Source organism: Lycium barbarum, chromosome 6 (genome assembly GCF_019175385.1).
Source record: "Lycium barbarum isolate Lr01 chromosome 6, ASM1917538v2, whole genome shotgun sequence".
In the NCBI taxonomy this organism is placed as follows: domain Eukaryota; kingdom Viridiplantae; phylum Streptophyta; class Magnoliopsida; order Solanales; family Solanaceae; genus Lycium; species Lycium barbarum.
In genome coordinates this window covers 2267588-2339497 of record NC_083342.1, presented here as the reverse complement: position 1 = coordinate 2339497, position 71910 = coordinate 2267588, and the positions used below count along the sequence as shown (strand labels likewise).

The following is a 71910-nucleotide window of genomic DNA, read 5'->3' as shown; positions in this document are numbered from 1 at the left end:
CTGAATTTGAGAAGCGAAAAGTGACATATATATATGGGAAAAGGGCCTGATTTACCCCTCTACTTTCAAAAAAAAGTTCATATTTACCTCTCGTTATACTATCAGGCCATTTATACCCCTACCGTTACAATACTTGAAATATTTGCCCCTATTTTTAATGGAGGGGTAAATATGAACATTTTCCAAAGTAGAGGGGTAAATCAGGCCCTAAAAAATAAAACACCTTAAAGTTTCCAAACAAAACTTACTTCGGGTACCTTTTCAACCCCTAAAATGACTATCCGAACGTCTACATATCCTTGATGTATTGAGCCTACATTATTGTACGCAGAAAAAATATCAGGTTCTATATAAAATATTGACGTTTCGGAGTCTTGACACACCACTAATCATTGGTCAAAGTATGAAAAAAAAAACTAAATTTTTTCAACCAAAACTTACTTCGGGTACCTTTTCAACCCCTAAAATGACGATCCGAACGTCTACGAATCCTTGATGTATTGAGCCTACATTATTGTACGCAGAAAAAAATATCAGGTTCTATATAAAATATTGACGTTTCGGAGCCTTGACACACGACTAATTATTAGTCAAAGTATGGAAAATAACACTAAGTGTTGCAAAAAATAAAGTTGGCCAATTTTTGTTTACTGTTTATATAACGCAGTAAAATACTGCATTATAGGAGCACCAATTTTTTTTTCTATAACGCAGTAAAATACCGCGTTATAGCACTTAACGGGTCCGTCTCCGTTAGTGCTATAGCGCAGTAAAATACTGCGCTATAGGTAATTTAGTAACTTTTTTTTTTGTTGGGGTATTTTGGTTCAAACTGTTTTTTTTTAGGCATTTTGGTTCCGGACTCTCACCAGTTTCGTTTGAAAAAACTTAGTGTTATTTTTCATACTTTGACCAATGATTAGTCGTGTGTCAAGATTCCGAAACGTCAATATTTTATATAGAACCTGATATTTTTTTCTGCGTACAATAATGTAGGCTCAATACATCAAAGATTCGTAGAAGTTCAGATCGTCATTTTAGGGGTTGAAAAGGTGCCCGAAGTAAGTTTTGTTTGAAAAAAATTAGTTTTTTATTCATACTTTGACCAATGATTAGTGGTGTGTCAAGACTCCGAAACGTTAATATTTTATATAGAACCTGATATTTTTTTCTGCGTACAATAATGTAGGCTCAATACATCAAGGATTCGTAGACGTTCGGATCGTCATTTTAGGGGTTGAAAAGGTACCCGAAGTAAGTTTTGGTTGAAAAAATTTAGTTTTTTTTTTCATACTTTGATCAATGATTAGTGGTGTGTCAAGACTCCGAAACGTCAATATTTTATATAGAACCTAATATTTTTTTTGCGTACAATAATGTAGGCTCAATACATCAAGGATATGTAGACGTTCGGATAGTCATTTTAGGGGTTGAAAAAGGTACCCGAAGTAAGTTTTGTTTGGAAACTTTAGGGTGTTTTATTTTTTAGGGCCTGATTTACCCCTCTACTTTGGAAAAGGTTCATATTTACCCCTCCGTTAAAAATAGGGGCAAATATTTCAAGTATTGTAACGGTAGGGGTATAAATGGCCTGATAGTATAACGAGGGGTAAATATGAACTTTTTTTTAAAGTAGATGAGTAAATCAGTCCCTTCTCCCTATATATATATATAAAATTATAATTGTGTGGTGGGGTTTTTTTTTTTTTTGGGGGGGGGGGGGGGGGGGGGTGGGGGGGACAATAGAAGAAGTTGGAACATGATCTATTGGATTACATTCCATGGGGTCCAAGCCATGATGGATGTAGCCTTTTATTTCCCAAAATCATTGAACTTATTACACTAAGATACCATTTCCACGCCATGCCTTCTTGTCCCGAAAACAATTTCATGAAAATCCTTTCCCCCTATACCGTAAGATCTAATCCCAGTACAATTTTTATCATACTGGACTTCAATTATTCAATAATAAGTCAACAAATGCTTGGTTGAAATATTAACAGTGTTAGTTTAACTATCTTCTTCCAGTAAATGGTCCTAGTTACTCTTTGGAGCAGAGTGAAAGAACGGGATTTCAATGGATTCGAAAAAACTGAACGGGGAGTACGTTTTTTTTATGGGAAAAGAAAATAAGGTACAAGGAGCCCCCTGTACATTAGCATTCCGTACAAAAAGATTATCTTACTTTGCTTATTAATTTATTCCAAAAAAATTTAGCACATTTCTATATTTAGAAACAATTTAACTTTATGAGATGATTTACAACCACACAAATATTTAAGACTTGTTTTGGATCATATATTACAAAAGTCTTTCTTTATTTCTTGAATTTACTATATTACTTGTTCTTACGGCAAAAAGGACCTAATTGGGTTAGAATTATTAGAACAATCAAATTTTGATTTTTGATCATATAAAGTATTGACAAAATTGTCCTTTGGTTATTACACGTGAGATAGCCAAAGTAAGGTTGAGAATCGACATGATATATTTGCTCACATTCCAGGCGACATGCATAGACAAACTTTAATATTTTTACATATGGAAATGGGATCTCGTCCTAATGACGTTGACCTTGGCAGAAATAGCGCTCACTGATAGCTCAGATTATCCGGGAGGTCTAAGTTATCAAATTAATTTCTAAGGTAATTAAGATCACCAATGGTTTAATAGTGCACCTTTTGACGTATTCTGTCTAAATTAAAAGTTCATACCAACGAATCGATATCGTGAAGCTTAACTGGGAAAGAAAATGCATTATAAAATAGAAAACTATCTTACTTTTACTAGGAAAAAAAGTAGAAAAAAACATAAGAAAACAAAATGAAAGTGAAAAAGAAGGGGTCTCGTATGGTTATTAGGGTTACTTTTTGTTTTTGGTTTTCATCCTGTGACAGATATTTGTATTGAGGCCTGATAAAATTTTATGCTAAAATATTTCAGGGCTCAAACCCAAAACTTCTGTCATATCATCATAACCCTTATTAGTGGGAGTTCCACTATTGTATACGGCGTATCTATTCTAGAATTTATAGTGCTTGTTTGTTGGAACAGTAGTTACAACTTGCAAGTATTAGAATGAAACGTCGTCAATGCAAATTGTTTGTTCATGAGGAAATCATAATCGACATACTGAATCGTTTGCCTTTAAAATCGCTGGCTAGATTTAAATGCATATCAGAGAACTGGAGAAAGTATATTGCTGAAATTTATCGTTGTCATCTCGGGTGGCCTCAACCCTATCTTATTGGTTTCTTTTGTGCGGAGAGTGGCCATAATAGTTCGAAAAGCCATTTTTTCTTCTCGTCAAAGGAATCACCACTGTTAATCGGTACTAGTTTGGATCATTCATTCAAGTTTATCGGCGAGAGAGTTTGTGTTGTTGCTTCTTCCAATGGTTTTCTCCTCTGCAATAAGCTTCAATGCAGGCAAAGGGTTTATTATGTTTATAATCCTGTCACAAGGCAACGTTTGGATCTCTCTAAAACTCGAATCTCTATGAATGAGCCATATGTTGGATTTAGTTGTAAGGTAGACGAAGATGGCTCTGTCTTGTTTACTATAGTTCGTTATGCAATACCAACAATGAGTTGGGATTTGTTAACAGTTGAAAGCTTCTCTTCAGAGACTAATGTGTGGACTGCTATTACGCTAATTCTTGATGTACCTCTTTTATTGTGCCCTTCTTGGTGGGATAGGACATCATCATCATCGACTAGTGTTGTTGATAGAGTATTCTGTTGGCTTAATTATGGATTGATCACTGTTTATGATAGTGCAAAAATGTGTTTTTGGGCTTTGAAATTGCCTAACCAAAGAACGGTGGTCGATTCTTGTAGTCGTTGTCTTGGATTATCAGGTGGGGAACTCTGTTTTGCATATGTTTGGAAAACAACTATCACTTGTTGGCGACTCAGCAATTTTCCTAGTCCAGATAATGCAAAATGGGTTTGGAAGTATGTTGTAAATGTTGCTATTGTAATTGCAAAATGTCCAGAGGATTTTGGAGTTGTAGACAATAATACTAACGTTCATAACATAGTTTTTCATCCTGCTCTTCCGCACATCTTGTATTTGCAAATAAGAGGCAAGGTTGTTTCCTATGACATGAAAACGAGTACTGCAGAACTTGTGTGTGATTTTGGAGAAGCTTGGCGGAAGACAAAAGACTACAAGTTGTTTTCTTATGATTGGCCTCAATGGCCGCTGTCTTCTGTAGACTATCCAACAGGTGTTTTCTTATTCGTACTTCTTCTAATACCAACATTTTTACTTATTTAGTACTCGTATTCTGTTACTTTGAAACTTAGATATACATTACTTTTGCGGAGGCGAATCTAGAAATTCTTAAAATGGGTTCACCACTCAAAAAAAAAAAAAAAAAAAAAAGAAGGAAAAAAAATATATTAAGGGGCCTTGATCCTTAGACCTCAAGTTAAATAACTCAAGCTTCAACCAAGTGCATCATTTAACTTTTTGTAGCATGGGTTCCACCAGGTAGTATTCTACTAATTTTAAATACCTAAAATACCTAGTTTACCAAGTGTTTACGCGTCCCATATTTTGCACCTAAAATCGCCCCTTCTTCTTTTTAGATCTATAGTAGGGGGGGAATAATCATCATTGTACAAAAGAAGTTTCGTCAATATAGGGCCGATAGCATGCCTCTTCCTCTTACATTGAAGTGCCTTACATGTTTACCACATTCCCTTCATTTGTTAAGGACTAGTTTCAATTGTAATGAGAACTACAAGTTAGATATCGCCTTTAGTGTAAGTGACTAGAGAAGGGGCCTGAAAGCTAATGCCTTGTGAAAGGCAGCCTTCATGTGTGCATCTTCTGTAGGTAAATGAGTTTAAATGCAATAAAAGTGGGAAGACTTCGCAAGACTTGAGTGACATGATCATCTTTAGTGAAATCCCTTGCCAATAGCTTAATATACGAGGCTAATAAAATAATTTTTTTTAATGTAAATAGTAAAAAAGTCCATTTATTTTTAAACAGTTAGAGGAGCTATTGGAAGATCAAGGCACCCAAGGATGTAACCAAGTGGTCAATGAAATGAACTGAGAACCATGAGGTCTCATGCTTAAATCCTAGTAGATCTGGACAAAAAATAATAGGTGATTTCTTCCCTTTTGTTTAAGCAGAATTTTTCATGGCTTCCAAAACCAGAACCTTTTTCATAATCACCATATACCATTGGTGGTGTTTTCCTTAACTCCAAAGTTGATTGGATGCTCGGATTGTCTGTACACTTACTAGTTACGAACAACATCAATGCTGAATTAGAGGCCTTGTTGCAAGGATTAAGCCTCGCACACAACTAGCCTTCACTCCTCTTAACATATCTCTAGGTGCACACAAAGATAGGGTAAATTTCCAGAGATGGTCATATAAATACTACTATCATTTTTTTCTATTAAAGTTACTTAATTATGTTTTCTAATACAAACATCACAAAATTTTGAGTCAACTAACACAAAAATCACACCTATTGACTTTCAATGGGTAATGACTTTTTACTGTTTTTTTTAATCTAATAAATACAAACCAACTAAAAGGAACCAACCTTACCAGCCCAAAACCCATGTACAAAAATCAAAATCTTAAAAAAGTAGAACCAACTCTTCTCCAAATATATGATCCTTCTCTTTGGGGGTTCTCAAGCAAAAAATGGGTGGAAATAAAATGTTCATTCTAAGATTAACTTTTTCCAATTTCATAATTTCCTTTTATCTTCGTAATTTTAACTTTTTCTATATGATTCATTTGCATGGCTGGAAATAAAATCTTGTGGCTTGTGATGCTAGTTGTTGGATGGTGGAATCTCCATGATTGTGGTACTCAAACAAAATGCATCGGAGGAGGACATGACCGTAGATAAGCTTGTCCTTCATTATTTAATATACATGATCAACGACTAATTTTTTTGAAGTTATGTTCTTGGAAAAACTTACTTTCATAAATACTACTCCCTCCGTTTCAATTTATGTGAACCTATTTCTTTATTAGTCCGTGCAAAAAGAATGACCTCTTTCTATATTTGGAAACAATTTACCTTTATGCAATGATTTAGAGTCACACAAAATATAAGTGAGCCATCTAACACCACAAGTTTAAAAGTCTTTTTTTCTTTCTTAAACTCCGTGCTCAGTCAAATGGATTCACATAAATTGAAACAGAGAGAATATATTTTTTGATGTAAATATTAGTTAACTTTGGTTAATTTACTCGAAACACCTTGTTGTCAACCTAGGGCATATTGGCCCTACTACTTGCATCGGAAGTAATAAACTTGTGGTGATCTTTTTCAAAGTCATTCAGCCTATGTTGTTGTTGTTGTATTCAGCCTTTTAGTATTTTAATTTCTGCATATGGATTTGGGTCGGGTCGTTTTTTTTTAAGTGATTTTGTATTTATCAAATTAAAAATGAAAAATCATTGCCCATCAGATCGAAAGTTGTAATTATTAGGTTCCTTGAAGATGCAGAGGAAGCCATCTTTTTGGCTTGAGAGCCCTCTTGGATAGTATATTTTGGGAAGGGTTAGTTCTGTTTCTTTAATATTTTAAATTTTGCATATGAATTTTGGGTTGGGTTGGGTCGGTTCTTTTAATTGGGTTTGTATTTATTAGATTGAAAATGAAAAAAGAGTAGAAAAAGTATTACTTATCGGAAGTTGGATTTTCTGGTAAGCGTGATTTTTGTGTTAGAAACTATATAATTAAGTGACTTTGATGGAAAAAAAAAGTAATAGTTATGTGACCATCTCTAAAATATACCCACGAAGATATTAACATGTTAGTCGTTCACAACTTACGTTATGCTAATATTTTTCGTGATTGCAGGTACTTGATCAACTAGTTATTTGACCCCCACCATCAGAAATGCTTACAGGGAACAAAACATGTTGGCTAATCGTTTGGCCAAGTGGAGATCGATGCAACAGCACTTGATGGAAGTAAAATTATGATTTTGACAGTTGCCCTTGTTTTTGCAGTATTTGTATGAAGTAGACGATCGAATAGGAACTGTCCTTTTGTTGACGCCCTTTTTAAATGTCCCAGTAGTGGACCAAAGTTCTTGTTCTGTTCACGCTGATTATGATTTCTCATACTATACAACCGTGCTACTGGCACGATGGGATCATGTTCTCTGTAAGGATATAGTTAATGTAATTACTTTCTTTCAGACCCCCCCCAAAAAAAAAAAAAAATCCTATGTGTGGCTTATTTGGAACCTATAAATTATTGGCATTTTGAAGATTGGCTTGTGCTATTGGGTAGTTATCAAGGATAACACGAATCCGCGACTTAAGTAGCACAAAAAAAAAAAAAGTTGAACCAAATTAGTACCAAAAAAAAAAAAAAAAACACATTAATAGGTTTCACGCACAATTTTGTGCGTGAAGCAGCAGGGTGTTTTTTTTTTTTTTTTGGTGTTACCTTTCAAATCACATTTTTTTCCATACTCTGGGCAAATATTAGTCATGTTTCAAAATCCCAAAATATCAATAATTTATATAAAACTTAATATCTTTTTTTGCTACAATAATGTCGGCTCATTACATCAAGTCCACCTAAACGGTTGGATCGCCGTTTTAGGGGTTCTAAAGTGCCCCGAAGTAAGTTTTGAAACTTGTCATATTTATAGGGTTTTGATTTAAGTGTTTTATTATATTTGAATGTACAAATATAAATATTTGATTTAAGAATAATTCATCCAATAGGAGAGGTTTATACTAATTAAAAAATAATTCATTCCATCTAATTACAATACTAATTCAAAGTAATACAATAATAAATTACAATAATAATACAATCTTCAAGTTCTAGAGGTTCTATTACTTCGAGACGTGCTTGTACTACCACGGCCTTGTTGCCCACACGAACACTTGTCATGGCCATATTGCTTACAGGTAGAGCACTTGCGAGAATAAGTTCTTTCACTAACATCCATTTGATTGGGTCTACGACTCCGTGAGTTAATGCCCAATTTCCTGATGTAATCCTTGTTAGCAACCATCGAAAACGGCTCGTTTGGCCAATAAGCTTCATTATCAAGTGGGTGGAATTGGCCGGAATATGCTCTAAGGTAACTGTGGACCTTGTATTCCCCCGCCACATAACTTACCGTTTTTCTCATTCTCTCGAAGCACTTGACAGCATGAGAACACGGCATGTGATACGTTTGCCACTTACCGCAAGTGCATGTTCTTGTTGCCTCATAAACGGTATGCACGTTTCCACCCTTACCGTTGTGATAACTCGTCCTAACTTCATACACATGTTGAATTAGGTCATACTCGGTCATTTGGTGATGCTCACATTTTTTTCTATAATGCTCCATATTTTTGAAGGGTTTTGGCATCCATGTCCCGCCGTCGGCTAATATCGCTCTAGTCTGCCTTGTCCTAACAACAAATCGCTCCACAACCTGCTTGAAAGTCATTCTCACCATTGCGGTGACAGGTAGTCCTCGAGCAGATTTCAGCAAGCCATTGAAAGATTCTGAGCTGTTTGTTGTGAGCATGCCCCATCTTTTGCCTCCATCAGCATGAAGCGTCCATTTTTCAACTTCGAGCTTCATCAACCAAACATATGCGGGTTCACTCACTGCCCTGATCAGATCCATTTTTGCAACCCATTTTCGTTGTTGATGCTCCATCGCAGCCCCCACATCAATTTGTTTAGAGTGCCATTGTGAAACGTTGATTGCAAATTCGCCTTCAAGTGCCTTAAACAATAGCGATGGTAAACAAAGGGAGGCTGCCACCCCGGTAAATTAGCCATATTGTGCAATATGCCTTTATGACGATCAGACAACACGCATATGCCGGTACGATCCTTAATAACATGAGTTTTCAAATGGGTCAAAAAAATCCCCCATGTGTCGTTGCTCTTGTTAGCGGCAATTGCGAAAGCAAGAGGAAATATTGACCCATTGGCATCCATTCCTATTGCAATTAGGAGCTTGATGTCGTAGGCACCATATACATGCGTACCATCTATGGATATCACTGGTCGGCAGTGAGCAAAACCATCAATGCATGGTTTGAATGTCCAAAATACGAAGTTGAAGATTTTACCCTCTATAAGCCGCCACTCTACAACAGTACCATTATTAAAATGTTGTAGAGCTGCCATATACCTTGGCAGCGAATGAAAAGAAGTATGCCAATTTCCAAAGACCATCTCAAAAGCGCGTCTACGCCCGAGAAATCCCTTTCTGTTGCTTATAGTTTTAATATATACGGTTTGAACGTTTCGAATACAATCTTTGATGGGGATCCTGCACAAGTTTAAACAAACAACATTTAGTAATGATCTTTTAATCGATATAAGACATATAATGTACTAGGTAGGATAAGTTCCCTTGGCGTTTCAGCAACGTCTTTAAGTAATACTTGAGCAATCATGTGTGTATCTAAATTATAATGATCTGCTCGATTTTCTTCCATATCACAAGTGTGTCTTTCGCGGAATTTTGTGATAGCCCACATACCATCAGGCTTAACAATTCCCCGAAGCAACCACTCACAGCCTTGATACCGTCGTTTACAAACTAGTCTCCATATCTTTGTGTTTGACTGATCCACCTTAAAATCGATATACCGAAGATACCTCGATATACCGAAGATACCTCAGCTCAAATGCGAACCCGAAGTGTTCGGGAACAAGATGGCCCCGAATATGACGAGTAGGTATAGACGCGCGCGTCGGTCAACAACAGCCTGAGGCGTGTCCTCTCCAATCGGATGCTGCATGTCTGTAAGGTGCAAGTGAGCGTAAAGGGTCGACAATAAAAGCCGACTCTGGCCGGAAATATGACCATCTAGAGCCGCGAAACCGGTGAGCCTAGTCAACTCATCCCGGTAAGGTGGCAGCACAGGGGGCTCCTCAATATACAATGGGCGTCCATCAACCTGTAGCCCATAAATGACCTTTACATCTTGAAGGGTAATGGTAGCCTCACCGGTGCGGAGATGAAATGTGTGCGTCTCCGGTCGCCACCTCTCAATCAATGTCGTCACTAGCGACCTATCGTGTTGTACCCGACCAACTTCGACGCACCGGTAGATACCGCCCCGACGTAGTATATCCAGGACACGAGGATGTGGGGGGTGAGCAGCTAAGATCTCCCATGTTGAGTCCCCTAACCGGGTACGAACCTGATACTCAGGCTACAGGTCGGATGTCCATATATGTTGCGACCTATGCTCGGACTAAAGATACAGTAACTCTCGGTCGAAGGGCCCCGGATCAAAAGGGTGGTGATCCATCTGTTTTACGTATTTTAAATCAATCATTAACAAGTAGTATTAGTTATGTAATCTTTTATCAAAATTTTTATTAAGGATTGTGGTGACCCATCTGTTTTACGTATTTTAAATCAATCACTAACAAGTAATATTAGTTATGTAATCTTTTATGGAAAATTTTATTAAGGATTGTGGTGACTCATATGTTTTACATATTTTAAATAAATCATTAACAAGTAATACTAGTTATGTAATCTTTTATCGAAAATTATATTAAGGGTTTTCAATCCTAAGCTACGGGTTATGAATCCTAAACTAAGGGTTTTTAATCCTAAGCTACGGGTTATGAATCCTAAACTAAGGGTTTTCAATCCTAAAATATAAAGATTAAAAATTAATAATTCAAATAATTAACAATTAGTTAGCATACAATTAGTATAAATAATAAATAAATAAACAATTAACTAACTAATCAAATAATTAACAAGTTATTATCATATATTTAATAAATAAAAAATTAAGTAACTAATCAAAAAATTAATAAATTATTATCGTATATTTAACAAATAAATAATTAATTAACTAATGAAACAATTAAGAAATTATTAGCAAATAAACAATTGGCTTAACAAAAACTCAATAAATAATTAGCTAGTCTAACAATTAAAATAGCTAGTATAACAATTAATAAATACTTAAGTCGCTAATCGAACAATTAATAAATACTAAATAAACAATTACTAAATAATTAACTAATTAACAATACATAAACAAATTAAAAAAAAAAAAAGGGCAGTCCAAACAGTACAGGGGCACTGCCCAAAAACGCACAAAAAAATAGCGCAAAACGGCAAATCCACCTCAACAATCCTTAGGGTAATAATATATTTAGCAATGTAATAAAAAATTCATAGTGAAATACCTAGATTGAAGGTTTTTTTGAGTTTTCAAAATGACCTCTGCGCCGCTCTATTCCAAAATCTAACCTTAGAAACTTGTTCCTACACTTCAATATATCAAGAATATTGAGTTTTGGATTGAAAAACAACAAGAAAATAGTGTTTTTGGGGTTGGGGACCACCGAAAATCGGCGTTAATGGCGGTGGGTGGGGGCGAACTGTCGGGTTCTGTGGTGGGGAAGGAGGGGACCGGTTTATGTTGGCCTCCTTCACGCACTAAATTCGTGCGTGAAAGGCAAAAAGGCAACTTGCTCTTTCACGCACGAAATTAGTGCGTGAAAGGTGGAAACTATATTTTTGCAACTTACTCCTTTCACGCATTAATTTCTTGCGTGAAAGGCTCAAAGTGCATTTTTGCAGTTTGGTCCTTTCACGCACGAAATTCGTGCGTGAAACCTATTAATGAACTTTTTTTTTTGTACTAGTTTGGTTCAACTTTTTTTTTGTGCTACTTAAGTCGCGGATTCGGATAACACAGAGTGTAAAGAAAACGTCTCATTTACGACCCAACCATCTATTTAAGTCGATACAATTGAAAAGGGCAAAAACCGAAACCGAACTTCAAAAAACTGAAGCCGAAAGAACCGAACCGAACTAGTTGGGTTCGGTGTTCAGTGTCCACCTTCAAAAAACCGAAAATGAAATAGCCGAACCGAAGTTTGATAAAACCGAACCGAAGAACCGAACGCCCACCCTATCCCTAACTACTCTTGCATGCGGAGAATTCGAATTCCCAAACATCAAATCTTCAAAATCGAAATCGTTGGCTACCTTATTGTGTGAAGCTTTTACAACCCCCACCGTTACATGTTTCCTCACCAGTGTTTGTTGACACCCAATTTTGTCCCTCTTTTATTTTATTTACTCGGGCTTCTAAATTTATTGACGAACTAAATACTTTATTTTTTCACTATTTTTTATTTTTATTGCTACTACTATTAATTTTCACTATTTTACTATTAACATTACGAGCATTACTTTATTACAATTTTTAGTGGCTCGTCATCATTTCATTCTTTTTCGGATTTGTACTTGTTAAATTAATTATAAGTCAATACTTTATTAAATCTTTATTTTCTACATATTAATCACAATATATATATTGTACTAGTTATCAAATTAGAAACCTAAGAATAATTAAATAAAGAAGGAAAGACCAATGCTTTCAGCCAATTAACGGCCCATTTTCAGACCTAAACCGGCCCATATATTAAATTCAACAGCCAAACGTGACCAGCCCATATTTTCCTATTACCAGTCCATATTTTTGACTCACCAGCCCAAACAACAACACAACGACCCGGCCCAACCTTTCCTTTTCATCCCTAAACCTAAAACAAAAGCAACCCTCTCTGTCTCTTCTTTTCCTCTTCAACTTCACCCTCAGCCGCCTCCTTTCCTCTCTCCTCACGCTCCCTCCACTCACTGCTGTCCCCCACGCCTCTGCCATCTCCACTTGTCTCTGTCCCCCGCTCCTCTCTCTCATACGCTCCTCTCTCTCCTCAAATTTCCCCATAAAAGGACTCGGCTACCTTCTCGGATCTCGACGGGATTTTGGGAGCAAAAACCTAACAAAAACAGACGAAAATCCCAGAGGGGAGGAAGATTTTCTCTCATAACAGTCTTGAGCTCCCCTTTTTTCTGGTTTTGAACTTTAAAAATCAGGAAAACACTTTTTGTCGAAAGATGAGAATTGTGATGGAAGATTAAATTCTTGACGAGTCGATTAACTTTCGTCGTAGCTCGGCAAGAATTTTAATTACGCAGAGGTACTTTAATTTTTTACTCGAGTTTCGAATCTGTCAATACGAGAGTAGATTCGAGGCCTCGACGCCCCATTTCACTATACCCGAAGAAGGTCCGTGGATTCCCTTTCCTTTCTTTATTTTAGCATTTTAGTTTCTTAGTTATTATGTGTTAGCTTAGCTTACTATCCATATGATTTAGCATATTGTAGTGTTAAGTTTCAGTTTGTGGCTCTGTGAAGTGTGTGTATATATTAGTATAATTGAATGGTTGTGTTTGTTTAGTAGTTAAGTGCGCTTTAATATGGTGGGGTTAGCTGCTAGTATCGATAGTTTCGATTTTTCCTCAGTCATGACTAGGTAAATCAATACGAATCTTGTTGGTGATTGTTAATACATTAACAGCATGCTCGGTTGATTTAGTTTGTTATAAGAGAATAGTGTTAATTTGGGTTAAACCGTGTTAAGCTGGGTCAATGCAACCAGATATTGCATTATGCCTTAGCAGGGTTAGTTTCAACTGTGATTAAGTAATCTTATATAGAAAGATTTTTTATAGTTCATGATTTAAGCTGGACAAAGAAAGGAGGCTATTCGCAATGACAGTATGTAGAAGATGGTAACAACCTTCCAATCCTTTCCCTTTATTTACTTTTCTTGTTTCAGTCTTAGTTTGGTTCTGTGACTATATGTTGGTTCTGAATAGATCAGCTCGGAGTGTGGAGTTAAACATGATGCTGTCTTTTTTTGTTAAACCTTAAAACAGGCTTAAAATGTAGTGATGGATTAAATTAGTTTGTGAAAGATACTGTCTGTCCTATTTTGTCACTTGTTTATGAAACTAGAAAATATGACAAGTGTTAATTTCGCTAGTTTCCTGCTTACTTAAATAGTTATCATGAGTTGTTTGGTTAAATATGATGAAGTGTTAATCGTGTTAGTTTGTTGTTTACATAGTCGATGTAGTTGTCTAGTAAATATGATTATTGTTAGTGCTCAATTTTGTTATCTTGCTGTTTATACCGTGTCGTTGTCTAGTTACTATATACGTTCATGATGATTTGGGAATCCCACAATATTAACCTAGCTAGGACTATTTCACGGACTGCCTTAAAAGTTGAACTTATGCTGTGTGGTGCCCCAACTGTTTTTCTCCTCTTCTTGTTTCTCTGAAAAGAAACTGCTCGACTTTCTGCCGGCTTATATATTATCCGAATCTGCTTCATGCTTGTTGCTTCATTAGAAATTTTCCTTTAGTTATTGTCCATAGAAATCCTGCTATTAGAATTTCTTCCTATTTATTTTCTGCTTAAGTTGCAATGGAGTTACAAAACATGTGTGTACCTTACTTTTGGTTTTCTACCCCGAAACGCTAATTGAGAAGCCCGATTTAGTTCGCTGGTTTCTTCCCCTTTCTTTCGTTCTCCGGTGGTCATTTTTGTTTTTCTGCTAAAATTCGGATTAGTTTGTTAATAAGCAATGTCTCCAAGTTTCCAACTCGTAGTGAGTATATTTTAGCCTTAAAATTTATGGTCGAGGTGTTATTCAGAATTACTTGTAGCAGTTTTTTTTTTCCAAGCAGTTGTAACCGTGGCTTTTAAATAAAAATTTAGTTTGTGATATTAACTTGGGAGATGTAAGTTTGGTATGAGTTTGTTGCACTTGTTAGTATTTGAATCCTTTAACCGAAATCAACATATGGGATTAGCCCAATAAACAATGCAGCAGACATGGATTACTTGAATTGGAACAATGACCAAACATAACTTTGCTACTCGTGTGGTTCTTGCAAAGCTGGATTGTAACCATAATCCATCTGGGAATTATATTTTAAATAGGTTCAACAGGTTAACATCCATACACTTGATAAGTCTAAATATTCTGTTAAGTCAGTCTGCCTAAATATTGTGATGATTTTGCTTGTTTAAATTTGCATGTGTTGGTACATTGCAAGCATATTGGATTCGTTTGTATATATATATTGATGTATATTTCCAGCATATCTTAGTTAATACATTGATAGGGAAGTTGGGCGGGTCATTATGGATCAAGCTTGAACTCTCCCCGGTGTTAGCCATGCCTGGGATTCATGAAGTCCCTTGGAACTTGTGCAACATCAGGAAGTCGGGGGCGAAAGCTTTCCAATATTAACCTCATATACATCCTGATGAATGTGTATATATGAGATATACTTAAATATACGCAGTATATACATAATCTACTAATCTACTTTGAATTTATATGTTACATGTTTAACTCTCTTCCTTGATTGTATACTAATCCTTTTCTTTCGTTTTTATGCATGACTATCGCATACGAGTCCCTCGGACTCGTCTCCCTCCGCATTTGGCGTTGGGCTAAAAGCCCAACATGACCTCTTTCCTGTCCAGCCTCGGTTCGCAACACAAATAGAAAACAAAAATCTGGGCCAAAGCCCAATAGACAGGAACAGCCCGTAGCAGCCATATAAAGAAATTTACTGGGCCGAAGCCCAATAACGTGAACAGTTCGCAGCAATTGGGCCTTAATAAATGGGCCAGATCCATTTAACCTTTTCCTCTCTTCCTTATTCTTATAGTTGTGTATTTTATTTGCTTTGTATGACTAACATCTTATCTTACTTTATTTTCTTGACTTAGATGAATTCTAGTAAATTAATGAGTTTAGCTTTAGCATAATGGGTAGTCTAATTTAAGAGAGAAAATCACAATTAGCCTCATAGATTTCATTCTCTTTTATATGTTATGATTATTTATAGTATCTATAATATCTTTTTTTATATTAGAACAATTGACATTCAAAATAGCATGACTACATATTTTGGCTAAAGGAATCATAATTTATGCTTACTATCTTAGAAGTTTAAAACGTCACAAATTTTACACTAACGTTAGCTTATTCTAAGAAAATAAAAGGCAAACTAGTTTCAACGGATAACTTTTCCATTTTTAGTTCCTTTCCAACACTTGAAATACATATTTGTTTAAAACAACCTTTTAAAACTTTTATTAAATAACTCTTTTAAATTTGTTAGTCATTTTCTTTAAATACATATAAACATTACATGTCCTGCTTCTTTTAGTTTATTTTTAACTAAACTCTTTTATACAAATAATTATTTTCTACAAGTCTTACTTTAAATAGCATCCTATCTCTATCTATAACTTTAGCAGTATTTACAAGATATTTTCTTAAACATTTAAATATTACATCCACATTTTTAGCCTTAATTAATTAACATAAGTCCGGTCGGTTAACCATTGTTAATGGGTCTTAAAGGATGTCTAATACCTTCCCTTTAGATTAATTGAACCCTTACTCAGATCTTTTGGTTTCGTAGACTTTAAAATAAAATCAATTTTAGATAATTACTTTAATTAACTTTAGGTGTCCTAATTCACCGTAAATAATTAGGTGGCGACTCCTTAAACAAAACAAAATAGGAATCCCCAATATGTCGTACTCTACTTTAACCCGGTTAAAATGGGGTATGACAGTGTTTCCTTACAAAGTGGGAATCCCAAATGCAACATAACTAGGGAACTAAATGGCGAATAATCTCTTAAATACGGTATCAAAATAGCCCTAAAAGATTGGAGTATAATCACATTGTGGAAGATTGGATTTCCTGTAAATATTCCTAAAAGAAAGAAGGAAGAAAGATGGAGGATATTTAGGAGATAAATACGATAAAAGGGGATACCTTTTTAATAGGAGAGAACTATTAATGTGTATCTTTAATTAATCGTTTATACAATGCCAATAATTATGTAAGAATTTTATATTTAGGCTATTAAATACCAATAGTTAAAACCTGAGTTGTTTTGTGCCAATATTATACCTTGATAGTATTCCCACGTCAATTTTCCTTTAAGGGAATATACCGAGCCCAGTAATAATTGAATTGAGGCGTATAGGGCAATTTGCACGATCGTCCTTATTCGAGGGTGATCTTTAATTTTTGTCCCTCAATTTGTTGGTTTTTAATTTTTGTCCTTCGCCTAAAATACCCCGAGGTTCTGGGTTCGAACCAAGGCTCAGTTAAAATAAAATAAAATCGCAAGACATAGTTTCATTGCAAAATTAGGCATATTCAGACAAAAGATGAGTCTCAAGGCGTAACTTTTGTAGAATTCCAACGGAGTATTTTTTTTTTTCTTTTTTACCTTAAGGTGAACCTCTACCTTAAGGCAAAAGAAAAAACTGTCTTATAAGGCAGACTTTTAGCGAAGCTTTGCATTGCGAATTTTTTTTGACTGAGCGGGTGTTCGAACCCAGAACTTCAGGTTATTTTCGGCCACGTTTTTAAGCGAATGAAAAAAATTAAAGACCAACAATTTGAGGGCCAAAAATTAAATACGCCTTTGAAGGACAATCCCTGAAAAAAAAAAAAGTGGTGTATATCCCTTTGTGCTCAAACCCAAAGCCTAAAGGAATACATTTTTTTTTTTTGCGCGGATTGTCCATATTTCTGGGTAGTCTTTGGTTTTTGCCCCTCAACTTGCTGGTCTTTGATTTTTCTCATGATTCTCATTTAATGAAAACTTGTGTGGGCCAAAATATCTTTATCTATGACCTAATTTCGCAAGGCATAAGATTAAAGAACTTTTTTTGTCTTGTCCGGCATAACTTAATTCGTACAGAACTTATGCTGGACAAGGTAAAAATTCTATAAACTTATGCCTTAGGTCATAGATCATAGCTAATGGTAGGCCGAATTATTTTTTTATTTTTTCGATGTGGTATTTTCAGCCACTTTTTGTTACTTATAGTGCCGAAAGGCAAAAATTAAACACCACCCCAAGATAGAGGCATTCCGTGCGAATGACCCACACTTTATTCTTACACGGGACATCTATTTTTGATTTCTTATTGCATGTTTATTGGAATAGTAGTTTTCTCCACTAATTTCATTGCTAATTTGTTAGTAGTTGCAACTTGCAAGTATTAGAATGAAATGTCGTCAATGCAAATTGTTTGTTTACGAGGAAATCATAATCGACATACTGAATCGTTTGCCTTTAAAATCGCTAACTAGGTTTAAATGCACATCAAAGAACTGGCGAAAGTACATTGCTGAAATTTACTGTTGTCGTCTCAGGTGGCCTCAGCCCTATCTAATCGGATTCTTTTGCGTAGAGGATCGTTCGCAAATTCGCTTCTTCTTCTCGTCGAAGGAATCGCCACTCTTAATCAGTACTAGTTTGGATTATTCAGTCAGTTTTGTCGGCGAGAGAGTGTATGTTGTTGCTTCTTCCAATGGCTTTCTTCTCTGCAATAAGCTTACAAACAGGCTGAGGGTTTATTATGTTTATAATCTTGTCACAAGGCAGCATTTGGATCTCCCTGAAGGTCGACTTCTTATGAAGGATCCATATGTTGGATTTAGTTGTAAGGTAGATGAAGATGAGTCTGTCTCCTTTACTATTGTTCGCTATGAAATACCTCTAAGAAGTTTGTATAACTTTATAGTTTAACAATTGAAAGTTTCTCTTCAGAGACTAATGCGTGGACTGAGCTAGTTCTTCATGTACATCTTCCATTGTAGCCTTATTGGAATATGACTTCATCATCATCTGTTGGTGTTGTTGCTGGAGTATTCTGTTGGCTTAGCAATTGTGGACGATTAATCACTGTTTATGATAGTGTAAAACAGAGTTTTTGGGGTTTGAATTTGCCTCAACAGATGCTGGCGGTCTATCCCGGTAGTGTTTGTCTTGGATTATAAGAGGTCAACTCTGTTTTGCATAGAAGCTTAGGACAACAACCATCACTTGTTGGCGACTCAGCAATTTTCCTAGTCGAGATAATGCAGTATGGGTTAGGATGTATGTTGTAACTGTTGCTACTATAGTTCAGAAATGTCCAGTGGATTTTGGACTTGGACGCAGCAGTGCTATTCTTATGGAGGTTCGGAACATTCATCCTGTTCTTCTGCACATCTTGTATTTGCAAAGTAGAGGCAAGGTTATTTCTTATGACATGAAAACGCATACTGCAGAACTTGTGTATGATTTTGGAGAAGCTTGGCGGGAGACACACCAGTTCAAATTATTTTCTTATGAGTGGCCTCAATGGCCGCGGCTTCTGTAGACTATCAACAGGTATTGCTTATTCACTTATTTAGTACTCCTATTCTATTGCTTTGAAACTAAGATATAGGTAACATTTTGTGGACTTCTTTTTGGATCTATAGGAAGAAGGAAATGATCATTGTTTGACAAATATCTTTCTCCATTCATACTTTAGATGTTTTTTTTGCGCATATCTACTTTTAATCACTCCTTCTCCCTCACGTGTAATTGGATAAAAGAAGTTCCTCTGATATTGGGCTACATTGAAATGTTTACCTTTTCCCTTTCAATTGTTTTGTACCTGAAGGACTAATTTCAATTGTGATGAGAATTACAAGTTTGATATTGCCTTTAGTGTAGGTGCCTAGAGAAATGGCCTGAAAGCTAATGCCTCGTGGGAGCAGAATTCATGTGTGCATCTTCTCTAGGTAATTAATGAGTTTAATGCAATAAAAGAGGGAAGATTTCAAAAGACTTGAGTGACATGATCATATTTAGTGAAATCCTTCCCAATAGCCTAATATACCAGACTAATTAAATAAAAGGGTAAATGTTAATAGTAATAAAATCCGTAAAGATTGAGAAAGATAAGTTTGGATGGGGGAGGAAGTACCAGAATTGGACTCTGTGGCTGATCAAGACACCGATATCAAGATAAAGAAAATTGTTTGCAACACGGAAAAGAATGTATAGGATCTTGGAGAGGCTAAGAGATTTTGGGTTCTAGCCCAGAGTGCTTTATCCCCAATATCAGATTTTTCTCAATATTGTTGGGCCTCAGTATAAATACTTGTTATATGAGAATTTATGTCTAGCAAGCATTAGCGTTTTGAGGGCGCGGGCATAACTTGTTATACATCTGTTACAGTTGAAAAATCAAAAAGAAATCCCACTTCAAGATACCTTCTTTTCAGTTTCTTTTCTTATTCTTTTCTTTTTCCCCTAGTACAATAAAAGTTAGTTTTCTATTCTATCAAGCGTTTATTTTTGCGAAAATAGCACTCTATGTCAATTTGGAGAAAATATTTATCCGAAATGGCTCTTTTTTACATTATTATACACTTTTGAAAGGTTTATACATTGTCTGCAGTAAGTGTATAATGTTGTATATCTTGTGTATAAACACTGTTGCAAAAAAAAAAAAAAAAAACTATCGGATGTAAATTAAAACTATGACTATGTGGATGTAATATTTTATGCTAGATTGTATATTATTGAAATTATCCTTTATATTTTGTGGCTTAGTAGTTAAAGACACATCTCAGTTTGATACCTTTTATTGGGCGTACAGTTTACAATATTTTCTGTCTTTCACCCCGACAAAACTGAATCGACTAAACCGATATAGTTGGTTTGGTTTGATTTTGAGAAAACCAAATCAAATCGGCTCACGTACAGCCCTAACTCCATTCATATTGTATCTTGGTTGAATTCATTGTCAAAATTTGTAGGTATTAGAAATAGAGAAAAAAAGGTTATTCTTGATTTTAAGTTTGTTAGTAGGCAAGTTTGACATAAAACTCTGATATTTGAAAAAAAAGGTTCGAAAATATTTGGAAGTTGAACTTGTGTTTGAATAATCATTTAACTTTTTTTTAAAAAAAAATACAATATAAGTTTTCTGAGTAAAAAAATCACCTGAAAATTTTGTCAAGACCACTTTTCAAACTTGAAACTCATCTTCATATTATTATTTTTTCAAAATTTTGTCTGGCATAACCAAACACTGTTGAAATTTTTCTTTGAAAAGTTTCATGTCCAAACAGGCCCTTAGACTAATATCTAATAGAAAGCACAGAAGAAAAAACAGAGTGTTCCCGGCAAAAATATTTAGTGGAAGCTTTCCTTCTCTCTATTTTTGGTTGTTAAACTGGATCTTGCATGACTTGGAAATTAATCCTTCTATTGCTTAGATCCATAAGCTTTGAAAAAAAATTACATTTGTACCAGTAAGAACCAACATGATCAAGTTCTTGTAACTTCAGCTACGGTGGGTAACAGGACATTATTAATTAGTAGGACTGAATACTACAAACACGATAATCGAGTGGATAATTGTAAGGCTCCTGAATAATCATGAATTGCAAATTGTAGCAGGGATGGACAACTATGTTAAGAATACCAACTATCAAAACGCAGAAACTTAAAACGAGGGGTTGGATTGTGAATGAGACATTTTGTTTACACCCTGCTTTACTTGTGATACTACTCAATAGCCCAAGCCAATCTTCAATAGTGGGTGGAATGCCAATAATCTATATGTTCCGAATAGGCCACACCTAGGACTGTTTTTTCTGGTCCGAAAGAAAGCAATTATGTTAACGATGAAACATCGTTGCACAGGTAACATGATTCCATCGCGCCAGTCGCACGGTTGTATAGTATGAGAAAGTATAATCAGCATGAATAGAACAAACACTTTGCCCCCCCAATACTTGGGCATTACAAAAAGGGTGTCAACAAAAACACAGAGTAAAACAGATCCGTCTCGTCTACTTTAAATAGATCCTGCAAAAACTATGATTTTACTTCCGTCCATGCTGCTGCACCTGTTCTTGGCCAAACGATCTGCCAACATATTTTGTTCCCTGTAATCATTCCTGATTGTGGAGCCAACCAACTAGTTCATTAAGTACCTGTTGGGAATAAAATAGCCCCGCAAAAATAATATTCACGGTATTAGTGATAAACGCGGAACACTAAATTATGGTTAAGTCAGCAAGAATAAAATGAAGCAATAATGACACCGGAATTTTACGTGGAAACCCTTCTGAATAAGGAAAAAACCACGGCAAGGAATTTTACACTGTGTAGTAACGAGTACAAATACTCCTAAGACCACTACACCCTCAAAAGAAATAACACTCTTTTGATTTTCTTACCTTACTACAATATCACTCACACTCTATTTTTCTTCACAGACTATTTTCTTACAGTCTATGGAATACCTTGCTCTCTATAATTTTTTCTCTCTTTTTTTTTTGTGTGTTTAAAGATGATGAAGAGCTTGCTATTTATAGGGATGAAATGTGCCATTTTTGATCCTTGCATTTAATTTGGCCGGTGCCAAATTCAACTTTTGCAACTATTGTTGACAAAACTTGCAATTTGGCTTGTGCCAAATTCTTTCTTTGCAATCATGGGGATGGACCCCACAAATCTCCCCCTCCAGACCCATTCAACTGAAGGAGGCATCTCCGTCTTCTCAGATAGAGTTAATGCCGACAAGTTCTTTGCACAATTCGAACTTGTCTCTGGGATTCACCTTGGTTTAACATATCTGCAGGATTTTCACTCGTGTGAATCTTCTTGACCTGGAACAATTCGTTCTCTACCTGATCACGAATTCAATGATATCTGACGTCGATGTGCTTTGTTCTCGCATGGTACATGGAGTTCTTGCTCAAGTCTATTGCACTCTGACTGTCACAATAGACAACATACTCCATTTGCTACAATCCAAGTTCTTGAAGGAATCTCTTGAGCCATATCATCTGTTTGCCAGCTTCAGTAGCCGCAATATACTCCGCTTCAGTTGTAGACAGTGCGACACACTTCTGCAACTTCGACTGCCATGATATAGCTCCCCCTGAAAAAGTAAACAGATATCCAGTAGTGGATTTTCTGTTATCAAGGTCACCTGCCATATCAGAATCTGTATAGCCCTTCAAAATTGGATTTGATCCTCCAAAACACAAGCATTCATCTGAACTTCCTCTTAGATACCTGAATATCCACTTCACAGCTTCCCAATGCTCTTTCCCTGGATTTTCGAGAAATCTGCTAGCAATACCGACTGCATGAGCAATATCTGGTCGAGTGCATACCATTGCATACATCAAACTTCCGACGGCAGAGGAATAAGGAATCTTGGCCATTCTCTCTTTTTCCTCCGTTGTTGTAGGTCGCATTTCTTTGCTCAGTTTCAGATGACCAGGAAGAGGTGTGCTAACCCACTTAGCACTCTTCATATTGAAGCGCTCCAGTACACGTTCTATGTACTTTTTCTGCGACAAATAAAGCTTCTTTTCATTTCTAGAACAAGTAATTCTCATGCCCAAAATCTGCTTAGCGTGACCCAAGTCTTTCATTGCAAAAGACTTACTCAATTGTTTCTTCAACTCATCAATCTTGGAAGCATTCCTGCCTACAATCAACATATCATCCACATAAAGTAGAAGGATGATAAATTCATCATCAGAGAATCTTTGTACAAACACACAGTGATCTGAAGAAGTCTTCTTGTAGCCTTGCTCTCCCATAACAGATTCAAACTTCTTGTACCACTGTCTGGGAGCTTACTTCAATCCATATAGACTCTTCTTAAGTTTGCATACAAGATTTTCTTTACCTTTTGCCTTGAAGCCCTCAGGTTGTTCCATATAAATCTCCTCTTCTAAGTCACCGTGAAGAAAAGCAGTCTTCACGTCCATCTACTCAATCTCCAAATCAAGACTAGCAGTCAAACCAAGAACTGTCCAAATGGAGGACATTTTCACGACAGGAGAAAATATTTCGTCAAAGTCAATACCTTTCCTTTGACCAAATCCCTTAACAACCAATCTAGCTTTGTATCTGGGCTTCAAGCTGTGTTCTTCGGCTTTAACTTTGAACACCCACTTGTTCTTCAAAGCTCTCATGCCCTTAGGCAATTTCACCAACTCATAAGTATGGTTCTCATGCAGAGATTTCATCTCATCTTGCATGGCTTCAATCTATTGATCCTTGTGCTCATCTTCCATGGCCTCCTCATAACATTCAGGTTCTCCCCCATCAGTGAGTAATACATACTCATTAGGTGAATAACGGGAAGAAGGAATATGCTGTCTAGTAGATCTTCTAAATGGAATATCTGACTCATCCATGACTTCATGAGTAGGAGCATCTGCCTCATCAATAGCAGCATCGTTACCATCATCAACATGCTGATCTGGAACATGATTCTGGGCATCACCATCGTCATCGATCCCACCAACGTCATTAACATTTGTATGAGGGACTTGATCAAGATTAACTAAACCTTCATAACGTAAAGATTTTATCTTCTCCGCTTTGTTAATATCTTCAATGGTTTGGTCCTCCACGAAGATAACATCACGACTTCTCACGACCTTCTTCTCAATTGGATCATATAGCCTGTAACCAAACTCATCAAGGCCATAACCAATGAAGATGCACTGCCTTGTCTTGGCAGTTAATTTTGATCTCTCATTTTTAGGCACATGTACAAAAGCTTTGCAACCAAACACTTTCAAGTGGTCGTAGGAAACATCCTTGCCATACCAAACTCTGTTTGGAACATCACTTTGCAAAGCAACCGCAGGGGATACATTAATAACATGTGCGGCGGTCAACAATGCCTCACCCAAAAAGGAATTCGGCAACTTTGCTTCAGAAAGCAAATATCTAACTCTTTCCATCAAGGTCCTGTTCATCCTCTCTGCTAAACCATTAAGCTGAGGAGTCTTCTGGTGTCTGATACCCTGTTGCTTGCAGTATTCGTCAAACGGTCCACAATATTCACCATCGTTATCGGTACAAATACACTTCAGCTTCTTTCCAGTTTCTCTTTCAACTGAGGCCTAAAACTGTTTAAAGACACCCAACACTTGGTCTTTACTCTTTAAGACGTAGACCCAAAGTTTCCTTGAGCAATCATCAATAAAGGTAGCGAAGTAAAGTGCACCACCCAAAGTCCTTATCTTCATTGGACCACATAAATCTAAATGCACCAGCTCAAGCAACTCTGTCTTTTTTGAAGGAGGATGAGACTTGAAAGAAACTCTATTTTGTTTTTCAGCCAAGCAGTGCTCACACTTTTCTAATTTAGCACTTTCAAAATTTGACAATAATTTCTTTTTGGCTAGAACATTTAGTCCTTTCTCGCTAATGTGGCTAAGCCTCTTATGTCATAATTTTGAAGAGCTACTGCTCTCAATTGCATTCACCATATCAACACAGGTAGAGGCCGTAGTCCAGTATAGACCACGACGCTTGTCGCCACGAGCCACAATCATGGAACCTTTAGTAAGCTTCCACTTTCCAGCACCATTGGTACTGACATATCCCTCATCATCCAAAACACCAACAGAGATCAAGTGCAAACAAATATTGGGTGCATGCTTTACATTGTTTAAAACTAGTTTAGTTCCAATACTAGTTTCCAGACAAATCGTTCCAACACCAGCCACCCTAGATACAGTCTCATTATCCATACTCAAAGTTCCAAAGTCACCCGGAGTATAGGATGAGAAAAATTCCTTCCTTGATGTCACATGAGATGCGGCACAACTGTCCACAACCCAGCTTGACATCACAGGCAATATTTATCAGATCCGCATCAAGGACAGTAACAAGATCTTCTGTAGTGACGGTGGCCACACGATTGCCATCTTCTTTCTTTTCCTCCTTATCTCTATTCTCTTTTTTCAAAATCCGGCAGAACTTCTTTGTGTGCCCTTTCTTCCCGCAATGATAGCACTCAATATCTTTAAGTCTGCTTCTGGATTTGCTTCTATGATGTTCTCTATTTTGAGAACCACGATTCTTGCCTCTCCCCTTAGTGTCAGTCACCAAGACATCTAATGAGGAGGAACCTTGAGATTTTCTTCTCATCTCTTCATTTAAAAGACTGCTCTTGGCAAGATCCATAGAGATCACACCATCCGGAGCAGAATTTGATAATGAAGTTCTAATAATTTTCCAAGAATCTGGTAGGGAACCAAGTAGAAACAACCCTTGAATTTCTTCATCAAAATTAATGCCCATAGAAGATAACTGGTTCATGATCCCCTGAAAAATCTTCAGATGATCTGTCATTGCGGAACCATCGTGGTATTTTAAACCCAACATTTGCTTTATCAAAAACATCTTGTTGTTACCAGTTTTCCGAGCATACAAACTTTCAAGATGCTCCCATAGGGTCCGAGCATGTGTCTCCTCAGAAATATGGTTCAACACATTATCATCAACCCACTGTCTAATAAAGCCGTAAACCTGCCGATGCAACAAATTCCACTCTTCATCTGATTTATTATCAGGCTTTTTAGTGGCAAAGACATGTTGATGAAAATTCTTGACATAGAGCAAATCTTCCATTTTGCCCTTCCAAATGGCATAATTTACGCCACTCAAAGTAACCATTCTACTAGTGTTGGCTTCCATCGTTTATCACAAATACAAATACTATTTATTCGGAGACCAAAGTAATTCTTTTCTGATGTGGAAGTTCAGACTGTGCTGCAACCACAGAGCATACTCAAACAGAACCTTGGCTCTGATACCACTTGTTGGGAATAAAATAGCCCCGCAAAAATAATATTTACGGTATTAGTGATAAACGCGGAACACTAAGTTATGGTTAAGTCAGCGAGAATAAAATGAAACAATAATGACACCGGAATTTTACGTGGAAACCCTTCTGAATAAGGAAAAAAACACGGCCAAGAGGAGCAACTGATATCACTATAGCAAGAAATTTTACACTGTGTAGTAACGAGTACAAATACTCCTAAGATCACTACACCCTCAAAAGAAATAACACTCTTTTGATTTTCTCACCTCACTACAATATCACTCACACTCTATTTTTCTTCACAAACTATTTTCTTACAGTCTATGGAATACCTTGCTCTCTATAATTTTTTCTCTCTTTTTTTTTGGTGTGTTTAAAGATGATGGAGAGCTTGCTATTTATAGGGATGAAATGTGCCATTTTTCATCCTTGCATTTAATTTGGCCGGTGCCAAATTCAACTTTTGCAACTATTTTTGACAAAACTTCAATTTGGCTTGTGCCAAATTCTTTCTTTGCAATCATTGGGATGGACCCCACAGTACCTGCAATCACGAACAATATTTGCATAATGTAAGTTATCGACTAAGTGCATCTAGAGATATGTCAGAAGCCGTGGTTGTGTACGAGCCTTAATCCTTGCAACAAGGCCTCAAGTTCAGCTTTGATGTTGTTTGTAATTCGTAAATGTTTGAAAGTATCCGAGTATCCAATCAACTTCGGAGCTACGGAAAACACCACCAATGCCTCGATTTACCGTATCACCAATACCACCAATGCTAGGTGGTGATTATGAAAAAGGTTCTGGTTGCGAGTAAGCCATGAGAAATTCTGCTTGCTTTCCATATTAAACATGTTTCTTTGGTTCTCTCTCAACTGCACCGGTTGGAGTATGTACAATTGAAATTAGTCAGTTAGCGACAAAACAATCGAAGGGCATGTGGTAACCATGTAAGACATTTCAATGTATGAGGAAGAGGCATTCTAATCGGTGAAACTTCTTTCATCCATTTTCAAGTAAGGGAAAAGGAGAGATATAACATGAGAAAGATGTTTATAATAAGAAACCATATACTACTAGATTTTCCCTTTTCACGTAAGGGAAAAAGGAGACATCAAAAAGTATGAATGGAGAAAGATGTCTGTACAACGACCATTCCCTTCCTACTCAGTGGTGGAGCCACAGCACCCTTAGCCGGAAAATTACATTGTGGTACAAGTAAAATCCTATTAGATATTCGTATATTTAGCTTTTTGAACACCTCATACATAATTGGCTGCAGTAGTCCAATGGTGAAATGGTGTTCAGAAAGTCTTGCAGCCTCAACTAAGTAAGTGCGCCTGTGTTCAATTCCAGTTGGAGGCGTTTATTTTTCTTTTTTAGCATCTTTAGGTTCCATTCTCAGTTGCATTAATTACACAGTGATTTTAAGGCTATATATGGCCTACTTTTCGTAAAAGAACACTCATATAAATCTTAGACCCAATCTTTTTCCGTTTAACAAACCCAATTGAACACTCAAAATTAGGAGTGGGTGTTCGGTTCTTCGATGCGGTTTTATTAAACTTCAGTTCGGCTATTTCGGTCTCGATTTTTTGAAGGTGGACAACGAACACCGAACCAAACTAGATCTGTTTGGTTCTTTCGGTTTCGGTTTTTTGAGATTCGGTTCGGTTTTTTCAATTCGATTTTTTTGATATGATATTAGAAGCGATTCCATTTACACTAATTCATATTCTTAAAAGCAATAAAACATAAAACTGATAAATTGAAATCAAAATCAAACAAACAGGATATACTAGAACAGAAAACCATAACCATAATATAGGATTACTAGGTGTTATATACATACGGTAAGAATAATTAAGAAAACACATAAAGAGCATACATTAATCTTAAAGACACATCTTAGTCACCTTTCTTGTTAAGGATATTTGATTTTCTCAATTGAAGTGGAAAATTAGAGATACAAAAGCAAAAGAGGGCTTGTTACAATTGAGTTTTTTTTGGGCTTAAACTTAATGAGCGTGGTTTATTTTAATTTTTTTGGGTAATATATTAAATTTCGGTTCGGTTTCATCAAAGTTCGGTTCGGCTAATTCGGTTTGGATTTTTTGAAGGTGAACATCGAACACCGAACCAAACTAGTTCGGTTCGGTTCTTTCGGTTTCGGTTTCTTGAAGTTCGGTTCGATTGGGTCCGGTTTTTCAATTTTCGGTATTTATGCTCAGCCCTACTCAAAACCGTGTACCTTTGACTTTCTTTTTCTGTACCTTTTGACTTTCTTTTCTTTTAACTAATTTTTTAACCTAAACTTAAAAGTAATTATTTAATTGAAAGTTGTAAGTAAATTCTAAAAGCTATCTACAACACTATTATCAAATCGAAAGCTAAAAGGCTCTACAAAGAAAATTTCTTCTTAATTATGCTCTTCATTCTACATGTCATTGTCGCGCTATTAATGTTTCCATTGCTGGAGATCGGCGAAAGGTTAAAGCCTAAAAGTGATTCGAATCTAGGTTCAACTCTCTTTGCTCTCTCTTTTTCTCTCTCTCCGTTTACTTCATGTTAAATTAAATACGAACAAATATTTGGTCCTTTTAAATTTTGATTAACGTTAAATATAGCATAGCTTGATTTTAACTTTTTGGTACACCCATTTATTTAAAAAACGAATATTGTGTAGTTTAATTTTAAAATTTTGGTGAACCCATTAATAATTTTTTTTAAAATGAATATTGTATAGTTTGATTTTAAAATTTTTAGTGTACCCAATCATCAAAAACGGTTTTTCTACTTATGCAAAACTTGAACACCCTTCACGAAATTCCTGGCTCCGCCACTGTTCCTACTATAGATCTAAATCCATCCTAATTTGTGCTTTCCGAGCCTGTGACTTCCTTTAGTAGGAATTTTAAACGAAGCCCAGACTCTTCTTCGCATTTACTTTTTTCTCTCTCAACATAGAGAATAAAAAAGGATTAAATTAGCAAGATAGCTGAAATAAAAAGAAGTCCACAAATGACAAAACATAGTCTATATCTAAGTTCAAGTAAATAGAATACTAAGTTAGCAAATGTTATAAGAAGTACAAATAAGCAATACCAGTTGATAGTCTACCGAAGACGTGGCCATTGATGCCACTCATAAGAAAACAATTTGTAGTGTTGTGTCTTCCGTCAAGCTTCTCCAAAATCATACACAAGTTCTGTGGTACGCATTTTCAAGACATAAGTAATAACCTTGCCTCTTATTTGCAAATACAAGATGTGCGGAAGAGCAGGATGAAAAACCATGTTCTGAACATCTATATGAAGATCACTGCGGCCTCCAAGTCCAAAATCATCTGGACATTTTGCAAGGACAGTATCAACATTTACAACATACTTCCTAACCCATACTGCATTGTCTCGACTAGGAAAATTGCTGAATCGCCACCAAGTGATAGCTGTTGTCCAAACATATGCAAAACAGAGTTCCCCACCTGATAATCCAAGACAAACACTACCGGGATAGATCACCCGCATCCGTTCAGGCAATTCCAAAGCCCAAAAACACTTTTTTACACTATCATAAACAGTGATCGAATAGTAATTATCAAGCCAACAAAATAGTCCATCAACAACACCACCTGATGATGATGAAGTCATATCCCTAGAAGGACACAATGGAAGAGGTACATCAACAATTAACTTATTAGCAGTCCACACATTAGTCTCCGAAGAGAAACTTTCAAATATGCACTAAAAATTCAAGAATGAACTCCCCCTTAATCAAATCTTGGTTCAAGTTCCCATTAGTCAGACACGAAATATCAAACGTCTAATGGAAAAAAAAAAAGTGTAACCCGCCACTTCAATTTTTCAAAATTTTAAACACTCACAAGACCAGACGAGAGGACACTCTTTTTTTTTTTTTTCTTTTTTCCCTATCTTTATTTTATTTTCTTACAGTTAGCTTCACTATTTTTTTTTAATTTGGCATATACTAATACTCAAGACGTCCTACCTAGGCCAATTTTATTTGTATGTGCTTACTACAGGAAAATAAACACATTTTGCATTTTTTACTCTTTGTAGTCAAAGAAATTTTCAAGAATCAAGATATAGATTCTCTCCGTTCGTTTTTACTTATCCATTATATTAAAAATAGATTTTCATTTTTATTTGTCCACTTTAGCATATCAAGAGAAAGACAAACTTTTTTTCTTGTTTTACCTTTAACATTAGTTACTCATTTTCATATCTTTTTCCAAGTCTATTGAGACCATACCAATTAATATGGATATTATCGTAAAATATTTCATTTATTAATTCTTAAATAGCATGCAAAGTCAAAAATGAATAAGTAAAAGTGAACGGAGGAAGTACAAACAATAGGCGATTAGTAAGAAAAAAAGAATGTAGGACAAAATTTGGTAGCATTTTATAAATTGGGGTAATATTGTTAGTTAGTTTGCTTTGGGATGCCACAGTGGGTAGTTTTCTCTTAATCTTATCTACGTGTAAATGAACTTTGACACAATTAGTGCAACTCGGCCTTGTTGTAGAAGATCACTCGCCTTGTGTTAAATGTTACTAATTTCACTTATTATATGTAGTTACTTTAAATAATGTCATTTAATGTGACTTATAATGTACGTAAATTAACCAACCAATCAACCAAAAGAGTGACGCATGAGTGGTGATATCACAATCTCTGTAATAAAAAAATGAAATCCAAGCCACATTCATACAACCTCAAAAAGTTTCCACTTTACATATGGTTTCCGTTCCTTTTCATTAGCTTTTTTTCAGATTTATTTTGTTTGGTTAGTTAAAGTTATTTTGTCCTTGTGGCATGTATTACCTTGTTTCATGTACCAATAATGTGGACAATTTTTTCTCCCTCCGGTTCATTTTACTTGTCATATTTTTTCACACGTCTCTTAAGAAAATACTTAACTAAAAGGGTAATTTGGCGAATTATCTTTATTTATTATTTAATATCAATTTAATACTGGAGTACTTCTTTTTCACCACATTAATCTCTCTCCACAATTATTAAGTAAAGGTAAAGGTGAAAATTAATAGCTAATTACATCTTATTTTTTAAAAAATGATAATTATTTTGGACCATCTATTTTTAATAAGGACGATAAGTAAAATGAAGTGGTAGGACTATTATTTATTCAAAGAAAACGACAGGTAAAAGTAAAAGTAGAACAATGATTAATTTGAAAATGAGGTCGCCTATTTAAGTTTCACGGGGTAAAAGACAGGAAGAAAAAACATTAGATTTACTTGAAAAAATTTCTGAAAATGTGAAAGGAGAGAAGCATCAGTAGGTTTGCTACGCAGGAGTGATGATACTGGACAAAGGGCTTTGGCTTCTTCACCCAGTATCATTCTCCTGCGTAACAAACCTTAACAGATGGTTTTACAGGCTACCCTATTCATAATGGTTGTTTTCTTTTCTTTTTCGGTTTTTCACTGTGTTTGGTATCATTCTCCTACGTAACAAACCTTATAGATGGTTTTACAGGCTACCCTATTCATAATGGTTGTTTTGTTTTCTTTGTCAGTTTTTTACTGTGTTTGGTATTCGCTTTGGGGTTCGACTAATTGAGATTTGAGGCAGAAAGTTCGCTTTGAAAGGTAAAACACTCCTTATCAAAGATGATTTCATTGATAGGACTTGAATTCGAGACTTGTAATTAAGAATGGAGGGGTTATTTTCCACCCCACAATAGCTTTTGGTGGTATAATGCTTATTTTCTTGCACATTATGAAAAGCACACAGGAATTAGTGACATATAACTTTTGTCCCTAAACAACAAAAATTCGTAGCCAATTCTATTTAACAACGGATTAGCGATAAATTATCACGAATTTTGTGATTAATTCCTTGTTAATTCCTTGTTCTTTTTCTGGAGAGCATCTTCTTTAGCATAGCTAGTTTTTCACTGCATGTTGACCACGACATAAGTAACCATGTTCCACATTTCGAAGAATGTTCTTAGTTTCCAACTCTATTCTTTTTTTTTTTTTTCCTTCCCGAATCTCAACCTGTTTTCTTGGATGTGTACTTCAGTCTTCATTGCAAGGAGATGATACTCGAAATATGTCTTGTTTGTCCTATTATCTATGTTGTAAATTCACATTTTTATAGTGCAGGTATGGTGTTTACATCTTTAGGCAACTAATTTAAATTCGCATTGTGTAAACCTCGCTTAAGGGAAAACGTGCTTCCTACCAGGCTTGAACCCGAAACCTGATTTCTTAATGTCAATTATTGAGAGCGTATGTCTAATTTAACGGAATAATGAACCTTGGAGTTCTTTAGCAAATCACTTCTATTATATCTAAAATTATCCCACTTCCTGTTCCTTTTCCCCGTAATCTTTGATATTAACACAATAATGTTAAAAGGATAAATTAGAACGAAAAGTTAAATTTCTCATCTGTGCCGTCTGGATTTAACAGTTTCTAGTAACATGAGAGAGATTTGTAAATGAGCCACTAACTAAAGCAAAAAAGTTTCTAGGATCTTTTTTGACATAAAAAATCTTTTTGAAGAGAAAACGCACATGGAGGGTCCTACATGCCCATAGTTGTAGCTTGTCTAGAAGCTTAAAATCACAACAATGAGAACGCAAACAATGCTAAATAATTGACAATTGTAAAAAGAAGCATCTCTTAAAAGCTATATTGCTTAGAATCTTCAAAAATACTTCCGGATTCAGGTCGAATCCTCCAAAAATAATTAATTTTAAAGCATCCAACATGGGTACGATAATATTTTTGGAGACTTCGAGCAACATAGCTTAAAAGTAGGTAAAAGGAGCATACTTCTGCCGTGAACTCAGCAAATATATCAACCTGGTGAGACGACAATGTATTCTGTAACTAAGATAAAGCCATGGCATGCCAAAGAAATTTGCAATTTATCATAAACACAGTACAACTTCGGAAGATAAGATTCCACATAGTGTAGGAAAAGTGAAGCATCAGGTTCTTCATAGTTTACACAAGGAAAAAGCCTAGAAACACCATAGACAATTCAAATTATACAGGTTCTGTCAAACATCGCTTCCATGAAGATGTAGAGAATTCCAAATCTGCAACACACGATGCCTATGTATTTCCTTCATCAAACCTAACCACTTATTACCATGACCCCTCAGCACCAACAGTTGGATTCTGGAAAGCAGAGAAGTTCCAGAAAGTCTTCAATGAGTATGGCTGAGAAATTGTTACACCCTCTTCTGTGATTTTTGCAATCTGCAAATCCACAAAAGCCAGAAAATCATAAACATAGTGCAGACAAATCTCGAAATCCTATTATCTAATGAGCTTGATGATGAATTCTGTATCGGAAGGCAATCTATACATGGATCATCACATTCAAAGTTTGCGGCAAGTTCAACAAGTTTCTGTTTAAGCTTCCCAAGCCAACAAATTTACCTTTATCTTTCCCTCTTAGTTAAAATGTAAATAAGAAACCAACCTCCAGTAAACCACAATAGCATCAACATGGAGCAAATGCTATGGACTTTTGGAGATCAAAATATGAGCTTCTTCTGCTTCCACTAGAGCACACTAAACCTATCTTATTGTTCATATCTAGAAAAGGGATGATTGGTGCTAGAAATTTTAGAACTAAATCGTGGTAGACTTCTTTTTTAATTCTAAAAAAGGAAAACAGTGACAGTTTTTGAACATACAGAATCTAGGTGTGGTACTTGTGGGGACGACAAGAAACGCTAAATTCAGAGCTTTAGACCCACAACTAAAACTATGGTATCAAGAAATAGAACTACAAGTACCATGAAACTCATAAACTACAGGTTTGATGAAAGAATTTCAGGAAACACATCTTGGCAGGTTAGAAGTGCCATTCTGAATTTGTTCATAAGCACGGGCTTTCTGCCCAACTCCAGAAGGACTGTACCTGAAGCTTGTTGACTGCAGATCTGTCTCGATACAAAAGCACACGCATGCATTTCTCCAATAACTTAACACCTTCTTCATAACTCAAGTTTTCATGCCATTCGTCACGGAGAATGGGCCTCGCAAGGTGATTCCCAAATCCAGTAGCCATGTGATTGTCCTCGTAATGCACACCAATCATACTAACCTAAAAAAAATAATTTAAAAAAAAAAACATTATCACTAAGGAATCAATCATAACAAAGCATCCAATACTGTGCAAGACAAATATATAGTGTTTACCGTTCCAAGATATTTTTGTCCATTTTTCACTCCACCAAGCACAAGTGAGTTCCAAAGAGGGTTGAACTTGTTGCGACGATTATACATCACACGTGTTAGATAGTTATGCACTTCTTTGGGACCCAAGGAGTTCCCATCATCCCACATGTTGTCATACAAGCTGCATTCATGAAGCATTGAGTACCAGAAGTCACTCAGAATTTTCCAACGGACGCAGATAGACAGAACCGTTGCCCATCAAAACTCATTTAAACAATAACAATAAACTAGAATAACAGGGAGTAGTCCACAGTGGGACAGACTTACATAAGCTCATCAAGGTACTTCATTATCTCCTGAAAATCACTAATTTCACCACTTGCACCAAGAAGGGAGTGCTTTCCCACTGGCTTCAATCGCTCCACACTCTTGTAACGTATCGTTGAACCATAGGAACCTGTAAACGGAAGAAACAAAGATCAACATAACCAACAAATACTACATTATACCTAGCATGTATCGGCAGAGCTAGATAAAATTGAAATACTAACACCATTCTCGCATTTAGCTATCTAATTACCTTGACTAAACACACCTGCTATATATGTAAATCTCCAATGCCTAATTCCTGAAAAAGAAGCTACCAGTTCTGAAGGGCTAGACCCTAGTATTTTCAATTATATGGGGCACTCTCCCACAACTAAGAGCCTATACTTTTGAGTTGTCTGAAATGCTAATTCCTAAAATAATACAAAGATTCCGCATAGTTATGCTGAAAAGAAAAGGTGGAGCCAAACAATGTATAGAATAATGGTAACTTTTATGTGGAAAGAAATTATTAATAGTGTTGAATTAAATGTGGAGATTATTTTCTACACTACTGCCAACAAAACATAACTATAACCTTTCTCTTGTCATTCAGCAGGACAATGGAACACCAAAAAACGAAAGCCTGGTAATAGTCTCATTTCTATACAATCACGATCTGACTTGGTGATCCTACCATCTACCACATCCTTCTTCCTTTTAGCTCTTATTTGTTCCGTTTGGGGTTTTATTCTTTCTGAACAGAAGGGGGCAGTAGAGAAACAACTGTTTACATCTTTATGAGAATAGAAGATGGCAAATATCAGATCTCAATCTTGGAACATGAAACTGCGGAAGATAATGTTTATGCTAAACGCTCTCTAGGAGCTATAAAGCATGTATGTAAACATATTCCGCCACAATAGTCGGCAGCTGGCGATAGTTCAGATATGCCCTGCCACTCCTGGTATAGAATTATGGCAGAGCACATACAAAATATCTATAGATCTTGAACAAAGTCTATCTCTCACAATATTGGACACGAACATGACTATTATACACACCAATAGGTAGATCTGGTGCAAACTCACATCTTAAACCAGTTAGATTCTAAATGTACAATATATACTGCCTTTCTTTGGAAAGAAAGGTGGAACACTATAAGTAAGCAAAGCAAGAACATCCTCAAAACAGCAGGTGCTAAGAAACATTTTGCCGGACATTTCTCATAGTTAGTAGATGTAGCTATATAGCAGAGTAAACTGCAAGTTATGACATCAACCAACTATGTCTCACTTCCAAATTAGCTGAGGTTGACCATACAAATTCCTAAAGTCTACAATATACCCAAATGCAATAAAAAAAAATTAGCAAAATTATCATTAAAGTGAAGCACACTGGGCCAAACTCAAATTTTAGGAAGGGAAAGTACTTCAATACTAAATGAAATCAATGTGTTGTCAAGAGGTGCAAAAAGCCACTCACTTAAAGTAATCTATGACCCATTTTTAACTAAAAGTCTAAAACTAGAAAAAACATAAAGGAAAAATAAGGCGTTAGAAGAAGAAAGGGATTAGACTGGGTATGTTGTTGTTGTAGAGGAAGAAGGGTGAGCTAGAATAGAATGGGAAGAATGTCCGCTACACACCACAAAAAGAACATTTCCCAAATTACACTCTCAATAATCATATGTTCTGAAGATGGATTAGTACAGCCTAAAGAATTCTTCCAAGGCACACACAGGAATATGTACTCACTGCCAAGTACATGGTCAACTTGGAAAGATAAATTTCATGCACTAGTAAAGCACTAGTCCAATCTCCAAATTCTAAATAACATGCTTATAGACAACAATTGCAGTCGTTACTCAATACATAGTTCAATATTTAGAAAAAACTCCCTTTTCCTTCAGAAGTGACACTAGTATAAATTATTCCCATGAGTAAATTAGTCATTACTTAAAATCAGATAATATTATATTAAAATGTCAAAAGAAAATTTCTTTAGGAGGATCAGGAGAATCTTTCAATACTCTATCCCTTTTCCACTGTGATGGAACCGTGTAATTTATGCTTTTTTGAAAAAAGAGTCTAATTTCCAACATCCAAGAAAAATAAAGCTGATTGGGAACAAATCTATGATATAGAAACTAACCTCCCATGTCAGCGGCCAAGAGAATACCATCCTTGTACTTGATGCCGACTACCGATGTCCCAGTCACATATGGAAACCTATTGAGAATAATACAAGTTAAAACTGCAAGATCTAAAGCCAACTAAATGAAGAGTTATAAAACGCAAAATACATAAATACAATCCCAACTCGCAGATGAGTATATATATATATATATAAAGTTTTAAGGAAAAAAAGTTGAATCTATTCTCTTTTACTGTTGAAAAAAGGGAGGGAACTTGTTGCATGACATTATTGGTATTCTTGAAACACCTAACTACGTGTCTCATGCATGCAGAGAAGAATATGGCATTTATAAAGAGGCGCCTCCCTTCCAAAGGCAGATACTCTCTTATTCAATTATTTTAATCCCCTATACCATTTTCCATATCTCCTTCTCATTAAATACTGATATGCCTTTGCTTTCAATTTTTGGAGTATATGATTAAGTCCAACAACCACACAAGGTTAAAGGCACAAGCTGCTGAAACAGATAAATACAGTTTAAGAACTCCTTCATGGACAGCCTACGCAGCAAAATCCATTAAGAGACACACAAGATGAGATCTCAACTTTAACAGACACCTTATTCCTTCTACTCAGAAAACAAAATCAGAGGTTCATAACACAGTACAGCCACAAAAAATGAGAACTCCAGTAAAGTTCATAAATAAATTGCGTTTGGCATGGCAGAAAATGTTCCAGAAATATGTTTTCCTTTGATAAAACCATCTTCAAGTGCTCAGTTACCTCAAATTCTTGAAAATGTTATTTTTCTGAAAGAAAATATTTTCGGCTAAAAGGGAAATGAATGATGTTACTTATGAGCACAAGTCATTTTCTTTTATAAGTATCCAAACTCTTACTCTTATAATTTGGTTCAACCAATGCTTAAACATCGTTGTCAATTTTAAAAACTTAAAAGGATCACCAGAAAATATCCTCATACACATTTATTAATCCATTTATTACTACCACATGTTACTTTTACACCTAATCAAATACTGAAAACCAACCCAAAACATATGTTTGCACTAAAAAACTTTTTTCTAGTGAAAACATATTTCTACCTAAAACATTTTCCTCCATATTCAATGCTCTTAAAACCCAGCACATTTATATACATATGTGGATCTAGGATTTGACGTTTATGGGTTTTGTATTATAGCCCTTTTGAATTACTGGCTAAATTAATAATGTATATATATTAAACGAATTTTACTTTGGTTATTTTACTAATTTTACTACCAGTATGTTTCTTTCTTCATTATTTTCATCATAGTTTTCCTTTCTTTTCTTTTCTTTTTTTTTTTTTGTAAGTATTTTCATCATAGTTTTCTAATCTGGCATTTGTTCCAAAACTGTTCTGAAAAATGATTTTCTTGAGCCGAGGGTCTATCGGGAACAGCCTCTTTACCCCACAAAGGTAGGGGTAAGGTCCGCATACACCCACCCTCCCCAGACCCCACTTGTGAGATTATACCGAGTATGTTGTTTTTGTAAATACAAGGTCTGGAGACTCTGGACCAAAGCTACTGGTTTGTGCCAAACTCGTACATTCTACTCTACCTCCACGCCTATATTTAAATATGTCTATAAAAACAACCAAATTGGATCCACCAAAGGCATCCCATTCCCCACCACAAAAGAAAAGTTCAACAAACTCTGCCTGAAAAGGCATTACTTTTACCCTGACTCTTGTAGTAAAAATTTCCTAACACTACAAACCAAAGAAGAGTTAACTTAAGCCTGGCTAGTAGCACTAAGAAAAACACCCAAAAAAAATAAAAATCTAAAATCTACTTCTACTGATTACAACAACAACATACCCAGTGAAATCCCACAAAGGGGGGAGTAGAGTGTACGCAAACCTTACCCCTACCTTGGGAGGTAGGCAGGCTGTTTCAGGCAGACCCTCGGTACAAGGACAAGCAAATCAACAAACAACAACATACCCCATTGTATTCCCACGAGTGGGGTCTGGGGAGGGTAGGATGTACGTACACCTTACCCCTACTTTTGTAGGGTAGGAAGGCTGTTTCCAGTAGACCCTCGGCTCGAGAGAACAAAACAAGATAAAAGGAAAAAATACAACAACAAAGTAGCAAGATAAAAGCAAAATAAGAGACATATAGTAGTACACCTTGAAAAAAAAATCTACACGATTACTAACTAGTACTACTAATAAGGAGAATACTCGGTTACCTACTATCCTAAAGACAAGCAAATCAAAGCAGTATAAAAAGTCATGTCGAAATACGATAAAAGCATAATAACTATTACAAATCAATACGATAATCGAGGTACAAAAAGCATCAGATAGAAGCAGTAAAACAACAATAAAAACCCTAATTTTGTAATAATCAGATCTGTTAAATTTCATAACACACAAAAGAGTGAAAAATAGAGCATACTGTGTATGTTGAATATCAGATTCGGGGCTCATTAAGCTACTACTTTTAGCCGGACCAGATTCCATCACCTGCAAAAAATCATCATTTAGACAAAAATTTACAATCAATTTTAATTACAATAAATTTTAACCAATTTCTTCGTTAAAATGTTAGAGAATACAAAACAAAAAAAAAACAAAAAAAAAAAAAAAACTTACGTTCATTGTCGGAGATTTGAGAAAAATAGCAAATTAGAGGACTGATGAGAGTTTTGTTTTAGTGTTGCTTTTCCCTTTGCACAAGAAAAGTTGAAAGCAATAGGTCGGGTTTTGGGCCGAAAGTAAACTGGAGTGAAGAAATTCGCAGGAATGGCCCTTATTCGGGTTGGTCTTTAATTTTTGGCCCTCAAATTGCTGGTCTTTAGTTTTTGGCCTTCGCCTAGAATACCCGGACGTTCTGCGTTTGAATCCCGGCTTAGTCATTAAAAGAAAAGAAAAAAATTGCAAGGCAAGGCTTTTGAAAAAGTTTATCTTATGCGGCATAGGTTGCCTTAAGGTATAACTAAAGTTCTGCCGAATCGGACAGAGGTTGCCTTATACGGCAGACTTTTAGTTATGTCAAGACAATCTCTGCCGGAGACAAGATAGGTTGTCTTAAGCCTTATAAGACAGACTTTTAGTTATGCCTTAAGGCAACCAATGCCGCATACGGCAGACTTTTCCAAAAGTCTTGCCTTTTGATTTTATTTTATTTTTTATGCCTAAGCCGGGGTCGAATCCAAAACCTCAGACTATTCTAGGCGAAGGACAAAAATTAAAGACCACCCCAAAAAGAAGAAAAATCCGCACAAAAAAAAACAATTTCTAGCCTTCAAATCGAATGTATACCTTGCAGGGGTCATTTGCATTGTTGTACCTATTTTGTACTGATCTTTAATTTTTGTCCTTCAAATGAGGTCTCTAATAGCAATAAGAAAAACACCAAACTAATAATACAAAACTACCTCAACTAATTCGTACTCCCTCCGTCTCAATTTATGTAGCATTGTTTGGATTTCGAGAGTCAAGTGAGATTTTCTCTTAATGTAACTTTGTCATATGCCTTTTCAATATTTTTAATTGTTAATTACTGTGACTTATAGTACTTTTTATTTAGTTTTCATCAAATATGTAAATTTTATTTAAAGCTCTTGTGTCCGTATTGAGGACTCATTAAGCTACTTTTAGTCGGAGCTGAATCCATCACCTGCAAACATCGTCATTTGGACAAAATAATTACAAATAATTTTAACAAATTTCTTCGATAAATTGTTAGAAAATACAAAAACTTACGTTCATTATCAGAATAGTTGATCTTCGATTTGAGAAAAATAGCAAAATATAGGACTGATGAGAGTTTTGTTAGTGTGCTTTTCCCTTTGCACAAGAAAAGTTGAAAGCAATATGTCGGGTTTTGGGCCTAAAGTAAACTGGAGTGCGCTATTTGCACGATTGTGCTTATTCGGGGGTGGTCTTTAATTTTTAGCCCACAAGACAAGCAATTTTTGCACAGGGATGCATTTGCACTTCTGTTCCTATTTTGTGATGGTCTTTAATTTTGCTTTTCAAGCCAAACAATTTTTTCGCGGGGCATAAATTTATATTTTCGCATTAGAATATTTCACAAATTATGCCCCGCGTCCTTAAAAAACTTATGTCCCGCACTCCCGCAGACATAAGTTCAATTTTGAAGGGCTAATGTCAAAGACCATCTCATTTGAAGCACAAATAATTAAAGACCAACCCATTTGAAGGGGAAACGTGCAATTTCTTCTTTTTTCCGGGATATAAATTTATATTTTCGCATCATAATTTCTCACAAGTTATGTCTCACGCCCTTAAAGAACGTATGTTCTGCGAGCATAAATTAGATCTTAAAGGCCAAAAAATTAAAGACCAATTATTTGAAGATCAACAATTAAAGACCATGCCACTTGAAGGACAAACCATGCAATATGCATGCAATTTCTTCGACTAGAGTAAGGTGTTATCCAACAGACTGCTATATGGGTCAAGGTGAAATGGGCCTCAATTTCGGAACTTTCGGGGAGAAATGGTTATTTGGCCCTTTACAAACTTTTTTTAGTTTTACAACAGATCTTCATTTCTTCACATAAGATAGCTGGAAAAAAAACACATAAGAAATCTGAAAAAGTCATTTTCTTCTATTCAAATTGTAAGAGGCTAAAAGATCTTATTTCCTCGAACTTTCTCATGTACGATCTATATTAGGTAGCCGATTTTAAAGATGTTATTTAAATTCTATTCAAAAAAGTTTAATGTATTTAAATTTTAACCGAAAAGGCCAAACTTCAACTATGTGCATAAAGTTTGGCTCAAACTTGCACTTGAAGAAGACGGAAAACTATTGCTGCTACAACTTCTTCTAATTTCTTGATCTATGTAACTTTTACACAAGTCGTTCATCTCAACTCTTTTTATATTTACGTTTGTTGGATAGTAATAATATGCATTAGTTACTGCTTTAAATTTTTTAGTTTTCTTTATAGATGGACTGCATAATAAACCAATGCAGATCAAATGATGGAAAGTTTCTAGTTATCGGTAATTCTAGTTCTAGCTATAACAAGTGTATTGTTGTATGTAATGCTGATACGATCCCAAGGAGCACACATGATTCAAGATCCTTCACCCGAGGCCAAGTCAAAGCATCTCAAGCCTTACAAGCCATGATGATGCAAAGAGAGGCGTTGGAGACCTTTGAAGAGCTTCATAGGAGATCATATGACGTGCGGATGATTGCTTAGTCGTATCGTGTGAAGATGAGATGGAAGGGAACCATGGTGGCTAGGATCGCATAGAGGCTATTCTCAAAATTCAAGTCATCATCCCTAAAGAAGACTACCAAACAAAACCCTTACTTCATTAAGGGTACTATTGTAACAACTAGTCTGGTCTTCTTTAGCTAGTTAGTATAAATACTAGCCTTAGTTTATTTCATTGGTAGATTGGATGACTTATGTATTAACAATACTCTTTGGATATTGAGAGTTTGTTTAGCTTGGTAGTTTAGGTTTGATGATAGTTCATCATAGGTGGATTCCTTTGTTGGCGATGAACCACTTTTCATTGATTTCACATTAGAGTTGTCATTTGTTGATTCAACTGATTGTCTCTAATTTGGTTTCAAATAGTATAGGCTCCTTGGGTTGAATTCAATTGGAAGGGTTTAGATTTAATATATCCAAGTTTGTCCATAAATCCAAACCTAAGTGGGTCTTGCTTTTATTCCTCTATTCTCATCCCCTTTCTTCAATTCTCATCCCCTAATTTCTTCTTATCCTTAATTTCCGTATTTTATGTTTTGATTTGGTGTTTTCCCCATATTGAATCCTATCATTTGGTGTGTTCGGTATGGAGGAAAACATTTTCCAGAAAATGCTTTCCAATTTTCTCACGTTCATTTGGTCAAAATTTTTGAAAAACATTTTCTTTTGGAAAATATTTTCCTCAAAATTGAGGAAAATGACTTCCCTGATAAAAGTAGGGAAAACAAGTTCATTCCACCAGCCACCCTACCACCACCCAACCCAAACCCCAACCACTCCCAACCCACACGCACCCCACCCACAACCCCTCCCCCGGAAAAAAAAAGTTGACTTTTTTTTTGCAACCCACCCCACCCCGTACCCTACCCCCACACCAGGGGCGGACCCATGTGTAAAGTTTGGGTGCTCCAGCACCTATTAAACTTAATCACGGAGTGTATAATTGTATAGAAAATATAAAGGAAACAAATATAAATAGTTATAGAGCACCCCCGAACTCAAAATTCCTGAGTCCAGCACCCCCAAGCTCAAAATCCTGGGTCCGCCTCTGCCCCACACCCCTACCCCCTTCCCCCCGGTAATTTTTTTTTTTTTTTTGAAAAAAAAAAGCTGACTTTTTTTTTGCACCCTACCCCCTCCCCCGCACCCCTACCCCCTACCCTCTCAGAAAACAAAAATTTTTCCCTAACCCGCACCCTACCCCTCCACCACGCCCGCACCCCTACCCCCATCACCCCCCCATCCCCGGCAAAAAAATTAATATTTTTGAAAAAAAAGTTTTGACATTTTTTTTTATTTTTTGCACCGCCAACCCCCACCCCACCCCGCACCCTACCCCCAACCACAAAAAATATTTTTTTTGAAAAAAAATGTTTTGACATTTGTTCCCCCCCCCCCCCCCCCCTCCAAAGAAAATTGAGAAAAAAAAATAAAAAAAATGAAGGGGGTGGTGTATGGGTTAAGGGAGTGGTTGGCGGTGGGGTGCAAAAAATAAAAAATAAAATGGAGTGGGGTGGGGGCTTAAGGGTGGGTGAGTGGGAGTGGGTGGGGGTGGGTGGGGGGTATGGGGTTGGGTTGGAGTTGGTGAGGGTTGGAGTGGGGGTGTAAAAAATAAAAAAAGAGCAGCCCGGTGCACTAAGCTCCCGCTATGCGCGGGGTCCGGGGAAGGGCCGGACCACAAGGGTCTATTGTACGCAGCCTTACCTTGCATTTCTGCAAGAGGCTGTTTCCACGGCTCGAACCCATGACCTCCTGGTCACATGGCAGCAACTTTACCAGTTACGCCAAGGCTCCCCTTCAAATAAAAATCAAATGAATTTTTTTTTTTGAGGGGGGTTAAGGGGGTGGGTGGGTGGGAGTGGGGTGTGGGCGGGGTTGGGGTTGGGGTATGGGGTTGGGTTGGAGTTGGTGAGGTTTAGATGAGTATTTTCCGGAAAATGTTTTCTATCAACCAAACGAACATGAGAAAATAAGTGGAAATTCACTTACTTCGAGAAAAACATTTTCCTCCATACCGAACACACCCTAAATCTTAAAATGCGTAATTATATAGGTGGATCATGAAGAGACTATCCATCTAAAAAATGTGTAGGAGTCTTTGTAGACTTCTTCGCAGCATAAAAATCTGTGTACCAACTTTTATAGCAATAAATTGCCTCAAATCAATATCACATATTCATAATCATCGATAAATCTCACGTTATCCATTTCACGTAATCCAAATTCACAATGTCTAAATTATGATTCTAGTCTATTGTGTTTGGATGCTTGCTTTCCCACAGCATTTTCATTAATTACTTACACAACATTTTCATTAATTACTTAATCATTAACAAATTTCACGTAATCTAAATTCACAATATCTAAATTATGAATCTAGTCTACTATATTTGGATGCCCACGTAATCCAAATTCGTAATATATAAATTATGAATCTAGTCTATTGTGTTTGGATGCTTTCCCACTGCATTTTCATTAATTACTTAATCATTAACAAATTTCACATAATCTAAATTATTAATCTAGTCTACTATATTTGGATGCTTCCACACCACATTTTTCATTAATTAATTAAGATCCATTTGAAGGGTCAACAAATTTTTTCAATTTATCGTTAATTTTGAATTTCCAAAACACACAAGTATTAATAGAAAGCTATAATACTTCCAAGAAAACATTATTGATGATATTAAAATGCCAATTTGCAAATCCAATAACAAAGAGGGTCATTAATATATAAACTAGATAAATCATTAAAAAAAGCATCTACAATAAGGATTCATGCCGTGTTAAGAAATTGTTCTTAGAACCTTTCTTTTTTCAACTTTAAATCACCCCATCCCCAAAAAAAAATAGCGCAGTGCACTAAGCTCCTAAGAAATGGCCAGACCACAACAGTCTATTGTATAAAATCTTACCCCGTATTTCTACAATAGATTATTTTTACGGCTCGAACCCGTGATCTTTGAGTCACATGATAGTAACTTTACCAGTTACGCCACTGCTTCCCATTAATCTCCCCCACAAAAAATGTCTTTCAAAATTGTTAGATGCACATTGGTCAAATTGGATGTAGAGACAACTAAAGAGTCATCTAATCCGACGGCCCCAAAGAGTTCTATTTTTTTCTAAACCTCCAACAACCAAATGTGAAACCTAATTTTATCGGTCTCTTCGTTTTTTTGGCCATTACTGATGTGGGCCAACAAATTCATAACATCGCCTTCCTCAATGTTTCGTTTTTTCTTGTTATATGGAGTAGTAGAGTAGTTCTCTTGGTCTAGTATTTATTGTAAATCTAATTGTTTTTTTTGGTAAGAAAATAAATGAAGAAATCGGTAATGGACCTATAAAATTATTTAATTAATTGTAAATTTGTGCATATTCAGAAATTATGTAAATTTAATTTTAATCCATAATATATAACTATACATATTAAATTTTTAATTAATTGAATTGTATACTTTTGATCATTTTGATTGTGAATATGTACCTATTTTTCACACTTATTAATTTTTCCATCACTAATTAACTCATGTGTAGTGTTAAGTTTGTATCATATTTCATACTTGACGGTCATATAATTCTATAAGACTAACTAGTCAACAACAACAATATACCCACTGCGGAGTATGATTAGGATACCATGTATGCAGACTATCCCTACCTTCGAAGGTAGACATGCTATTTCCAATTGACCATCAGCTCAAGTAAAAGCATTTTAAAGTAGTTTGAAAAAATAAAACAACGATAGTGGAATAGTCATGACAAAAAAAAAAAAAAATGAAAGAAAGCACGATAGATCATTCTTGAAATGAGTCAATTATTTGTAACAAATCATACGATAATTGAAGTGCAGAAAACTATAACTAGTCAGGTATAGCATTTTTTGTAAATGAAAAAAAAATATTTTTTAATTAATTAAAAATTAAATATTTTGAATCATATATACATATCACAATTTACAAGGATCCTAAGCTTAAATTATTCAGGGAGCAAAAAGTCTATAGAGCCCGTTTGGATCGGCTTACAGCTTAAAGCTGTTTGCAGCTTATAAGCTGAAAAAAATAAGTTGGGGTAGTCCAACTTATTTTTTTTGGCTTATAAGCTGTTTTCAGCTTATAAGCTGCTTTAGATAAACTAAGTCAAATGGGTCCAATTATTTTTTTGAGCTTATTTTAAGCATAAAATGACTTTAAGCTGGCCAGCCAAACACTCAAAAAAGCTGAAAACAGCTTATAAGCTAACTTATAAGCCAATCCAAACGGGCTCATAGTATCATTACTCCTCTTCCACCGTACGCAGTGACGTTATTAAAAAGGCAAAAACACTAATGACAGTAGAGAGCAGGATACGACCACGTAAACGTGAGCACACTGTAACAGAACCCGGACTTGTTCTTACAAAATAAACCGGATTTGATAACGAAGTGATACGTCCGGAACTTTTTGTGTAGTAGTAATTGAAGAGGATTAGCTGCTTGATGCCGGTTTTCGGTAAAGAAAAAGCGCCCAAGAGGAAGAAGAAAGAAGAAAGAAGAGAGAGAGAGTCGCCGCCGTGTAGTTTCTCTCTCTAAAAACCCTAATTGATTCATCTAATCCATGTACTAAACACCTCTAATTAACCTTATTTGCAATGAAAATAACGAATTTATTATATTTATTTTTCATCGGAATTGACTTTTTGATCGGAGTATTTTTAGGTTTACTGATTTTTTTTTTTTTTACTTGCAATATGATTTAGATCAATATTTGTTTGGACATTGGATTGCTTTGTTTGGTTGATTAATTGGAGAGTTCAACGACGGAGTAAAGATGGATTTGGTTGCTAGCTGCAAGGTAATTATTTTGCAATTTTTTTGTAGTTGTTGTTGAAGTGTTCGTGTTTTTATTTTTTTGGGTGTTAATTGAGATGAGTATGCTCGGATTGATGTGTCGGTTTTATTCGGAGAGATATGATTAGGAACGAAGCTATATGGGATAAGGTGGAGTGGTGTCAGTGGAGGACAAGATGAGGGTAGCACGAATGGGATAGTTCGGGCATGTGAAGAGGAGGTGCGAGGATGCACTAGTAAGAAGGTGTGAGAGGCTGACTATAGCAGGGTTAGGAGAGCTAGAGGTAGAAGTAGGCCGAAGAAGAACTGGGGAAGGTGATTAGATAGGACATGGCGCAACTTCAGCTGACTGAGGACATGATCTTAGATAGGAAGGTATGGTGGTTGAGGGTTAGGATAGAAAGTTAGTAGGTAGTTGAGTGTTGTCGCACTTTGTGTGGGAGAGGATGAGGAATAGCCTACTCTCCTTTTTTTTTTCCTAGTATTATTTACTTATCGCATAGTTCCTTATTTTTCGTAGTACTATTTAGTTATCGCATAGTTGCTTATCCTTCAATGTGTATTACTATCTGTTGCTCCATTTGTTTTGTATCTTGCTTTTTGCTGTCTTATTTTATTTTGAGCTGAGGCCGAGGGTTTCTCGGAAATAACCGACCTCTAAAGGTAGGGGTAAGGTCTGCCTACATCCCACCCTTTTCAGACCTCACTTGTGTGAATACACTGGGTATGTTGTTGTTGTTGTATACTATGCTTGGTGCTTGTGATTAGGATTATTGATCGGTAAGTGTTAAAATGTCGGATGAACAAAAAAAAAATAAAATTAAACAAGGTAGATGCTGGAGAAATGTGAACATAGATAGTAATAACTCCGCAAGCGGCCCTGGTTGTGGATAAGGAAAGATAACATTGATTCTGGTGTTTACGCGCTCCAAACATGCCTCCATTGCAGAAATTATATGGTTATGGGGCTAGGTATGTTATGTGTTGAACTGCGTGTTGCATAATGTTGTGATTCTAAAATAAAAATCAGGCAGTTAATGGTTGGCCTAGTGATTCCTTTTTTTTTTTTTTTTTTAAGGTTCTAGAAGTGGTTTACAGATCACTTTTTGTATCAATATACTGACTCCTGTGTGATGCCTGGGATTTGCGAATTGGTTGGTTTTGTTGGTGAAATTTAATTGTCTCTTATAGGATAAGTTGGCATATTTTCGGATAAAGGAGCTCAAAGATGTTCTGACTCAACTTAGTCTCTCGAAGCAAGGGAAGAAGCAGGTTTGAGCTTTTTCCATGCATTTTTTTAGGTTTGCTGGTTGAAACACAGCTTCCTTGCTTTTTGCTTAATTAGTTGGCTGATGCTTTCTTCTTTCATACCGTGCTATATTATCACTTGTGAGAGAGAGTCCTGTGATATTGAGCTTATTTTTCTCCATGGTTATTGCAATTTTTATGACATGTTCTCCTCTTTATCTATATTTTGATTAATTTATGGCTCTTTACACATGCTGAGTTTAGTTAGTCCTTCTCGTTTGTTGTTGCTAGAATGGTAAATGATGTTTCCATTGGAGTCGTCTCTTGAAATAGGACTCTTAATGTGGGAATCTGCAAATAGTGCTACAGAAATGAGAGGGCTTCTTGGGAACTTTCTCAACTTATCATAGTATTTATTACCTTATTGCAGAAAATGGGAAGTGGGAGGGCTTCTTTTCCTTTTCTGATTAACACATTAGCGTGCTTGACGAGGCTTTTGTAAAGAAATAAGTATTTTTGAGCAGTAGAAAAAGTTGAAAAAAGTAGCTTTTCCTGAAAATTCGTGCTTTTGATTTTTAGGACAAGATTACCCATATAAAAAATTCATCTTTACCAAATTAGTTAATAGTAACTCCTATTTTCGAAAAGTGACACTTAAAAGCACTTTTCAAAATATTGGGCAAACAGAGACTACTAAGTAAAGCACTTCGCAAATAATTTAGCCAAATGCAAACCGCTACTCTCACAAAGCACTTCTGCGAAAAACATATTTGGTCTGAATTAAGCAACCGAAAAAAACACTTTGGTAAGAAGTACTTCTCAAGTATACTGGTTTCGGCAGCTTTGCCAAAGATGCTCTAGTTCTTAAGTTGTCTTTCTTTACGGCAATTGTTCTTTTTCTTTAGCCTAAGCCTAAGCCTCAAGACTTTTTATTTTCATGATTAATTATTGATTGGTTACATTCTTGCACAACACTTTACAGCGATATGTTAGTTTGATGCTTGACACTATTATGTGGTAATGCAGGACCTTGTTGATCGCATATTAGCTACACTCTCTGATGAACGAGGTGAGCAGCCATATTTCTTGCTTGAAGATGGGAAAATGTTAAGACACATCTTGTTTGTTGTTGGTTTTCTTTGTGTGTTTCACCATTCTAGGTTTTCATTTACTTGCTTCCTTTTTCACATACGCCAATCTTACCCTGGAGTTGCTGATGATTTCTCTTTGGGATTTCAGCTGTCTGATTCTTTCCTTGTCTTTATCCAACTTGATGTACCAGGTTTCCTCATTATTCAATCTAATATCCTCAGTCTGCCTCCCTCGTTCTCATGCAGTTTGTGCGCGATGCATATGATTTTATTCTGTGTCTCAGATTTTTTAAGGGTTTTAATGCTTGAAATTATCTTTCATAATTATGTCTTACCCATTGTGTTGGTGAACATTGTGTGATAATAGTGAAAATGCTTAAAACTGAACCCTTCAAGTACTTGTTAATTGAGGGTTTCATTTAGTGTGTATTTTTCATGTTAAGTGTACTTGCATATTTTGCTCTTAAAGTGGATTTGTTTGCACACACGGCCTTTTGATAACTGATTCTCACATACGTCTTTGATGCTGAACAGTTTCAGGAATGTGGCCAAAGAAAAACAGTGTTGCGAAGGAAGATGTTGCAAAACTTGTTGATGACATTTACAGGTATAAAGCAGTTTTAATCTCAGAATACACCTATCTTAAAGGTTGGAAATGGAGTCTGATGTTTAAGGCTCCCTATCCCATTGTTTCAATCAGTTGGACATTTCTGTCAAAAATATTTCCTTGTGAACTTAAAATGAAGTGCAGAAGTGAGAATTTTTTCCTCTTAATTGGTACTCAGTGAAATTCTTCAGTTCTGTGCATAGTGATCTTTTTTTTGTCTCCCAGAAAAATGCAGGTATCTGGGGCAACTGACCTAGCATCGAAGTCACAAGTCGTCTCGGATACCAGTAATGTGAAGTTGAAGGAGGAAGTTGATGACTCTTACCATATGAAAATTCGCTGTGTGTGTACAAGCTCGTTACAAACTGAAACAATGATTCAGGTTTTACTTCTGTACTAATTTCCCTCATCTCTCTTACTCATTTTTATGCATACTTGTATAGTCCATGTACTACTTTGAGTGGGTAAAGCTCCTCTTGTGCTCAGATTCTCTTTCGAAAGATATAATACATCTGCTTATGTACTTGGAAGCTGCGTAATTGCTTATGATATTTCTTAGTTAGACTGCTACAGAATTGGATCTTTTACATATTAGACTATCATGCTCATCTGTAAATTGCATTTTTATTGTTAGTATGATTACAATCAACTTGTTCATTCGTACATTGCTGTGATATTAGAATGAACTATGCCTTTTTTTTCTTTCTAAAGAAAATCTGCCACGATGAGGGGTTGTGTATATCTTGTATTTGGTGCGATGCATTGGACATAGCGTCAGCCTGAGCATTAGAAGCTTCTGTTTCTTGTACTTGATGTATCACTTTTTGTGTCTCATGATGCAATCATGCTTGCAGTGTGAAAACAGAAGATGTCTCACGTGGCAACATATTCGTTGTGTTGTCATACCCGATAAGCCAATGGAGGGTGGTGATCCACCAATTCCGCCTACAACTTTTTACTGTGAATTGTGCAGACTGGTTCGCGCCGACCCGTAAGTGTCACTTTTGGTGGTTACTTCACTTTTATGGGTTCTGTTTACTGGAGTGTTGCACTTACTCATGTATCTTCACTTGTATGAGGATTTTTTTTTCCAAATAAAGTGTATTCTCGGTATCTTCTAGATGTCAAACATGTAGATGTTTGTTTTCTACTTTCTATATACATAATATAGTTCTCTTCCACTTAAAAAGGTGTTTTCTGACGTTGCGATTTAATTTTGAATCTTTGACATCTTAAGTAGAACAATTTGATATTAAGGCTACAATTGGGCTTTTCCCTCTCTGAGATGAGCCAATGTACTGGAACCCTGGATAAGAAAACTGGGGTGGCTCCCCTTATTTTATGTGGAAACCAGGTTGTGATGGGTGTGGGGGCGGTCTCTCTAGGTGCAAGTACAGATATGTCATCTAGGAGTTGAGAGAGTTGTTAACTTGTATGTTATTTTCTGCAGTTGCTCTGAACTTTCACCGGGTAAAGACGTTTTCCCTTATATTGATTTTTCACATTCATAGCATGTGAAGTCTAAGTTGTATATTTTCTAATGTAGCTGTTATCCATAAGCCTAGCAAACAAGTGGGTGCTAACCTGGGATTTTCAGTGCATTGGGAGTAAGACCTGATAGTTCATTTGCCATGGATATGGATACATAAATGACCACTTTGATGCAGCTTTACTTTGTAACCATACAGCCTTTATATGGTAATGCTTGTTTCACCTTCCATAACTGAATTCTCTGTATGCAGTTTCTGGGTGACAATGGGACACCCTTTATATCCCGCAAAGTTGGCCATTACCAGCGTTCCTGCCGATGGGTGAGTTACCCGCAACTTTGTTTCAGTTGGCTATCCTGTTCTCTATTATTGCTGCTACGGTTCTAATTGCTGGGGCTTAATTTGTTTATGGCGTTAATTCTGTGAATATTCGGGACATGCAATTTCTAGTGCCTGTTCTTGTCAATGGATGGCCTTTGGTTGCCACAAATTGATGGTGCAGTTTCATATTTTCCTCACTATTTTATTACCTGCTTTTGATATTAGGGCATGTGTGCAAAAGACTCAACACTAGTTTAATCTTGTATCTTGTGCATGCAAGATTTTAGTGTAAACGTGCATGTCTTGGATCTAGTTGCATCTGTATTTGTATGGTTCCCCATAGGTCAGAAGTTTGTGTTAAGGTGAAATAGCTTGGCCATTGTTAGTTAGCTTCATGTGAGAACAGTTCATTAGCTTCATGTGAGAACAGGTCATCAGTTTGAATCACTTTCAGTTGCATCCAAGATAGGTTTAGCTTCTGAAATGTATGAATTGTGCCTTTCTTCGTCCTCAGCTCGCTGATACAGTTTTTAACTGGTGTATGACATGTATAAGCTTTTTCTGCCTTCTGTGGCAAGTGGTCTCTTGAATGTAAGAGGATTCTCTGTTAAATGGTAATTTTCATTTTCTTTTTCAGTTAGATATCTGTATAAGTTGTCTAGAGGATTATGCTTCTGCCTATTTTCCTTACTGAATTACTTGCTCTATCATCCACATGGCATGTTCTGCATTTTTTGCTAAGCAAGTAATGAATCTTTTTCCTAATTACTTTTCTCATCTGTGAATTTGCAGCACGAACCCTGTGCAGAGTATTGAGAAAACATTTCAGATCACTAGAGCAGACAGAGACTTGTTGGCAAAACAGGAAAATGATCTCCAGGTTGTTGGCTTTTTTAGTGATGGTTTGAGATAAATAAGTCCTTTTATATTCATCGTGTTTGTTCTACAAACTTGTCAGGCTTGGTGCATGCTTCTCAATGACAAGGTACAATTTAGGATGCAGTGGCCTCAATATGCAGATTTGCAGGTGAATGGTATGCTCTGTCCTATATTGCTTCTTTTTGTAGTCCTTAGCCTATTGGAAGTAAATGCTGTATAGTTATATTCTTCTCCATAGTTTTCTTAGTTATGTTTTTCTCTCTAGTCTATAGTTTTTTGGCCTTAATAAGAACTCAGGGGGTGAGGTAAACCTGAGATAGTGTTCTAGTATTCTTTCTGACCCTTCTTAACTTAAATATTGTTTATGCAATTTTTTGCCATGTATTCTGCTGCAAAGCCTCAAGTTCCATAAATGCATTGAAGATTGCATTTACAATTTTTTGGTCTAGAAGATCTTTTCTCTGTGCATTAACTTCCGTTGAATCTCAACCAACAGGGGTTCCAGTGCGCGCGATAAATAGACCTGGCTCTCAATTGCTCGGTGCTAATGGTCGAGATGATGGCCCTATAGTGAGTATTAATAACATGCACTTCTATTTCTGCTGCTTGGGAAGTGAATTGGGGGGTCGGGATGTATATATATTTGGGTGTGTGTGTGTTGCTCTTTGATGTATATATACATCGTCGTGTGTTGAGCAGATATGTTGAAATTGAAAAAGTAGCAAATTATAGTATGTTGCATATGGACTCTAAAAAGATGTGTAATTCAAGTTCCGATAATTGATCAAATTGGTCCCAGAAAAGTTTTGGGATAAAGCATTTAGCCTAAAAGACCTTTCTCTCAATTCACGACTTAACCATTTTATCAGATCACACCATGCACCAGAGATGGAATCAACAAGATCACATTAACAGGATGTGATGCTCGTGTCTTTTGCTTAGGGGTCAGACTTGTGAAGCGGCGTACTGTTCAACAGGTAGTCAAGTTTGACCTTCATTATGAAATTATGTAATTCTCTCTTGCAAAAACACTTTTTTAGCTGTTGTTTTTCAGTATTCAGTTGAAGTCTCACTTTGTTAGCAAGTCAATAAAAATAAAAGCACGCTAGTCATATATCGAAAGTATTTACAATGTAATAATATAGCTCAACCCATAATCATCTATCAAGTTAGTCCAACAAGCGACATGGAAGGGCATTTTTCTTTGCACCGTAAACATTAATGAATAGAAAATGATGAGTAATTAAAAAATTTGAAGTGTTCTATTGACTATGATAAGAATTGGAAAGACAGCAAGGGGAAAGACAGGAAGAGAGAGGAGGTTTAGTAGTAGTGTGTGCTTTGGAGCACCTATGCTGTTCTAGATAGGCAGAATAGGAAGGGGAAGAAACATAAAGGTAGGAGCTTGTGTCAATTTGGTTTTGGAGCACCTATGATATTCTTGGATTTATAGATGATTGAGTACCTTCTCAAAAAAGGATGATTGAATACCTCCGTAGAGAGTTACTGCCTTATAGTCTTGTGTGCATGGAATTTTTTATCAAATCATTAACAAAAGAACAGTAGATTAATAGTTTGACCCTATAACTTGACGTAAGTTTTTCTCTAGCCTAGATCAACTTAAGTTAAATGAAGTCTCTATCGTTTTGCTTAAAAAGATCAAATATGGAACTTCAGACACCTGAAAGTTCATATAACTCTACGAGAATCCTTATGAAATTCTTTCATTTGCTTCTCTTCGATGGAAGTTTGAGTTTCCTAGGATGTATCCTAAATTTTTGGCCTAATTCTTCTTCTGGGAACTCCCGTGAAAAAACATTGGTGGGCTTGTAGACGAGGTGGTCAACGAACTGAGCTATACCCCAGAGTGTTAGTGAGGAATGTTTTACAAGGTCTTAATTAAAAGAAAAAGAGTTGATTCAAAAGCAAACTTTACAAAGAATTAATCAATCTACCGTTTTCACGATACCAAGATTATACTATGGCTATAGTAGCAGTTCACATTACCCAATCTACCTATATCTAAGATGCTTGCTAGACCTGATGTCCTGTCATTCCCATCCAGCTGTTGTCCTGATATATTCCTGACCATTATAAAAGATAAAAATTCCTCATAGCTTTCCATTTACGTTAATATAGACTTGTTAATATACAAGGCATTTTGTGTATAGATTGTTTCATGGTTGCTGATATAATTTTGTTTAATTGTTAGGTTCTTAGTATGATTCCAAAGGAGTCAGATGGTGAGCAATTTGAAGACGCTCTTTCTCGCGTTCGTCGTTGCGTTGGTGGTGGGACGGCCACTGAAAATGCTGATAGTGATAGTGATCTGGAAGTGGTTGCTGATTGTATTCCTGTCAATCTTCGGTGCCCTGTAAGTGCATACTGAAGTTCTAATCCTGTTCACACCGTCTATTAGTTGGTGTTGCTAAGTTAATCACTGTATTATCTCTTGGCATATTTGTGACCGTGTGAGACTTCCTCACTTTTTTTTAGTGGGTCTTTTGTTTTGTTCAAAGTAGACAATCAAGCTCCCTTAGGCGCTATCCTAGTCCTAGACGTTATCAAGTGTTTATTTGATTGTTTGAACAAGGAACCATAGATCGACCTTTTAGGTATCACCTGATCAAGAAAGCATGGTGGAGCACAGGCTTCTTTTGGTTTTCCATCTGTATTAGTCTCCTCACGTCTCCTGCTATTGTTATGTTAATTGATTTCTTTGGAGGAGGATAGCATGTCACGGTTTCGAATAAGTTGCTTCTATTTGAATTCTATTCTCTCTGTTGCTTTCTTGCAATATTTAATTGCCGTGTAACGCAGCACGAGTCCTAGTGTTCAATTTCTCTTGTGTGTACATAACAGATGAGTGGTTCAAGGATGAAAGTTGCTGGTAGATTCAAACCTTGTATACACATGGGCTGCTTTGATCTTGACGTCTTTGTTGAAATGAATCAAAGGTCGAGGAAGGCAAGCAACTCTGACCCGAACTGAACTTACTTTTCTGTCTCCATAATATCTAAGTTCCCATCATGTATCCATGGGATATTATTTGTTGACAAATCTTGTGCATGTGATGCAGTGGCAATGCCCCATCTGTCTCAAGAACTACTCTTTGGAGCATGTCATCATAGATCCGTATTTCAATCGAATTACTTCTCAGGTATTGCTGGTTTTTCTTTATGTGATAATAACTCTGTTTTAAAGTTTAGCTGATTTTTTTGCGCGGTTTGGCGGTGTAGATGCGAAGTTGTGGAGAAGATGTTACAGAAATTGAAGTGAAACCTGATGGTTCTTGGCGCGCAAAGACAGAAGGTGATCGAAGGAGTCTTGGGGATCTTGGGCGTTGGCATTTACCTGATGGGTCTCTGAGTGAATCTCTAGATATAGAGTCAAAGCCTAAGCCTGAAATTCTTAAGCAGGTTAAACAGGAAGGAGGCTCTGATGGAAATGGCCTTAAAGTTGGATTGAAGAAGAACAGAAACGGATTGTGGGAAATCAGCAAACCTGAAGACCAAACATTTTCATCCGGAAATATATCAAGAGAAAATTTTGGTCAGGATGTCATTCCAATGAGCAGCAGTGCCACTGGGAGTGGCAAAGAAGGTGAAGATCCCAGCGTTAATCAAGGTGGTAATGGGAACCTTGACTTCTCGAACAATGCGTTTGATCTTGAGGCCATGTCTCTTAATATTGACCCAACATATGGTTTTGGCAACGGAAATCCGTCAGTACCAGCAGGAGATGCTGAAGTTATTGTACTAAGTGATTCTGAAGAAGAAAATGAGCCAATTATCCCATCTGGAGCTATCTTTAACAACCATAGTGATGCACCTGTAGTTTCTTTTCCAGCTCAGCCACAAGGAATTCCGGATTCTTTTCATGATTCTGCGCTTGTTAACGGTGGGAATTCATGCCTGGGGCTGTTCAATTCTAATGATGATGATTTTGGGATGAACATGTGGTCCTTGCCTTCTGGAACCCAAGGTGGCCCTGGTTTTCAGTTATTTAGTTCTAATGCTGATGTTTCAGGATCTTTAGATGTGCAGCATGGTTCTATTAACTGTACCAGTTCTATCAGTGGGTATGGTTTGGCTGGAGATACTGGCATTGGATCTGCTTCTCTTCTTCCTGGAACATACGCCGATCCCCCTAATGCTAATATGAATGACAGTTTAGTTGATAATCCCCTAGCATTTAGTGGTAATGATCCCTCACTTCAGATATTTCTTCCCACTAGACCATCAGATATGTCAGTGGAAGCTGCGAGGGATCCGCCTGATGTTTCAAATGGCGTTGGTACTGAGGATTGGATCTCACTTAGGCTTGGTGGTGATGGAGGGGTTGATGGTGATTCTGCAGTTGCAAATGGGGTAAGCTCTGGGCAGCAAGTACAAACAAAAGACACTGCCTTGAACTCATTGGCTGACACTGGTATCTTCCTGTTCTAGTTCTTTAGTACTAATTCTTTTTTCTTTTCTTTTTTTGTGGTGGGGGGTGGGGTGGGGTGGGGGGGGGGGAGATGGGGGTTTGCAAGAGCACAGGTAGATCATTTTCCACACTGTCTTGAATTTGCATTGTGGGATTTGCACTTTTATCTGCAAAATAAAAATTAATGGGTAAATTGACCAGAATTAGCTAGTTAGGCAATTTAGTTGAGAAACTCCCGTACAAGCACAATTCAGAGTAGTGAGGTGTAGCTCTCTTACTGATATTTTCTTTTCGCATCTGCCTAGCCTGGTGGATATTCATATGAGAGCTAAGATGTGTTGTCCAGAAATTCTGTTTTGATTCATATATTGGAGCTATTCTAAATGTAGTTAGTGATGCTCCTGTTTATGCAGCTTCATTGCTTCTTGGTATGAATGAGAGCAGATCAACTAAGAGCAGTAGAGAACGATCAGACAGTCCTTTTACATTTCCTCGTCAACGTCGTTCTGTAAGACCAAGATTGTATTTAAGTATTAATTCGGATTCTGAATAGGAGCAGATTGGTGGTGGCAGAACAGTGATCACTTTTGCTAAGCAAAGTATGTGGATGTGACCAGTTGAGCTCTTGCTAGTGAACACATATCAGGCAACATGAAACTGTCCTCTTACATCTGTGCTGGCACTGCAGGAGTTTTCTCTTAGTGGTATGTACTCCACTATGCAAATTTTTATTAAGTACTATGGGTTCTTGTTTGTTCATAGCACGTCCCCAATTCCCAGGCGCCCTTACCGCTCGCTCTCTTTTCTGTTGCAAACAGGACCAAATCACATTTTTTCCTCTTCCATTTCGCGGATGATTCCTTGGAAGGTGACTCGCTGGTGAACTGTACATTTGGACAGCTTAGCTCAGGACAAAAAGTTCTAGTAACATCCACTGGTTAATCAACTCTGGATATAGCGGGGGAGGCATTTTAGCGCTTCAAAATCTCCTCTAGCCATGTGTGATGCCAGTAGCCTGTAAATCAGTTTAAACTAATTTATAAAATGTAGTAGAATATTTCTGAATGTGTTAATCGTTAGTGGACTTTTTAAGGCCTGGTTGTGCCTCGGGGCACACAAAGTGAGGAGGTTCAATCTCCTGAAGTTTTGTTCCGGGGGAAGGTAAGATGAAATAACGGTGGCACTTTCTTTGTTCCAGTCCATGCATTTGTAATGAGAAGGGAATGTGGAACCCACTATAGAGTTGTATGATTGTGTCGATAAGAATGCAGAGAACTATGCCCAACCCTTGCTACCGTTTGGTGTTGGCTATCTTGTGAGAACCTGCCCTTGTATCTGTTGTTTCTCCTTTACACCTTAATACCTCCAGTCTGGTGGGTAATGAACAAGAATTTGAAAATACCCTGCTGTTGGTTTAAAGAAACTTACATTTAAAAACAGCCTGTGACACCGATAGAATTACTTTGTGATAGATTCTGAATATAGAGAAATTGAAATTATGGTGTATAATTTGAGCCGAAATGTTTGGCAGGTTATCGAAGGACTTATGTTGGAAACTATATGCGACGCTAAGTTTAAAGATATGCCCGCTGACCGCTTCATTTGATAATGTTTTATTGTCAACATCTCGTGAGAGGTTTAATATCCGGATTTCAGATTGATAATACAACTTGGTAGGTAGGTCCAAGACTTGGAAGAACTACTAGTGACCTGGCTATCTCTTGCAAGAGGTGACGGTTGGTTGTTAAAACACGAAATCTTTAAGATATATTTCTTTTTATTAAAATTAAATTGTAACTAGACAGAAGATCACTTTATTTGGGGCTCATAGTCATTTTTGACAAAACGTTTAACTTTTTTTGTATTAGGAAAAACTTACCATCACTTTCTAGTTCACTGTAACAGCGAAACAAAAGAGAACGTAATTTCACATTTCTGTGGTTGTAAGAACTAAGAAGCAGCAAACTGCTTTAGATTACAACCCTGTAGTCTAACTGCCAAAGAACTCCTTTAAATCTGCAACAAGCAAACAAAGATTTCTCCTAAAACTGGCGTTTGAAGTCCACTAGCGGCTACAATCCTACTGAACCTCGGCAATATGCAAGAAAGATCGTAAATACATTTACTATGAGATAAATTACGGTACAGCACCTCTACAGAAACTCGTTGATTCTTTGTTTAGGAGCCTGAAAGCACGTCTACAGAAACTCTTTGATTCTTTGTTTAAGGGCCAGAATTACGAAACTATAATCGCTTATAGAGATACCCTTGGGCCTTATCTCAGGAATCAGGATAAATATTACCCAGCTACAGCGAGAATATTACACACAGCTGTTCTTCACATCTCGACAGTTTGCAAAAGGCTTATGGCATAGGCTGGGTGGATTCGAGTTCAGCAGTCGTCCTTTTCTGAATCAAGAACTGGGAGAATGCCCAATGCTGATGAAGAAAGATGCATGCCCCGCACTAACCCTCCATACCCAGCCTTAATTTTATAGCACAGTAGCAAGATAGAATCCCAAAGTGCTGTTCTCCCCTGCAAAGAGAAAAGAGACGTAAGCTATAAGGTTGATCGTGCCACATTGATACAGAAAAAATGCAGACGGTAAAAATGTGTACGGGAGGTAGAGGATGGGGTTGGCCATTATTGGATACAGTGCTGATACACTGTTTTTCACACGGTATATTACCCTAAGAACAAGTCGGGAAAAATGTGCACTGCGAGTAACCATCTTTTAACTCTATGTTGTATTTCATACGACGGAACATACAATATTTGATACGAGAATATAATTGCTGAAATGTGCAGAAACTGATAAGAAACACAGGAAACTTAACGTAGGACATAACAAAATAGGGTAGGGTCGTGACTATATTATGTGCACAAATGATCAAACTGTTCCTTCCTTGGTACGAAAACACTTTCTGCTCACTCCTAACTGCCATTTATGACCCATACCAGCGCAAGAAAGAAGTCTCCACCAACAAAGACCTAATGTTTCCACTGAGCGTTTCCATCTACAGTTAGCTTGCATTTCGACTATAACCTTTATCTAAAAACACCACCAACCCAATTGTCCATAGTAACTAGGTCAAGTCTTTGAAGCAAGGGCTGAGCATAATCTGATGTCTTAGGACTACCAACAGCTTCATGCGATCGATATTCAGGTAACACTTGACAAAGACCGCATTATTGTGGAACCTGCAAATTAGCAACCACGACTTTGTTCCTAGTCCTTCAGAGAAAGCAGGAAATAGGTGTCACTACTGTGCAGCAAAACCTATACGGTGTTAATTTTGATGTTCCTGGTGTCTATATTTAGATGATCATAATGGGACCTAAAACTTTCAACATCTCTAGATAGATAAGATTACCGAACAGCCAACCTTTCCCGACAGGTATTATCTATTATTGAAAGAGTTGGTTTTTGTTATGTGATAGAAAAACCCATGTGTTGGATGATTTTCTATTGCTTGGAGCCAAAGAATGCTAAGATGTGGATGAGAATTGAAGAGCTCATGTAGCACACTTGGAGCCCAAGTCATTTTATGCCTATAAAATGAGAGGCAATTCTTCTTTGTTTAGCATCCCAAAATTCATACAATCCTTTGTAGTGAGTAGAGAGTTGAGAGAGCAATTCTCTTAAGTGTAATTGAGAAATCTCCCCTTCCTTTGTTAATAATAAAAAAGGCAACTGTTCTCTGGTGGACGTAGGATCATTTTGATCCGAACCACGTTAAATCTTGTGATTTTTCTTTTACGTTTCCGCTAACAATTGGTATCAGAGCATTAGGAATCTTTGAAGATCCTAGGAGGAAGAACAAGCAAAGATGAGTTCCATGAAGTTTGAAATCGATAGATTCAGTGGGCGCAACAACTTCAATATCTGGAAGATCCAGATGATGCCGTTAATACGGACGGAAGGTTCAATCCATGCCATTGACGGAAAGTAGCCCGATGGTACATCAGCTTCCGACAAGGAGAAGATTGAAGGGGATGCATTGAGTGTAATCCAACTGTCCCTTGCACCTAACGTACTTTGTGAAGTGGTGAGTACAAGTACCGAAGAGATGGCCAAGCAGTTATGGGACAAGCTACAAGGGCTTTACCAGGACTGATCGGTGACAACAAGGATGTTGTTACAACGGTGTCTTCACACATTTAAGATGGGGTCAGGTACTTCTTTACAAGATCATTTAAACGCGTTCAATAAACTTGTCACGGACTTACAAATTGCTGGAATTAAAAAGGACGAGGAGACGCTTGCATGTGCTTTGCTATTTTCATTGACTTCAGGATATCGTGATATCGAGAATTCAATGATGTATAGCAAAGAGCCTATCAACCTTGAGCAAGTGCGGCAAGCACTTAACTTTAGTGATGTGAAGAGGCATTTTGAAGGAGACGGAGATGATTAGGCAAGTGGGCTCTTTGTGAGAGGCCGGACTAGCCAACAGGGAAGGAGCAAATCAAAGCACAAATCAAAGTCTCGTGTGAACAAGAAGAATGCAGATTGTTGGGGCTGCGGCAAGAAGGGGCGCTTTGAACGAGATTGCCCAACGTCAAAGTCCAAGGAAAAGGCGAGTACATCCACAGTTGAACAGGTACATGATTCTGATAATGATTAGGTGCTTACAACATCAAACAATAATTGAAGTTATGGAAACAAATGGGCGTTAGACTCTGCTTGTACTCTACATATGACGTTCCGAAAAGACTGGTTTAGCAGCTATGAGAAAAATGGAGGAACCGTAGTAATGGGCAATAATGCAACTTGTGCAATAGTTGGCATTGGCTCAATTCGGGTTCGCTGCCATGATGGAGCCGGGAGGACTATTACACAACTCCGTCATGTTCCTGATCTGAAGAAGAATTTGATCTCCCTGGGTACTCTAGATGAACAAGGCTACAAGTACATGAGCGAAGAGGAACTATGAAGGTGACTAAAGGTTCTTTAGTCATTCTGAAAGGCAAGCTGGAGGATGGCCTTTACACATTGGCAGGAAGCACCATTGTTGGCTCTGCAAATGTCTAATGATGACAAGGCAAGATTATGGCACATGAGATTGGGTCATATGAGTGCACGTGGACTGGAGATGTTGAGCAACCGTAGCCTTTTGAAAGGTGAGAAGATCATCACACTTGAATTTTCTGAGCACTACGTTCTAGGGAAGCAGAAGAAAGTCAGCTTCAGCACTGGCAAGCGCAAGACCGGAGGGGTGCTAGACGACATTTATTCAGATTTATAGGGTCCCTCTAAACTTCCATCGAAGGGCGGAAAAAGGTATCTTCTAACTTTTATTGATGATTTCTCACGAAAGGTTTGGGTACGTTTTTTGAAGGCAAAAAGTGATGCTTTTGAAGCATTTAAAGAGTGGAAGATGTTGGTTGAGAATCAAATGGAGCAGAAAATCAATTATCTTCGCACAGACAATGGCTTGGAGTTTTGCAGTGAAAAGTTTAATGATTTCTGCAAGGTTCATGGAATCTCAAGACATAACACTATCAGGCACACCCCACAACAAAATGGAGTTGACGAGAGGATGAACAGAACTCTTCTTGAAAAGGCTCGTTGTATGATCCTACAAGTCAAAATGTCCAAAGTATTTTGGGCTGAAGCAGTTCACACTGCTGCTCATATTGTCAATCGATCTCCAGCATTGGCGATTGACTTTAAGACTCCGAATGAGGTATGGTCAGGTGAACCCTCTAACTATTCATATTTACGAGTATTTGGGTGTCCAGCTTATTATCATGTTAATGAAGGAAAGCTTGAACCAAGGGCTAAGAAGGCCATATTCGTAGGGTATGTGGATGGAGTAAAAGGGTACAAACTTTGGTATTTGTCTTTACTCAAATTTATAGTTAGTAGAGATGTCACCTTTGATGAATCCTCTATGCTTGATCCCCGTAAAGTTTCTGTAGAGTTTTCAGGAAACGAGAACAACGAGCAGGTGGAGCTTCCGGTGGAGCTTACCAAGGAAAAGGATCAAGAAACTCAGGTTAAAGATGAGTCAAAAGATGTAGATCTTGAAAAACTTGTTGTCAATGAACCATACACAATTGCGAAGGGAAGGGAGAAGAGGCAGATACGAAGACCGGAACGCCTTATAGACCAAGCAAATCTGATTGCATATGCGTTCGTAGCTGCAAAAGAAGAGATTAAGGATCTTGAGCCCTCCTCGTATATTGAAGCAACTTCTTGCAAGGATGCTGCACAATGGCGGTTAGCCATGACGGAAGAAATGGAGTCTCTTCACAAGAATCAGACACGGGTCTTAGTGAAAAGGGAAAAGGGGAAGATGACAGTTGGATGCAAATGAGTCTACAGAAAGAAAGAGGGAATTCCAGAAGTGGAAGATGCTAGGTTTAAGGCCAGATCGGTTGCAAAGGGTTTCAGTCAGAAGGTGGGAATTGACTACAATGAGATTTTCTCTCCGGTCGTGAAGCATAGCTCAATTCGCGTGTTACTAGCATTGGTTGCACAATTTGACTTGGAGCTTCAACAGCTTGATGTCAAAACTGCTTTCTTACATGGTGATCTAGAAGAGACAATCTATATGGATCAGCCTAAAAGTTTCCTAGCTGAGGGAAAAGAAGATCATGTATGCCAACTGAAGAAGTCTTTGTATGGTTTGAAGCAATCCCCTAGACAATGGTACAAAAGGTTTGATGCATTCATGACTACACATGAATTCTCAAAGAGTGCATTTGATAGCTGTGTCTATCACAAGAAGATGTCTGGTAACTCAATGATTTATTTACTGTTGTATGTTGATAATATGCTTATTGCTGCTAACAACATTACAGAGATAAATGCTTTAAAGAAACTGTTAAGTAAGAAATTTGACGTAAAGGATTTGGGAGCTGCAAAGAAAATTCTTGGTATGGAGATTTCAAGAGAAGACGGTGTTGTACATCTTTCTCAGAAGAGGTACATTGAAAGGGTTCTCGAGAGATTCAATACGCATACGTGCAAGCCTGTAAGTACACCATTAGCTCCTCATTTTAAACTGTCAGAGTTACAAATGCCTCAATCCGAAGATGAGGTGGAGCATATGTCAAAGGTTCCTTATACCAGCGCAGTTGGTAGCATTATGTATGCTATGGTATGCACACGTCCAGATATTGCTCAATCTGTAAGTGTGGTAAGCAAATACATGTCCAACCCAGGAAAGAGGCATTGGGAAGCTATCAAGTGGATATTGAGATATCTCAAGAGAGCTTCTGATGTTGGTCTGACCTTTCAACAAGGTGGTGAAGGTATTTCAATTCTCGGTTATGTGGATTCTGACTATGCAGGGGATCTTGACAGAAGGAGGTCCACAACTGGATACATCTTTACTCTTGTTGGCAGCGCCGTTAGTTGGAAATCGACTTTTCAGTCAATTGTCGCTTTGTCAGTTTGTCTACGACAGAAACAGAATACATGGCAGCAGCGGAGGCGGTGAAAGAAGCTATCTGGTTGAAAGGTTTGGTGGCGGAATTGAGTTTGGTTCAGCAGGATCAACCCTCAGATGTGATAGTCAGAGTGCTATTCATCTGATTAAAAATTAAAGATTTCATGAGCGCACTAAACACATTGATGTTAGATTTCATTTTATTCGAGATGTTGAAGAGGGAACTATCAAGGTCGTGAAGGTTATCACAGACGATAACGCTGCAGACAAGTTGACCAAGATAGTCCCGCTCGCTAAGTTTGCACACTGCAAGGACTTAGCGGGAGTACGCATCAACTGATGCAACTCCGAGAGAACAGTTGCTGTGTAGAGGTGGTATGTTCAACAATGGTTTGATTCTTCTTGTTTCTTACAACGGGGTTGCCCAGTAAGCTTAAAAGTTTTGGCCAAAGTTGTTCATACGCATGCTCGGAACGCAAACCAAGGTGGAGATTGAAAGAGTTGGTTTTTGTTATGTGATAGAAAAACTCATGTGTTGGATGATTTTCTATTACTTGGAGCCAAAGGATGCATTGCTTGGAGCCAAAGAATGCTAAGATGTGGAGGATAATTGAAGAGCTCATGTAGCACACTTGGAGCCCAAGTCATTTTATGCCTAAAATATGAGAGGCAATTCTTCTTTGTTTAGCATCCCAAAATTCATACAATCCTTTGTAGTGAGTAGAGAGTTGTGAGAGCAATTCTCTTAAGTGTAATTGGGAAATCTCCCCTTCCTTTGTTAATAATAAAAAGGCAACTGTTTTCTGGTGGACGTAGGATCATTTTGATCCGAACCACGTTAAATCTTGTGTTCTTGCTTTTACGTTTCCGCTAACAATTATCATTACTATGAAACTACCAAAACCACCTGAATACTACTGTGGCAACAGCAGCACTATTACGCTTAAAAGTAATCAGCAGCACTCTGAATAAGGCCATATTTCTTAGGCTTTCATCGTTTGGTTTTTGTGATATGTCAGAAGTTAGAAGCCCAAAAGACGTTAGTTGTCCCGACAGCAGTTGGGTGCTATAAAATAAGTCAACAAGCATCTTGTAAAAGAAAAAAGAAAAAAAAAAACCTGCCTGGAGAGAAAACTGAGGCTTCTTATCCCAGTATAGGGCAAAAACTGGGGGACTTTGCTTTCCGACAGCCAATATGCAAGCTCCTGGATGGAGCACAGAAGGAACACCAGACACAACAGCTACATACTTTTCAGGGAACCTTTCTTTAGGAGGTAAGACACCCAAAAATAATGGATTTTTGCTAGACTGGGTTCCAGCATAAGCTGTAGGATCAACATGCAGCATCCACTTTGGGTGCTCCAGGAAAGCACAAAACAAATATAGGAGCAAATGAGAATCGGTTGGAAGCTCGAGATTCCATTTATTGTTTCCTTTCTTATACCCCTCCAGACTGCCCAAATAATCATAGTTCCTCAAACACGTTCCTTCAGCAAGTTCTGCAAAGAAATTAAAGCCAGATCAGTCATGCAACACAGATAGAATCAGCATACTTCATCTCTCACTCTGCTCCAATAATGGAGATCCAAGACATGCAAAGTAAAGTTGACTGTCAAATTACCTCTGATCCTCTGTACTGTATATTCTGCACGGACACCGCTTTGTGGCAACAATCCCTTGCCCCATTCTCCTTTCATTAATGAATGAAGCCTTTGGTGTTCAGTGATGGCATCGATGCACTCTTGTAAAATAGGGATCATAGAGGTCTGCGGCAAGGATGCTTGAAGACCTCCAGAAGTTGACTTTGCTGCAAATAAAGAAGCAGCAACAAGATAATTTAGAATTATTACATCGGCACGTCAAACAATGAGAGACAACTTGAATTATGAATTGCAAGACTCATATTCTTAAAGGGATGAAGTGACTTACGCATGCAAGTATCAAGAGCATTGACAAGAGTTACACGCAACTGGTGAAGTAAGCCGTCTTCGTCAACAGAAAATGTGGGTTTCCATTCATTAGTCCTCCCGGTAGTAGATATAGCAGCAGTCCCAGTATCAGGTGTTTCATTTCCAACTTGACTGACAGTGATTGTAATGCCTAGTCTGCCGGCAGCTTGCATAACCTGAGCACATCATTAAGCATGAATGACATGGCTATATTTCCCTTTCCTTTGAACACATGTCTGATAAATGGAAGACTCTTTATTCATAACTTATAGGTTATATACATGCTTAAGTGGACCAATCAGTATATAAAATAGTACTGAAGATGAGAAACACTTCTCCATAATCTTGAAAGTTAAAAGAGAAAAAGCAAAGAAAATTCATTCTTCCTATCCCGGATAACAGGTATCAACATGTTTCAATTGTCTTTCCGAATTATGATATGACGATAAACAATAGGTGCTAATGAGGAGATACATGGTGAAATAAAAGCCACCTCTTCTGACATGAGCAACTTCATTTAATTCTTTTTGGACCACCTGTGCCCTTACTTTTTTCAGTCCAGTGCTCCCCAGAAAGATAGATAAACTACAATGCTTGTAATCTTAGCTTAAATTTTTCTAATATTGCTTGACGCACATAATTTGACTGCTACGTTTCATCCTTATTTTTGGTTATTTAATCAAGAAAATCTTCTTTTTTCCTTTTGCAAACAATCAAAAGAATTCTAAGTCTTAAGAACATTTCTACTACATCCATGTGATGTATTATGCTACAACCCAGTCTATCATGGTCATTTGGACACACTATAAATGTGAAGCTAGTACCTAAGGAGCTCTAACTGACATCAATGGCCAGCATTGCAGGAAAGAGTAGTCTAGATCAGAACTTAGGTCTTTTCAGGAAGATCATCAAGTGTGGCAAGAAGAGGAAAACACATGAGTGAAGGAGAGAAAGGCAGAGCAACAAGTAACAGAAAATAAAATAAAAAGAGAACGCATAAAGTTTCGTGGGAGCAAGAATCACCTTCGTATGGCTAGTATCAATTTTGTTAAGCAAAGGCTTTAGCAGCATGGATGAAAACCATTGCCTGAGTCGATCACGCCACTGCTCGATCTGTGGATAAATCCCCAGATGTTCAAATGCTTCAGTGGACTCTTCCATTGACATTGGAGGTGGTAGATCGCCTTCCTTCTTTGGTGGAGTTGAGAACTTCTGGGAACCAGGGGACATCCTAACAGGCCTTAGAGGAGTACTTCTTGGAGTTCCAGAAGTATTCGTGGAACTGGGCAAGTTACCAGGACTGGCTACACCAAACCCACTTATAGTGGGCGGTGGAGTTGCCAACTTGCTTGCTGATTCAGTAATTCTCTCATCAACATCAGCCAGGAACTTTTCAAACTGTTCCTCCGTCACAATCTCTTTATGATAAGTAGCTCGCTTGTTCGACCAAGGGGTGGCAACCAAGTGTTCCCCACCCGGTGAAGACTGGATTAAAGGTGATTGAGAGGAAGATGCTGAAACAAGATACAAGGATGGCGAAGCTGGTGATTTTGACGGGGTGCTAAAAGATGGTATTTTAGTTCCACTACTAGTTCTACCTTTGTCACTACTAAGTCTAGATGAATGGTTTGAACTAGAAATTGGCTGATGAACAGGGACAAGGGGTTCTGATGGAGAGGCTGAGACACTTCTTGCTTTGGGAGGTCTCTTCAGAGACTCCGTAGTAGTTTGCTCAACATTTGGTTTAATCCCTAAAAGCCCTAATTGTCGATTAGTCAGACGAGCATGCTCCGTTGTTCCTTTGTCCGGAGACACAATTGACACATCAGCAGTCTTCGTTGTACATAAATAAATAGCCTTGAAAAGGGCAAGAAAAGTTCCAAACAAGACTACGGCTGCAAAAGCCTGAATCAGTCTGACAATAAGACCTGAAAGTAACGGTAAAACGTTAGTAACAAGTTCTATGCAGCAGTGTGTGAGTTCAACTGAATAGGACTACATCACTTACAAGCAGTTTCTTGAGAAACATATCTGAATTTCAGGCTGTCGGCAATCCCGTTTTCCCTACAATTGCTCAAACTCAAATAAATCTATTAGTTGAGCTCAATAACTATATATAGCTAAAAACGTCAAAACACACACACTTATAGCCTGTTTGGCCAAGCTTCTAAAATATGCTTATTTTGAAAAGTGTTTTTGTCATTAGTGCCATTTGAAATAGTACTTTTGGAGAATAGAAGTTTGTTTGGTAAATCAATTTGGAAAGCACTTTTGCCAAAATTGGAGCAGAATTTGTGCTTGGCCAAGGTTCCAAAAGTGTTTCAGGAGTAAAGCTACTCTGTCAGCTTCAGCTACTACTCAATAGCACTTATATTTTCCTTAAAGCTTGGCCAAAACCCTTAATTCTCTAAAATAAACACTTTTGGCTTCTAGGAAGCTTGGCCAAACAGGTTATTAGTTTGTCACAAAAGTATAGTGAGTCCAATAGATTTATAATCCTATACAGACACATGTTATTGAGATCATCATCATCAATAACAACAACTACTACTATCTGTCAATTCCAATTTAATATGCAAGTAAATTAAAATTACCAAAACTAGTTGAATATTTTCAAAACACACACACACACACTTAGATTATCACAAACGCGTAGTGAGTCCAAAAGACATAAAATCCTATATTGGCACATGTAGCTGAGGTGGTCATCATCATGATCAACAACAACAACAACTATGATCAATTCCAATTTAATATAAATAACAATGAAAAGTGCAAGCAAATAAAATGACCAAAACTAATTAAATTTTTTGAAAAACACACACACACACACACTTAGTTTGTCACAAACACATAGTGAGTCCAACAGACTTAGAGCCTGTTTGGATTGGCTTATTTTAGGTGCTTTTAAGCCAAAATAGCTTTTAAGCACTTTTGTAGTGTTTGAGTAAGATTAAAAATGTGTTTTTAAGCCAAAATAAGCCATAAGCCCGTCCAAACGGGCTCATAAAATCATACATTGGCACGTGTAGCTGAGGCTCATCAACAACAACAACAACAACAACGTTCAATTCCAATTTAACACAAATAACAACGATAACCGCAAGTAAATAAAAACAACCGAAGTTAATACCTTGAAGAACTCCTATATTGGAACATGTTACTGAGGTCAACAACAACAACAACAACTATTTTACAATTCCAATTTAATCTAAATAACAACGAAAACCGCAACTAAATAAAAATAACCAAAATCAACACCTAGAAAAACTCCTGAGGTCATCATCATCGACAACAACAACTACTATATTTCAATTCAAATTTAATACGCAAGTAAATAAAATTACCAAAACAAGTTACAAAAATACCTAAACACATACACAAACACACACACACACACACTCACACTCTCTTAAGTCATCCTACATTGGCACGTGTTACTGAGGTCATTATCATCAACAACAACAACAACAACAACTACGTTACAATTTCAATTTAATCTAAATAACAACGAAAACCGCAACTAAATAAAAATAACCAAAATCAATACCTAGAAAAACTCCTATCATCATCATCATCAACAACAACTACTATATTTCAATTCCAATTCAATATGCAAGTATATTAAATTACCGAAACAAGTTACAAAATACCTAAACACACACACACACACTCTTCTTTTATCCTGCATTGGCACGTGTTACTGAGGTCGTTATCATCAACAACAACAACAACTATGTCTCAATTCCAATTTAATATTAAAAAACAATGCAACTAAATAAAATTATCAAATTAATACCTAGAAAAACTATGTCTCAATTCCAGTTTAATTTGCAAAGTAAATAAAATTACCAAAACTAGTTTAAAATTTTCAAAACATACACACTTTTTTTTAGGCATAATACACAAATACGCCCTTAAACTTGGCCTTAGCTTGCAAGTATGCCCTTCCAACATTGGGTGTGCACAAGTAGGCACCTCAACTTGTATAAAGTTGAACAAGTAAACACAAATGCTAACATAGCACTGACGTGGCACAGCATTTGTGGTTACTTGTTCAACTTTATACAAGTTGAAGTGACTACTTGTGCACACTGAAGCCAAGTTTATCAACACACACACTTAGTTTGACTATTTTTTATCAACAACAACAACAACTATATTTTAAATTCCAATTTAATTATAAATGACAATGCAATTAAATAAAATAACAAAAAATAATTAGTACCTAGAAAAACTCCTGAGAATAAGAGAACTGGAAGCGAAGGAAAGAGTGAGTATAAATACGAAAGTAGATTTGGAAGGACGAAGGCTATTAGTTGTTAAGGCAGCAGAAAAGGCTGGGTTCTGATACACCGCGAATTTTGAGGGTTTAGGTGAACCCGAGCTCATTATTCTCAAGTGATTTTGTAGGGTTTAGTTTCAAACTACAATAGCCATTAATGGCAACTTTGAAGTTGGAAAGAGGTTGTGTAGTAGAGGCGAGGGAAAGAGTTTTGGGTTTGGGTTCTATAAATACTCACGAAATTTTAATTTGAGTTTGGTTTGGTTTGGATTTGGGAATTGGGAGTAGTGGAAAAAATAATTTTCAGGATTTAGCTTTTCTTTTATACACACAAATTATTATATTCCTAATCATTTCATTAAGGGTAAAAGAGAAATTTTAAAGTTAATTTATTTGTAATTATAGAAATGTGACATTCTTTTTGGGACAGATTAAAAAGGAAATGGTGTCACATAAATTTGGATAGAGGGAGTACATAATATTTGGTTTTACTTTTTCATAGTAATATTCGTATAAGTAATGCGAAATTTAATGTATTATTCTAGAATTAATACCTAAAAACACTCTTAAATTATTCGAGTTTTACAAGTTTTATATTTGAATTATGGATCGTTAAAAAAAAATCAATATGACATCAGTTTTTCACCTTCTACGCGTCATTCAAAAAGTCATCACAAACTTTGTCATTCGTCTCTTCGGGGGTTAAAATTTAACAAAATTATAATTCAGGTCTCAAGGATAATAGAAATATATACCTCATAATTTAAGTATGAAGCTTTCAAAACAATGATAGTTTACGAAGTTTTGCATATTAATTCTAAGTCTAAACTGGTATGTGTTGTCACTTGGTACGTTAGGAGCGTGAAATACAACACTAGTACGTCTAGGATTAGGACATGTGGTAGTCCGTTTAGATTAGGGGTAAATTTGGACCATAGTATAATGGTAAGGGCATAATTAGCCCAATAGTATAACGAAGGGTATGAATAAACTATTTCTCAAAGTTCAGGGGTAATTTTGACCCTTTTCCGTTAAATCGAAGGTCAGCGCGATAAGTTAATTAACTTCCTTGAATGTATTAATTGTTTGTTGGAGTGATGTAGTAAATCACGCTATATCACATATAATATCACTTTAGTTTAGATTCATTTT

The 71910-nt window shown here is 36.8% G+C and overlaps 4 protein-coding genes and 2 pseudogenes across 8 annotated transcripts; 3 read left to right on the top strand and 3 right to left on the bottom strand.

The window, feature by feature from the left end:
• The first annotated feature begins 3078 nt into the window (after positions 1–3078).
• On the top strand, positions 3079–4540 carry LOC132600302 (uncharacterized). Its single transcript, XM_060313368.1, has one exon. The coding sequence runs from the start codon at positions 3079–3081 to the stop codon at positions 4279–4281; it is 1203 nt and encodes a 400-aa protein (XP_060169351.1). The 3' UTR covers positions 4282–4540.
• Positions 4541–17919: 13379 nt separating this feature from the next.
• Positions 17920–19060, top strand: LOC132600301 (F-box protein At3g26010-like; annotated as a pseudogene).
• Positions 19061–29451: 10391 nt separating this feature from the next.
• LOC132600300 (uncharacterized) lies at positions 29452–31722 on the bottom strand (annotated as a pseudogene).
• Positions 31723–33241: 1519 nt separating this feature from the next.
• Positions 33242–39696, bottom strand: LOC132600443 (proteasome subunit beta type-4). Its single transcript, XM_060313616.1, has 7 exons — positions 39617–39696; positions 39420–39487; positions 36988–37064; positions 34855–34984; positions 34549–34708; positions 34268–34453; positions 33242–33597 (listed from the first exon to the last, which is right to left on the bottom strand). Exons 1-7 carry the CDS (start codon positions 39620–39622, stop codon positions 33484–33486), a joined length of 741 nt encoding a protein of 246 aa, XP_060169599.1. The 5' UTR covers positions 39623–39696; the 3' UTR covers positions 33242–33483.
• A 6859-nt stretch (positions 39697–46555) lies between these two features.
• LOC132600440 (E3 SUMO-protein ligase SIZ1) lies at positions 46556–58445 on the top strand. 5 transcript variants are annotated; one of them, XR_009567202.1, is made up of 18 exons: positions 46556–46784; positions 46969–47063; positions 48251–48331; positions 49334–49376; positions 49933–50005; positions 50231–50387; positions 50860–50996; positions 51748–51816; positions 52609–52696; positions 52775–52850; positions 53192–53265; positions 53565–53672; positions 54908–55069; positions 55558–55662; positions 55775–55855; positions 55935–57126; positions 57537–57827; positions 57942–58445. XR_009567202.1 is itself a non-coding variant. In XM_060313614.1 (17 exons), the coding sequence occupies exons 2-17, from the start codon at positions 47040–47042 to the stop codon at positions 57674–57676; spliced, it is 2610 nt and encodes an 869-aa protein (XP_060169597.1). In that variant the 5' UTR covers positions 46557–46828; positions 46969–47039; the 3' UTR covers positions 57677–57828. The 5 variants fall into 5 exon arrangements, 1 of the variants encoding a protein (XP_060169597.1); XR_009567201.1 differs by having other exon boundaries at positions 46557–46828; XM_060313614.1 differs by lacking the exon at positions 57942–58445 and having other exon boundaries at positions 46557–46828; positions 57537–57828.
• A 590-nt stretch (positions 58446–59035) lies between these two features.
• LOC132600442 (uncharacterized) lies at positions 59036–71032 on the bottom strand. The gene is made up of 7 exons (XM_060313615.1): positions 70702–71032; positions 68482–68537; positions 67497–68401; positions 66454–66649; positions 66146–66331; positions 65647–66023; positions 59036–59659 (listed from the first exon to the last, which is right to left on the bottom strand). Exons 1-7 carry the CDS (start codon positions 70863–70865, stop codon positions 59516–59518), a joined length of 2028 nt encoding a protein of 675 aa, XP_060169598.1. The 5' UTR covers positions 70866–71032; the 3' UTR covers positions 59036–59515.
• Between the last annotated feature and the right edge of the window lie 878 nt (positions 71033–71910).

Bases quoted from the DNA above. Each gene is read 5' to 3' on its own strand.
- LOC132600302 (XM_060313368.1), top strand. From the start codon at position 3,079: ATGAAACGTCGTCAATGCAAATTGTTTGTTCATGAGGAAATCATAATC.
- LOC132600443 (XM_060313616.1), bottom strand. The intron at 37,065-39,419 runs GTATGCTCTATT...TATTCTCAATAG, and splicing joins TCTGATATTCAACATACACA to GTTTCCATATGTGACTGGGA. The intron at 34,709-34,854 runs GTAAGTCTGTCC...TCATGAATGCAG, and splicing joins AAGTACCTTGATGAGCTTAT to CTTGTATGACAACATGTGGG.
- LOC132600440 (XM_060313614.1), top strand. From the start codon at position 47,040: ATGGATTTGGTTGCTAGCTGCAAG. The intron at 47,064-48,250 runs GTAATTATTTTG...TGTCTCTTATAG, and splicing joins ATTTGGTTGCTAGCTGCAAG to GATAAGTTGGCATATTTTCG. The intron at 55,856-55,934 runs GTATTGCTGGTT...TTGGCGGTGTAG, and splicing joins TCAATCGAATTACTTCTCAG to ATGCGAAGTTGTGGAGAAGA.
- LOC132600442 (XM_060313615.1), bottom strand. From the start codon at position 70,865: ATGAGCTCGGGTTCACCTAAACCCTCAAAATTCGCGGTGTATCAGAAC. The intron at 66,332-66,453 runs GTAAGTCACTTC...CTTTATTTGCAG, and splicing joins TGCTCTTGATACTTGCATGC to CAAAGTCAACTTCTGGAGGT. The intron at 59,660-65,646 runs GCAGGTTTTTTT...TTCTCTTTGCAG, and splicing joins AGCCTCAGTTTTCTCTCCAG to GGGAGAACAGCACTTTGGGA.